Source organism: Pteronotus mesoamericanus, unplaced genomic scaffold (genome assembly GCF_021234165.1).
Source record: "Pteronotus mesoamericanus isolate MK-2021 breed Mesoamerican mustached bat unplaced genomic scaffold, CSHL_Meso_final contig_98, whole genome shotgun sequence".
NCBI lineage: Eukaryota > Metazoa > Chordata > Mammalia > Chiroptera > Mormoopidae > Pteronotus > Pteronotus mesoamericanus.
The window spans coordinates 5,937,772-6,009,860 of record NW_026555295.1 but is presented as its reverse complement, the minus strand read 5'-3'; the positions used below and the strand labels follow the sequence as shown (position 1 = coordinate 6,009,860).

Below are 72,089 nucleotides of genomic sequence, written 5' to 3'. Positions count from 1 at the left end.
TAACTCCTGTGGTAGCTGAACTGTTTGCTAGTGCTGTGGCTCAGGGAGGGCTTGGCAGTGGGGGCAGCGGGAGGTTCTGGAAAGTAACCCAGACCCTTGAGCCACTGGGATCAGCCTTGTGTTTATCTCAGAACCCCAAAGTCTCAGGGCTCAGAAGTAAACATACTAAGGTAAGGTAGGTGGCCCAGCTGGGAGCCGGCTGCTCTGGACAAGTCACTTACCTCTCTGTGCTGTTTTCATTCATCGTTCTCTAATTTCTGTGGAAATAATGCCATAATCAAAGAATGTTTTGAAATGTGACTTTTGCAGTTTACTAAAAACTATACAGGCAGAAATGAGGGGAGGAACCATATTACCAAAGAGGTAACTACTTTTTCTCAGTTTTTAAGTTAGCATTTTATGGGTTCTTATTTATATAAAAGCCCCTCCAAGATCCCCCCACACACATACCTCACACCCACTTTTCCAGAAATGGTGTTAAGATTCACAGAAAAGGGAAGTCTTCTACTTAGAAGAAAATAAACTTTTATCATATGTTTGAAAAACAATTCAAGCAGACATTTTTAAAGCAGCTAGAGTAATAGCAAGCCAGGTAAAATATATTCTTGAAAGAGATTCTATATAATACAAGAAGAATTTCAATGAATAAGGTAAAGCAAAAAGAACTCTAAGATACATAATAAATTTAATTTTAAAAAGGCGTCATGATCATTAGGGAATTGAAATTAAAACCACAATGATATACCAGCACACACCTTTTGGAATGGCTAAAATCCCAAACGCTAACAAGGGTGGGGAACAATAGAAACTCTCAGGCATTGCCATGGGGAGTGTACCCCCCACCCCCAGCCACTGCGGAGGACGTTTTGGTGGTTTCTTACAAAGTTAACCATACTCTTACCACGTCACCTAGCAATAATGCTTCCTTGGTATCAAATGAATTGAAAACTTATGTCCACACAAAAACTGCACACAGACATTTATAACAGCTTTATTCATAACTGTCAAAACCTGGAGGCAATCAAGAAGCCCTTCAGTAGATGAATGGATAAGGGGCGGTACATCCAGACAGGGGAATGTTATTCAGCTCTAAAAATAATTGAGTTATCAAGCCATGAAAAGACATGAAGGAATCTTAAATGCACATTACCAGCTGAAAGAAGACAACTTGAAAATGCTACATACTAAATGCTTCCAACTGTATATAACCTCCTGGAAAAGGCAAAACAATGGCAACAGTAAAAAGATCAGTGGTGGCCAGGGGTTGGGGAGAAGGAAAAAATGAATAGGTGACACAGGGAGGATTTTTAGGGTGATGACGCTAAGCTGTACGACACTACAATGGTGGAATCACATCATTATACATTTGTCCAAACTCGTAAAATGCACACCACCACGAGTGAACCCTAATGTAAACTATGGACTTTGGACGATGATAATGTTTCGTTTTAGGTTCATAGACTGTGACAGATACACTGCTCGGGGGAGGGCCGTTGATAGTGGGGGAGGCTGTGTGTGCGCGTGAGCACAAGAGCACACGGGAACTCTCTGCGCCTTCGGCTTCACTTCGCTGTGCACCGAAGGCTGCTCTAAAAAACAAAGTCTTTTTAAAAGGGGGGATCATGCTATTCCTTCAGCTTTTAAACTTCCTGAATATCGGACAAAGTTCTTTTAATTATGGGAGATGTTTAATTATTTTCATCATTACCATGGCTTGAATTACTCTTTTAAAATACTATTTGAATGCCTGTATACAACGCTAGTGTATAAATGCATGTAGTTTATTTAATTATTTTCTGGAATTGGGATAACCAGCTTATCTCCTTTGTGTTTGTGTGTTGCTATTATAAATAATACTGCATTTGTACTAATACTTACTGCCGGCTCACTCTGTTCCAGGCACTGTGTTAACAAATATTTAATCTGGACACCAGCCCAAAGCTGTTTTGCAACGTCCACGTGTATCAGTGGGGAAACTGAGGCCAAGAGAAGTTGAATAGCAGGGCCAGGATTTGAACCACACAGTTTGGTTCCAGCATCTGTGCTCAAATCCAGCATCTAGGTTTAAACATGTTTCTGGCTATTCCTTCTATTCTGGAAGAGGAATTCCCAGATGAAAAGGACGTAAACATTCTTCTCGCGGCACTTTATACATGTTCAAGCCGCTCTCCCGGGAGCGGCATGAGTCACCGTCCTGTGGCAGAGCTGAAGGGGCACATTCATCCCAGCATGGCCACTGGGATGAATGTATTGTACAATGTATATTATATTTGTTCATATTTTCTAATCTGATAGGTTGAAAAATGAGATTTCATTATGGTTTGAATTTTCATCTCTTTGATTTCCAGTGCACCAAAGCATTTTTCTTAGGTTTACTGGCATTTTGTTTTTTCAGCAAAAAATCTGGTGTGTGATTTGTCTTTATTTTCCATTAAGGTTTTAATGTTTTTCTTGGAGAGTAGAATGATTCCTTACACATTGACTAGCAAGACTCTGCCTGCTATTTTTATTGCAACTATTTTTCTCAGTTTATGAAGAGTTTTGTTTTATTCAAGGCATTGTTTCATGTTCAGTCATTTTTCATTTTTGTAGAGTAAAATCTATTTTTTCTCCTGCCTGGGTTTCTTTACTCCATCCCTCCTTGGAGAGCAGTGGGCCAATGAGGGGCAGCTCTGCCCTGGAGTCGGGGCTTATGAAGCAGGTCTGATCCCTTCTTCCTTCTCTGGTTCCACAGGTTTCCAAAACTCACACTTAACACAAATACCTTCCAGAGGTTTCCATGGCAGCCAGTGCTCTGGCAGTGATGGTGAACTCGAGGCTCCCTTGTAAGCCAGGAGTTTGTGAGGTGGGAACTGCCTCTGTTCTCAAAGGGTGTTAACACAGATGGTTGAAACAAAAAGGCATTTCCCTTTCTCCAAGGACCTAGACAGGCATGAAGGTCAACTACGCAAGAAGCTGGAGAGGGGGCCTGAGCTCAGCAGTGGTCTTCACATTTCACCAAGTGATCTTTGCCTCCCATTCATGTTGGGAGGATTTCCCACACCCAGGAAGGGAATTCAGAGTCTGGGCAGCAGAAAAGTCAACAAATGTCCCTGTGCATAGATGACAGCCAGTCGGTCTCTGAGGCTGTGCTCACTGATCAGAGGTGGAAGGTGTTCAAGGGGCAATGGGGGCTTCAACCCAGAGTAACAGGGCCTGCCAAAGGCAGCAGCGGGGCTCTCAGAAGAAGCTTTATCTCAGTGATTCCCAATCAGGGACAATTTTGGCAACGTCTGAGGACACTTTGGGTTGTCACAACTCAGGGTAGGGGTGCTACTGGCATGTAGTGGGCAAGGTCAGGGATGCGGCTAAACATTCCGCCATGCACAGGACACCCTCGGCCTCCACCCCCAATAAAGAATGACCTGAACCAAAATGTCAACGGTGCTGCGGTTGTGAAACCTGTGTATGCAGAGGTCCTCGAGGGCCGGTCACTCATCAGGCTTGTCTGCCCACGGGTTTCAGGGCCGACTCCGCTCCTGCAGCCAGAACAGGACAAAGAAACAGTGTTTGCAAAGGGCAACGCAGGACCTCCATCCTAAGCAAGTAGAACTCCTAGGCAGGGTATCATGACTGAGGCTTAGGGACAAGACTGGAGAGGGATTTTCTTGCAAACCTAACTAAACACAGGGTGCTGGCACAGGCGGATGCTCGGGACAGGGCGGGTGGCCCGAGAGGCTGGGGTCAGCCCGGCCCAGAGGTGGTGGCCTTGACTTCAGGGCTGGGCAGGAGAGAAACGAGATGTAAGGGTTCATGTGGATGGTCAGTTTCCAGTCAGATATTAAAACCAATCACAATCCAGTCCTTGACTGTGGTCTCAGATTGTAATTTCCTTAAACACGCCATGGCGGGGTGGGGCTAGGGGAGCAACGTGGGATCTCCAGGTGGCAGGAGTTTGCATAGTCAGAAAACAAGATAAACGTCTATTTGTTTTCATAACACAAAAGGCAGAAATAAAAGCTCAGCCTCTTCTTCTTGGTTGGTGAGATACTGTTTTAAAAAGCACAGAGGAACCTGATGGAGACTTAACTTCTCGAAGTTCTCTCTGGCTTCTGATAGGTACCCAGACGGGGCTCATTTTCATGGCATGCCTTCTGTTTGTAAAATGCTTTTTCAAAAACACTTGAGGGCTCTTAGCAATTTTTAGCATCTCCGCAACCCTGAGAGGTGGATGCTAGCATTCCCATTTGACAAGGAAACCGAGGCACAGAAAGGCCAGGCGGATCACCCGTGGCCACAGGGCTGGCTAACAACTGCTGTCTGCCACTGGGGCCCCTTCCTCCCCGTCTGCTGGAAACAGTGAGGTCAGTTCCAGGGGGCTGGAGAACACTCAGGCGCTGTGAACTGAGAGCTTTTCCTTTTTTGTTGTTTTACTTTGCTGTGAGCATGCTATCCTCCTTCTGGCCACCTGCTTCCCCTTGGGGAAAAACAATCTCTTAGTAGCTACTTACAATTTGTCTCACGTGGCCGGGAGCTCATTAGCAGCTGCTGCTCTTTGTGAAAGGCTGAATTAAACCAAAGGAGGAGTTTGCCTTAGAGGCGAAGATTCAAGGATGGAGAGAAAGCCACCGAACTGGCTTCCATTTAAGGAACTGGCTTCCATTTAAGGATTCGTAGACTGTCCTGATCTTCACTCTGCTAAATTGATGCTAATTGTTATTGGGGATATTTGTCTGTTTCACTTTTTTTCTTTTTGAGATCTATTTCTTTTAATCCTAGATTTATTGTTTAAAGTTGTTTGGAATTATTAATAATCCATTCAGGACTGTTCAAGGGGCAACTATTTTAGCATTGGAAAAATATTTATATATGACTTAAGGGTATATTATTCTGGATGTAACTATAAAATAATAACAAGAAATAGCTTCAACTTGAACATTTCAAGTTGAAATAGTTTCAAATTCAATAGTTTCAAGTTCAATAGTTTCTTGAACATTTCAAGAAATGTTCAGCAGTAGTTGTACATTTATGCATGCTCATATTACTTTTGAGTCCGATCCCATTAAGTTATTTCACTGGTCTGGGGTGTTTCTGCAATAAGCTGTTATTTATTTCACCTCCAAGTCAGCTGAGTTCCCTTTTTTACAACTCGTGTTCCTAAAAGCTGAGACTCTCAATCTGCAAAAGTAGCTTTTGTAACAGCTTCGTTGAGGTAAAATTGACATGTGATAAACTACGTATATTTTGAGTGTGCTATTTGATATGTTTTGACAAAGGTATACACCAAGAAACCACCACTGCAGTCAAAATAACTTCTACCTGACCCCCGACAGTTTTCTCAAACCCATTTGTAATGTCTCACTCCTGTCTCTCTCCCTCTCCTTCTTCATTTCCCAAGCAACAACTGATTTGTCTTTTAGTTTGCATTTCCTAGGATCTTATATAAATGGAATTGCACAGTATGTACTCTTGGTCTGGCTTCTTTCACTCAGCGTAATAATTCTGTGACTTATCCATGTTGCTCTGTTGTATCAACAGTTCATTTTGTTGTTGTTGTTGTTGTTGTTGCTGAGACCTATATTTCATGGCATGGATCCAGTTTGTTTTTCTAGCTATGTCCCTGTCAGGGAACATTTGGATTGTTTCTGGTCTGGGGCTATTATAGCAAAAGCTGCCAGGAACATCTGTGTACATGTTTTGTGTGGACATGTCTTCTTTTCTTTTGTCTAAATACCTAGGAGTGGTATGTCCGGGTCTTATGGTACGTGTGTATTTAACATTTTAAGAACCTGCTGTATAATGAAAAATAAAAAACAGAACAAAACAAAACTGTTTTTCCAAAACATTTTACATTCCCACCAGCAGTATATGAGAATTCTAGTTCCTCCTTGCCACATCCTTGCCAAATCTTTGTAAGACTGATTTTTAAATTTTAGACATTCTAATGTATGTGTAATGATATATCATTGTAGCTTTCATTTGCATTTTTCAAATGGCTATTGATGTTGAGCATCTTCTTATGACCTTATTTATGTGTATCTTTCTTGATGAAATGTCTGTTTAAATCTTTGCAGAAGTATACATTCACACAGCCATTTGGTGCCTGGTGCAATTGACTCGGCAACAACCAGAGTGCCATGAGATCACTGCCGGAGACACTGATTCAACCTCCCTTCTAAGTGCGCAGCCAAAATTTAGTATCAGTAAAAGTTAATACTTATAAGGTGCTTAGGACATGCCAAGCCCTGTGCTGAGTGTTTTATGCATCTCGATTCATTTAATCCTCACAACCTAGAAGAAGTCCTGGACACCCTGTGATTGGACCACTTTATTCCCTCACTGGCCAGAGGGACGGCCCAGCCACGTGGCTGCGCAGAGGGCTTATGCACCGTACATCTCTCGGAGGTTTCATTCACACAGACTGCACTACTAGCTCTGAGACTAAGGAAGTCCCTTCACATTTCTGGGTCTCAATTTATTCATTAGTCAGATAAAAGTAGCAGATCCCTGAGGTTCCTCCTAGTATTACAGATCTACAGAGTAATATCGTTCTATGACTCAGTTGAAATAATATTTTGCTGGCTTGGCTGTGTTTTAGTGAAAGGTCCATGTAAAGCCTCTTAAGCTCTTTTTGGTCTATGATCATCCTCCTTCAGAAAAGCAAGTGGTGTGAGGTCTTCTTTAAAAGAAGAAGTAGAGAAACCCAAAGAAATCAAGATATGAAACTAGTACATTGTGAAAACTCTCAGTTACATGTGGCCGCTGCAGGCTGTACTCTATTTTTGTGCAATGAGCTTGCTACAATGTGGCCACAGTTTGCTGAGTATTCATTCTGTGCTTGGTGCTAAATGTTCTAGGTTTCTCCTAGTGGCCCCCATGGAATAGTTCAAACTTGTTTCTTCCCATTTTATCAATGAAGAAAAGAAGTCTGGAAAGATTATAGAAGTTCCCCAAGGTCACACATTTATTGAATGTCAGCATCTGGATTCAAACCTGTTTGCTAGGTTCCAATTTTTGCTTTGAATCAATATTCTGAATCACCCACTTGTCAGAGCCTGTGTTGGAATCTGTAGATTCTTAGTCAGGGCTCCTGATCCCAGGGAGGAATAGTTTCATGTGTGCAAGAACATGGGTGTTTTAGAGAAACGGTCAAGTTTATAACAATTTTATATTTGGAAATTTTATTTTTTAATAAAATACAGAAAATAAAATTCAATAAAGTGTTCTAGGCAAATGGAGATATACAGTTAAGAGGTGTTTCTCAGTGAATCAGAATCTTGGGTGGAGACTTTCAGATTTTTATGTTCATCCAAAGAAGACATGTCTTGTCCTGGCTGGTGTGGCTGAGTGGATGGAGCACAGTCCTGCAAACTGAAAGGTCAGTGGTTCAATTCCCAGTCAGGGCACATGCCTGGGTTGCAGGCCAGGTCCCCGGTTGGGGGTGTGCAAGAGGCAACCAGCAACTGATCGATGTATCTCTCACATATTGATGTTTCTCATCCTCCCTTTCTCCCCCCCTTTCCCTCTCTCTAAAAATAAATAAATAAAATCTTTTTTAAAAATAAAGAAGACTTTCTTTTAAAAGCTAAAAAATGCAAATGTATACAATTACTGTCAGGTTTTATTTCAATCACTGTGTGTATTTTCCCCCAGTCTCCATGTCATAGCCCAGGGCCGTGTGTGCTCTCTCAGCCTTTCCCCGGGAGGCCTGGTTGGCCAGGAGGGACGGCTGGGGATTTCAGGGGAGCCAGGCCCCTGGAGGCGGCAGTCCGTGAGCTGTGACTCAGGCAGCCCGTCCTCCCAGGAATGCCTGGCTTCCTGGGCTTTTGTTCAACCCTGCTGTGACAGGAAGCACACAATGCAAAAATGATCAAAGAGCCCTTCCTCTGGGTCGCTGCAGGGGACAAAAGTTTTCATCTGAAAATATCACATTAAGGAAGAATCGCCATGCAAATCAATGGACGGCTGTTCTCACAACAAAGAGTAACCAAAGCAGTCCATGCTCTGGGCAGGGGGCCCCATCTCTTGGTAGTGATAGAATCATGAATAATGTTCTTGTATTCCAGCTGGTCAGTGGGTGGCTCACTGACCTATTTATTTGCAGGTTGAGATTTTGTGTGTGTGTGTGTGTGTGTGTGTGTGTGTGTGTGTGTGTGTGTGTGTGAAAATGGAGACTTTATTCTGGCCTTGGCTTGAACTGGTGCTTGCTACCCATAAATCCTACTGGATTCTGCCTATGAACTCAGGGGCTGGTTAGTGCAATTCACCAAATACCTTTAGTCCTCCTCCTGGCACCTATAGGATTATACTTCTCTGTCCCTGGAATGTAGCTACATCGCTTGCATTGGAAGGGAACAGAACTGAGGTCTGTGTGTGCCAGACAGCAGTTTTAAGAGCCAGCGCACAATTCATAATCTATCTCATTCTGGCAAAGCAACTGGCAACATCGGAGCGGGAGGCAGCTCCCTCTGTCAGCCTGGGTCTCTGAGTGATTGTTACAGAGTGCCCCTGCCAAAGCCTGATGGACGTGAAGCACCAGAAAAAAAAAACCAAAACCTTCATTCCTTTAAGCTACTATGACATTGGGGTTATTTATTACTACAGCAGAGTCTAGTGAATCCTGACTTACACAAACTCCTACTTATTCCAAGACTGATACAACCCCACACCTCAATTATAAATGATACAATTTTCCTTTAATTGCCATTATTTCAGGCTTGCCCCTATAACTGAACTACTCACTTGTTTGAAACCAAACCTCACATCTTATGCTTTGACATCTTTCACAATAGTTGAGTGTAATGGTTAAGTGTGCTGGTGGCTTCAGAGTCAAGCAGAAGTAAGTTCAAGTCCCAGATCTACTCATTAGAACCTTACCTATATGATATTATTGGACGGAACCCCAGTTTCCTTGTCTCCAAAATGGTAATGGTAAGGTCTACCTCCTAGAATTGCTGTAAGATTGGAAACTATTGTGTGTCTGGCCCTTAGCAAGGAGCCTGGCACACAGTAACAGCTTAATGACTCAACCGTGGTGGTGCTGAACACACAGTAGGTGCCGAAACACTGCCTGACTGGCCCCCTTGTAAGCAGGGTCTTCTAGCCTGGGGCCAGGATCCATAGCAACTTATATGCCCTCCCTTACAGTTGACAAGTCCTCAAGTATTTGGAGACAGCTTTTAAGGACACCCTTAATCACATTCTTTGAATGTAACAGCATCAATCAAAGCTGCTATGAACTACCACCTCAAACCCGCTAGGACGACCATAATCAAAAAGTCAGGAATAACAAGTGTTGGCAAGGATGCGGTGGAGAAATGGGAACTCTCATACCCTGCTACGGGGATGTAAAGTAGTGCAGTAATTTTGGCAACTGCCCAGGTGTTTCCTCAATATGGTATTATATGACCCAACGATTCAACTCCTGGGTGTATACACATCAGAATTATTTATAATAGCTAAGAAATAGAAACGACTAAATAATATCATCATCATCAAAGCACAGGTGGGCACCTCTATGCATGGAAGGCTTTTCTAGCTGCAGGATATATAATATCCATGTGCATGTATGGTTAGAAACTTACAACAGAAAGCAGCAATGAATTCTGCAGACATGGTGATGGGGTGAGCAGCGCTTCTCTTGAAGGACCTGGTTGTCAGGAAGGGCAGTTTGGAGCCTCTCAGAAAAGCTCTGTAGGGAGCAGTCCAGTCTTGACCTCTCCAGGCACCTGAAAAGTGGAGTCAGCGGCCCATCAACTGGAAAGCAAACACATAAGTGGTTCAGCCAGAAGGTTCTGAAGCCCAGGTTCTTGTGTGGGCTAAAGAGGAAGGCAGGTGGGCTATTAGAAGTGGAAAGATGGCAGGAAGGGCAAAGCCAAACTAGATGACACATTAACCACACTGAGGTTGTCTCTGAGAGTCAATGGTGGCCACTCTATGAAAAAGTCAGTAAGTGTTCAGTGGTGGACTCATCCCTCTTTCCTTATTTCATAGCACTATACCTTGGGGTTTCAGACAATGCTGGCTTCTGGCCGTTTTCAAAGTATGCTCCCTGGTCGCCAGTATCAACTGAAAAATGGGGATGGCGGACAAACCTGGGATTTAACCCGCCCTCCAGGTGATTCTGAGGTACGCTACAGTTTGAAAACCACTGGCTTCTATTCCATCTGTTCTGCTCTTCTTTCTCACTAACAGGCCCCGGGGTTTGTTTGCCATGACAGGTGCATGGACTGCCTTGCAGCTGGAGTCATTGTGTCACATAGTTCTGCCAACTGAGATGCGAATTAAAGTCACCGAGTGGAGTTTCTGAGAAAGCTCAGCTGGCCTGTGGCCTCTATCTATTGTCCCTCTTCCTCTTCCCATCAGGACTGTGGACAAAGTGCTGGGAGGTGTGCTGCCATCTTGGGCACATGAGCACAAGGGCCACAGCGCAGGGTGGGGAGCAGAAAGATGGAAGAAGCCAGGGCTGCCAAGAACACAAGAGGCTGCTGCCCCTGCCCTCTCCTGTACACCTCTAGTCTAGACCTGCATTGCTGGGAGACGTTAACCCCCAATTTTTATGAGCCACTACTTTCCAGATTCCTGTAATTTGCAACTGAACCCAATCTCACACTGGTGTACCTGGGGACAGGGAGTTCTGAAAATGCCTTTGTTGGAGAAGATGTGTGAGACTTCCCTCTTCCGGAAACCAAGCACATGGGCTGCTGTATAGGTGAGGCGCCAAGGTTATGAACTAGATTTCTGGTTTCATTTTTCCAATACCTGCAGTTGGCAAGCTGAAAACTCAGGAGAGCTGATGGTGTAGTTCCCATTGAGTATGAAGGCTTGACAACCAGGAGAGTGGATGGTGTAAGTTCCAGTCTAAAAGCCAACAACCTTGAGACCCAAGAAGAGCTGATGTTTCAGTTGGGGTCCAAGGACAAGGAAAGACCTAAGCCCCAGCTTGATCAGCCAGACAGAAGGAGTTCCGACTTACTTGTGGGATGGTCAGACTTTTTGTTCTATCCAGGCCTTCATCTGATTGGATGACACCTGCCCATAATAGGGAGGGCAATCTGTGTTACCCAGGCAACTGATTCAAATGTCAATCTCATACAAAAATACCATCACAGACACACCCAGAATAGTGTTTGACCAAACATCTGGGCACCCCGTGGCCCAGTGAGGTTGACACATAAAATGAATAACCATAGTACCTCATGGGTTAGCAGTGACTCATGAGTGGCCCTGCAATTTCCCTACCAAAAACCTTGTCCTCGTATTTGACCTTTCTGTGACACATTACTGTTGCCTCCCACTATCTAATCAGTTACTAAGTCCTGGCCCAGGCCACCATCATCTCTCGTCTTTGAGAGCTGGGAACGCTGACTGATTTCCAATCCTCATGCTTCAAAGACTAACACAGTCATGGCTTCTCCCACCCCATTTACTCCCCCGTGGGTGACAGGGGTTCATGTTTCTATTGGGTGGAACTAGATAGTGAGAAGACCACAGTGAGTGCCAGGGATTCAGCCTCTTCTTTCCTTCCTCTTCCTAGACCAGAGTGAGGCAGTGCTTTTGGTTGGGCAGGCCATGTCAAGGCCCAGACTGCAGGGAGCAATTGGGCAGAGAGTGCTAGAAAACCCATTTGGCCCTCACAGCAAAGGCATATTCTCCAACAGCTTCATCAGGAATGAATGAGCGGGCTGACCTTCACGAGGAGGCCTCCTGAGTACTAAACTCCTGAGAAGTTTAAAGCAGCCAGGAGTGCTGCTCTGAACTTCTAATAGGTTTTGATTTCCTTTTTCTATGTAGTAGACAAAACAATTCTCCGGCATGAAGATCCAGTCGTCTACTCCCCCTGCATAAAACCAGGCTAGACATCCTGCTACTCTCAGGATAAAGCCCTGAGTAGGGCCTGGAGACCCTTCATGATCTGGTCCTGGCTGGCTGTACAGACTCACCTCTCCCCACTTCCCCTCCACTTCCTCTCTTGCCCTCTCTGCTCATTGGACCTGCATGGAATTACGCCACCGAGACCTCCTGCTGCAGAGAGCAGAGTTGACTGGCAGCCCCAGCTTCCACTGTTTCTGATGCTTCGCTGTGTTCACACCAAGGCCACACATCCCCTGAGCTACTCCCAGCCAAAGGCTGGGCCCAGCAGGTTCTAGATCAGACCCAGTTCTGCCCATGGTGGATTCCGCTGAGAGACAACTTTGGCTCAGAGACTTCCCATTAGTCTGGATGAAATTTTTAGAAACTGTTCTGCAGTGTGAAACTCTTCCCCCGATTTTGCCTTCCTTCCCCATCTCCTTTCACAGGTATCAGACCTGCATGTGGTTCAAAACCTCCCCCTTCTTCCTCCTCTTCCTTCCCTTTATCCTTTTCCCAAGGAGTCTCTTACATGTCTAATCCCTTCATGGCGTTAGCTGTTCAGAGGACCCAAACTAACATGTGACCTATCAAATTACTTTCTATAATGTTCTACTCTCTTCCCCCAGACTTTGCACATGCTTTTCCCTCCATCTGGAAAACTGTCTCTTCTCTTCCTGACCCTGCCCTTGGCTAATCCCTAGTCCTCTTTCTGGATCAAGCTTAGAGGTCACTTCATTCATCAGAGACATTTATTGATGGCTCACTGAGGCCCAGGCATTGTTCTGTGCAGCGCGGATATAGTAAGGAATAAAGAATGGGTAGATCAAGTTCCTGCTCTCATCGAGCTCACATTATAGTAGGTTAATGATCAATGAACATATTTCCAAAACAGATCCACAGCATTATGGTGGAAAGGGAGTACTATAAAGAAAATACAGCAGGATAAGGTATAGAATAATGGAGGGGGTGGGTTGGGAGGGGTAATTTTAATTAGAAAGATCAGAGAAGGCTCCTTGGGGGAAGGTGACATTTCAGCAGAGTCCTGAGTAGCAGGAGAGAGTGAGTCATGCAGATAACTGGGGGGAAAACAGGGGGAGGCTGCTGGGCTGACAGCCCCAGCTCTGGGGTCCCTGGAAGGGTGCAGGTGTGCTACTTAACCCGCCTGCCTCCCCTCTGGACAGTGGCTCTGAGGGCAGGGGCCCAGCTTACCAGACTAGTAGGTTAGCACTCTCTCCCCTGAGGCTGGCACAGCCGCGGGCACTCAACAACTACTGGCAGCAGACACATCGTTATGGTAATAGCTGTCAGTGAAAGGAGCAGTTGTTTGGCCCTGTGCTAAAGGTTTTATGGGTATTTCTCACTTAAGATTCCTAAGAGCAAAGTGAGTAGCGTTTTCATCCCCGGCATATAGGGCCACAGCAGGCCCCATCAGTCTTTGTCTGCAGGCACAGAGAGTTTGAGTCACTCACTGTCTATACAGTTGAAAATGTATTAGAGTATAAAAAGGAGTTAGGCTTTGAACCCAGGCAGGCTGAGTGGTTAACCATCGCATCCCACGGCCCCTCCCATTTCTAACTGGAGGCTGGGCCGGAGCTCACCGGGCCCTCAGCTCAGAGGCAGGGAGCACCCAGCTCAGTATCCAAGGCGCGGTTCTGACCAGAAGCTCCCAGACCTCAGGCTTGGAGAGACCTTCAGGAGATCCGCCCCATCCCTGGCCCACAAGGAGACTGAGCCGCAGGGCTGGGGTGATGTCAAGGCCACCTTACTGTTTGCTCTTTCCCACTCCCTAGCCCAAGCTTAAACTTGACAGTGAGGATTGCAAAAGCCATTTGAGCAGAGGCCTGGCACCACCTAACTGAGAATACATGTTGCTATGTAGACAGTTATGTAAAGAGAGGATGCGGTTCATGGCCCAGCACTGCCCACGCCTGGCTGGAGCCCTGCCTCGGTGATGTCAGCATCCTGGCCGCACTGGTGAGCCTGGCAGTGCCTGCCTGCTCTTTGCCTTACGCCCTGCTGTTCTGCTTGCTGCCACGCCAACTGGCTCCCCTGTGTCCACCGCTCCCTGCCACCTCGGCAATTTCTCTCGTGCTCCTGGCTATTCAAGGCACAGGCCCTGGTACCAAAGACCCAGAGTGGATACAGCAGGAGAAGCTGCATCCCGTCCAGTCCCACTGTTTTACAGAAGTGGAAACTGAGTCTCCGAGAGATGCTGTGACCTGCCCAGGGTCTCTAGGCTAGTCAGTGGCCAAGCCTAAGCGGGGTCCCCATCCATGGTTTCTTCCTCCTTGTCTGACGACTGCCTTCTCTCCAGCTCCCTTCTCCAGGGACCGCCCATGCTGCTCCTCTCTCTAGACCTAGAGACATCCCCCCCGGGCCCGTGCCCAAGACCCCACACTAGTCCCACCCAACATCACTCCTGCCCAAAGCAGCAGCGATCTCCCCAATGCCTCTCAGCCTTCACTCTTCCAGTCTCCACTCGATTCTCCACCCTGAAGCCAGAGTGACTTTCCAAAAACCAATTCAGGTTAATGTGAAAAAACCTGTTAAAAACACTCCCCCTCACCCAGGGGATGGCCCCTCAGCATGGTGTCTGGTCTTCTCCAGCCCAGTCCCTACCTACTTTAGCAGGTTTATTCCCAACACATCCCTTGTGCACACCTGACATCCCAGCCACGTAGCTCACCTAACTCAAAGCTGCTGTGAAAATTAAATACTCTCCTATTGTGCACAGCACCTGAAGCATAGTAAGCGCTCAGCAAACATGAGCTGCCCTGGTGGGCTGGGCACTTCCCCACCAGTCTGCCTCCTAGGGCCCACCCGTGCTGGCGGACGGGTGAGTGCTGCTCTGCTCTGTGAGCCAGGAGACATGCCCTTAACTGCGACCCTGGCCAGGTCCTCAACTCCCCAGATCCAGATCACGGCCTCCAGACAAGGGCTAAACTGAAGAACACCTGTCCTGTCCAATATTTCTCAGAGATTTTTTAGGGAGGTGGATGGTAGAAAAAACTTGAGGTAGTACATGTGGATTCATCATACAATTCATTAATATTTTCCATCCCCTGAGAGCAAGGGAGACACTGTCTCCTTGGGTCCCTACAGGCACGCTGCATGTCTCCACTCAGGACAGGGGAAGGGCGCCAGGAATGTTCACCCCATGGCACCAGGAGGATAATCGGCAGTAGCTGTTCTTTGTGTTCTAACCACTTATTACCACATGTAGGTACTTGTAATCTCACAGGCGAAAGGACAAGAGGCCTGGTTTCATGAATGTGTTGTTCTGTATTATATCCAGAGGTGAGCAGTTGAGCAGCCCCATAGCCACTGGGGTGACCTCTGTGAGCCTTCATGATGCAGACGGATTCCAACCTGCCCCAAAAACCTGTCACTCATTGGTTCATTAAGTTATTCATCCATCCATCCATCTATCCAGAGGACACTGCTTTTGGCTCTGCCCCTGGTTTATTGTCAAATAAGAATACTATAAATTGAATGTGTAGATCAAATTCCTGCTCTCATCAAGCTCACATTATGGTAGGTTCCCCAAATCTGTATGTTGAAGTCCTAATCCCCAATGTCATTGTATGTGAAGGCGGGGCCTTTGAGAAGCGGTTAGGTTTAGATGAGGCCACAAGGTTGGAGCCCCCGTGGTGGGATCTATGCCCTTGTAAGAAGAGGATACAGTAGGATGTTGGCCAACCACAAACCAGGAGGAGGACCTTCACCAGACACAGATTCTCCTGGCACCTTGATATTGGACTTAAATATGTGTCAGTTAAGCCACCGAGTCTATAGTATTTTTTTATAGCAGCCTGACCTGACAAGACAAAGAATAAGGAAAATCAGGAAAACAAAGTAACTTTCCAAACTCATTCTGATCCCTCTTTCTTTCTTTCTTTCTTCCCTCTTTCTTTTCCTCCTCTTTCATACCTGAAGGATGTATAGAGAGTGGCTAAAAGATGATAAATTACAAATAAGGTAAACTCAGTCCTAATTTTTACTTTTATTGTAATTAATGGGTTTATGGAATATGTCAGACATATGGAAAATTATGAAGAATAATGTAACAGTCACCTAAATAACCATCACTCTCTCCAATGGATGTTAACCTTTGGCCATATTTGCTTTGGGGGAAGGTATTTGATTTCTTTTTTAAACAAGATGTTACAGTTCCAGTTGAAGTTGCCTCCCTTGACCCTATTGCACCTCCCTTCTCTAACAGCTCTCCCCATCTAGTGCATAGTGTTTGGGCCGATGTGGGGCTTTTGCTACCTAGCTTTAGTCCAATAAACAATACATAGCAGTCTTTTTAATAGTTTTGGATTTTATACCCATGATATCACAGCACATGCATCCTTTTGCAACTTGCTTTTAATTTTATTGGATTTTTTGAAAATCGTATGTGTGATAGATACTGGTTTTAACAAGTCAAGCAACGCAGATGTGAATAAAGAAAAAGTTAATCATCTCTATTTGCCTCCTCCAATCTCACCACCCAAGGTAACCACTGTCAACAGGAGACAAACATCTTTCAGCACCTTTCCTTCTGCCCACAAAAACACACACAGGGATTCTGCCATCAAAGGTCCAATGCTGAGGGGAAGGCTCTGAACAGGCTGGAAAACAAGGTGGCTACACAGCAGACGTTGCCTCACTGGTGCTATGCAGGGAGAGGAAGGCGGTCAGAGGCTGAGGAGGGAGGTGTGCAACCTCCCTGGCTCTTAAGGCAGAGCCTGCAGATTTCCCCACCTACACGCCTCTCACGACAGATCCTGTGGTCTGAAAGGTGTCCGGAGTCAGTTGATAAACAGTGTCCTTTCTATTGAGTCCTTGGGTTGGGACATAGGAATGGTCTGCCACTGTCAGAAGGGCAAGCCATGTAATGAAGGGACCGTAGCACCTCTGCAGTCCTTTCTGATGGACGATTGTCACCCGGATCATTCTAGCTGACAGCTGGTGTGCCGGGGTGGAGGAGGGGGAGAGTTGATATATTAAAGAAGGCTTTGAGAGGCCAAACTGGCATTAGCTGTGGCCTAAAAGGGGCTCACAGATGATCTGTTCTCTGACCGCTCTATGAACCTGGCATGAGGGCATAGAATGCCAAGAAGTTTCCAAGTTGGAAAAAAAAAAAAACACCACTTTTTAAAAGTGAATAGGACCAGACATGTTATGCTCAGAGTTGGACTGGAAATTTTTTTTTCCTGCCAAAACAAAGAGTCAATAATTAGAGCTTAAGTTTCTTTTTCTTTTTTTTTTTTTTTTCAAAATGAGTTTCATGTCACTGCAAAGCAGTAAGAGAATGTGAAGCCCGATGGAGCTCCATTGTGGAGCTCAAATTTTCCACCCTTGAGGCTGCAATAGCTTGGAGAGAAACATAAATGTTGTTGGGGCTTAGAAATCAAGATTTGAGATGGACCCTAAGGACCCCTCCAATGTTAAATTCTATAGTTCTGTGCTTTTCCTTTTTCCTATTTATCCATTCAACATTTTTTTTTAGTACCTACCAGATGTAAAACGCTGTTCTAAGAACTGAGGATGTTAGTACAAAACCAGACAAAAGTCCCGCCCTTACAGAGCTCAGAACTCCTTACAATCTCAAAACACGAAGACTCCCACTACTTGTCAATAGTCCAACAATTCATTCATTCATCTTTCAAAGTGAATTTACCTCCAGAACACCTTCATGCATACAGACAGCACAGATATTCCTAGCCCCATTTTCCAAATTGGCAGAGCCAGAACTCACAGATGTGGGAGAGGGGCATCAGCGCGAATGTTGTGGCCTCTAAGGAAACACAGAGATGGAAAAGCCCAGGTCTCACTTGCCAGAACTTCCGTCTAGCTCCTCTCGCAGGCTTGGAACATTTCAATGTGCACATCATCTGATTTAATACCAAGAAGAAACCTTCGTTACCAGACTGGACTCAAGAATCGGGTGATGAATCCTGAAAAATGATACTGGCCTAAGGGAGGTGAGGATGCCTGACTCCTCGGGAAAACATATCCTCCCTACCCTGCTCCATTTTTCCAAAATGTTTAACTCCCCATTTGGCAGCCTAACAGCTGGAAATGGCTCTCTCTTTCCGTTCCTTTCTTACTCTCTTTTTTCCTGGTCTAGTGTTGGCCCAGGTAAGGCCAACCTCCAGCCCCCATCCAGGCTGGGTACTGACACCTCCTCGGGCCTCACAGAGGACCTGGTGGCCATTCAGTTCCTTCCATGGATGCCATCCAATCAATAGCAAGGCAGGGACTCCCTAAATTGCCCAGTAGGGATTTTACAGGATGTTTAATAACTTACCCATGGTTCTGGTTCCCTCAGCTCCAGGCTCCTGGCCAAGTTCTCCAAATTGTTTTCATCAGCCATGAAAAGGCTTTTAGTCTTGCAACAGAATGTAGGGGCTTTTCTCTGCGAAGCCCTTTCAGGCTGCTGTTTACTCCCAGCACAGCCCACCCATCAGAAGACGTCCAGTCCTGAATGTGGGCCTGCTGGGTGGGAAGGAGGCCCCCAACAAACTTCCCAGGCAGCCTCAAGCTGGTGGCACAGCCATAAGAGGTTATCCAAATCTAATCTGTTCCTAAAAACATGCCGGAAATTTCGGAGAGCAGGTCTTGTTCATTAGTTAAAATGGGGAAAATGATAATGCATTTCTGACCTAAACAAAAACCCCAACCAATATCCTCCCAACCACTAAAATACTCAAACACTTATAAACAGTTCACCAGGAAGCTCTAAATAATATAAATCAGCAGTTCCCAATGTGTGATCCTGGACCAGCAAACGTCAGCATCTCATGGGAACCGAAAAATGCCAATTTTCAGACTCCATCCTAAACCTACTGAATCAGAAACTGTGGGGCGGGGTCCAATCTGAGTTTGAGCGAGACCCCCAGGGGATTCGGATGCATGCTAAAGTCTGGGGGCTGCTGACATAAAGTAATTGCCTGTTTAACATTTAATGAACCCGTTGTTGAATACATACCTTTGTAGGTAAGACACAATATTAGATTGAATTATGGATATAATTGCACTTTCCTTTTCTATTACAAAAATGTAATATAAGTAAATAGTAGAGTTCTATGTAAAGTTCCAAAATTAATGCATAGAATGCGCAGAAACAAGTTGCATGTGTGGTAGCCGGGAGGTGCGTGGCCAACTTTATGTTTCTGATGTTTTCACCTCTTGCAATAGGGTTTGTCACTTCTCAACTTCCCTTTTTCTAAGTTATCGGTTTTCCAGGCCTCTTAGGCTCACCTGCTCACTCACAAGCTTTTCAACTTTCTTATCAGACATCTTCACCACCTGCATGCTACAAGCATGCGTGGTGTTCCCACCAAGGCGAGAGCTGAGATGTGTCTATGGCCCACCTTCCATCTGGGATTCCAGAAACCCTGGCATTCTTTTTGGAGCTACAGCAATTCTGTAGTGGGATGATTTTTGATTCATAGAGTGAATTTTGAGTAAAACTGTTGCAGCAGACATCTAGAGAATACAGTTCCTATGGTGAGAAGACCCATGGGCCTTCCTCTTTGAGGAAACCTTCCGCATTGAATAGATGGATGCTGGCCTCAGTCCGGGGCCTGGCCCTGCCCAGCGCGCTCGTTTCAGGAGCTCATGCCCGCTCCCTGGAAGGATTAGAGAACCGATTTGTTCACAAAATTCTTCGGGCAGTCGTGCCTCCCTGGCCTTATTTCAGATGCAAGCATCACCAGGACTTCCTCCGCGGGCCCACCATGAAAGGTTGGGCAAAGGTTTTATCTTTACGTGGGCAATTAAATGAAGAACCAGGGTTAGATAGACGTTAATTCACTGAATCATTACTCAGGCCTGCAGTGTCTGAGGGGAGAGGGGAGACGCAGAGGATTAAGACTGGGGACGCTGTCTTCTATGTGCCTATAATTTAGAAGAGTTGTAACGGACATTCTGAAAACTCAGGTCTTTGTCTCCTGGGGAAGGTGTACTCACCACATCATGTCTCTCATTTATTATGTGTTAAAACAGATAACTACAGTTTAACATGCAGTCATTAAAAACAATCATTATAAAGAGCCCCATTTTCCAAATTGGCAGAGCCAGAACTCATAGATGTGGGAGAGGGGCATCAGCGCGAATGTTGTGGCCTCTAAGGAAACACAGAGATGGAAAGGCCCAGATCTCACTCGCTAGAACTTCTGTCTAGCTCCTCTCGCAGGCTTGGAAAATTTCAATGTGCATCCTTTGTCAAAAGAACTCCTGTGCTGACTGTGTCCTGCAGGAAGCTGCATGGTGACGGGTCCTCACCCTGACACTGCGGCTCTCAGGTGGCTTCTGAGGGTGAGATACTCCGGAGGAGGGTTCCACTCCACGTCTGTGGTCTGTAATCTGGGAGGACACCTGCCTGTCCTTTCTGGGGTAGGAAGACTGAGGGGCAGTCTTCCTGATGGCAGCTTCTCCTGATGACAAAATCAATGGCATTTCAACGTAGACATTTTGGAAGGAAGGGCGACTGGCCCAAGGGGGAGAGACTGGGCGTAAGAGAAAGGAGTGGGGTTGCTACACTGTCAGCTTGACTCTGCTTTGGTGGCACCCACATTCCTACCTCCTAGAAAACCTGGCCTTGTCATTGGAATACCTCACTGGGAGCCAGGCGACTTGCCGAGTCATCAGCTCCCAGACTGAGATTCTACTGCTCACAGCCCAGCAAATATCAACAGTAGAGTCCCCAACACGGAGGTGGTGACCAGTGGCCCCTGAGCAGCAGCAAGGTGCAGCCACCGGCCAGGGAGGCAGACTGGGAGCAGAATGGGGGACGGGGGAGGAGGGGGACGCAGTGCCAGCCGCCTCCAGCTGCGCCCACTGGTACAGGGGTGGATTTGGCCCACGGCTGTAGTTTGTTGGTGTTCATAAGCTGTCAGGTAAATTCTGCACCATTAGCAAGGGTGATTAGGAGATTAGATCTGAAATCAGATGGTCTAGATTTGAATCCTGGCTTCATTGTCTATGAGCTATGCGATTTGTACAAGTTAATCTCTCCAAGACTCAGTTTCCATACCAACAACATGATGATCTTAAAGGTGTCTTTTACATAGGATTGCTGGAAAAACTAAGTCATATAAAACATGGTACCTTGTACATTGTAAGGCCCTACCGAAAGGTAATCATTATTATTAATAGATTTGATATGTGGGTCATGTGGTAAAAATGGCTAAAGGTTTGCCGGTTTAGGGGATTCAGTGTCAACGGGAAATAATTTATGTGGTAAGATAACTAAATAACAAGTAAAATAGGTTAAGATGGACCTTTATCCAAATCTTCTTAGATTATTAGGAATAATAGTTAACAGCTGAAAAAAAGTTAATGGTTTGGCAGAGATTCCTCAGAGGGGCTAAGAACCAAAATATCAGCAATGGAAATCAAAAACTTATTGGCTAAACATGCCATCAGTATTTTACAACTGTTACGTAAAGAAATGTAATGCCTGGTCAACATAATACTCCACCCAGAGTCACATCCCATCATCAGAGGGTCTGATATTATTGGTAACAACACTTTCTATGAAAGGAAGCAAATATGAAGTCTCTCTCCATTCTCACACTAAGTCAGCACTGGGGAGGCCTTCAGTAGCCTGGGCCAGGCAGCCATGCAAAGGTCAGGGAGGCCTGCAGGGCACAGAGCACTCAGCCGAAGCCAGAACTTTACTAAGCCTTGAACCCCAAACCAGCCTGAACCCACCGATGTGCTGAACCACAAACTCAACCCCAGCACCACCGTGCTTCATTTGCCTTTCATTTTGAGAAGGGATGTAAGGTAAGATGTAATTTGGACACAGTCTTCTGTCTCCCTCTTTCACGTGGAAGGGCCCTTGTGATCACACTGGGCCCACCTGTACACTCCAGGGAGCTCTCCCTCTGTAAGGTGAGCTGTTAGCAACCTAATCCCACCTGCTACAATTACCTTCTGTTATGGAAGGTAACATAGTCACAGGTTCTGGGGATTTGAACTCAGACATATTTGGGAGACATTATTCAGCTTACCAAGTTCCCTTTCCTACGATAAGCACATGAAGATGAATTGTTTTATTAAAAAAACATTTCTATGATAAGCATCTGAAAGTCAATTTTTTATTTAAAAAAAAAGCGCGAAGTGGAGGGGAACAATAATGTACCCCGTGTTGGACCCCAGACGCACTCTTTCTTTGAAGCAGCTGTGAAATAGCTCTGATTTCCATCAGGCACATTTGCCTACCATCTTTCAAAATGAACTTAAAATAACAAGGTGTCTGTAAACCATTATACACTTTCTTATTTACTGTTTTTATCTGATTTGGTACGGCTCAGGAAACCAGAGAGTTTATTCTGGAATTATATCAAAAATGAGAATAATAAATATTTACGCAGTGCTCACTCAGTGCCAGGAGCCGTTCTAATTGCTTTGTGCATCACTTCCAGGCCTCCCAACAAGTGAGCGAGATGGCCCATCCGAAGGAATTCTAAAAACCGCCATGTTAATAATATAGGGGTTAATATAGCAATATAAGATACGTAAGCTATATTAAGTGAAGAAAAAGTTGCAGAAGTACCTATAATGTAGGATGACCAAAGTTCAGGTTTTTTAGGGACCGAAGGGATTCCTGGGATTCTGGACTTTTTGTTTTAAGACCTAGCAAGCTGCAAATGAGGACAAGATGATCAACCCAGATAATGAGATCCTATTTCTATAGTAATAACAAAAAATATGTACTCTATCAGTCATGACATATTTAGCTGCAAAACACAGAAAACCCTGGCTTATCTGACAAACAATGTGAACATTTGCCATCGTGCTCTTAAAGAGGTCCATATTCAAGATGTCACCTTGGTCCTCTGGCTCACTCTCTCAGGGACACAATGGTGGCACTGGTTCTGTGCCTCCAGTTCAGGTAAGGCAACATCTTGCGGAGGAAGGGAGGCTGCCTCCACCTGCTGGTGGGAGGAGTCTTTCCCAGAAACCCCCAGCTGACTTCTCCAGCCTTCCTGGCCAGAATTTCATCATGGGTCCTTTCTTGGTTGAAAGGCTTAAATACTTGTTTGAATTTCTTCAACAAAAATGGGGTTGTTCAGCAGAGAACAAGAGTGCATGTTTTGCAGTCAACCACATCTTTTATAGATAGTTTTACATATTAAAAATATACATGCACTTAAAAATTCTGTAAGAATATAAATTATGTTAATAGTTATTTATGGAAGCAAACTTATGCTAACCAAGACATAAGCGTGACTTTCTTTAGTTTTTACAATGTGCTGGCGTTATTTTCATAACAAGCATTATTTTTAACATTTAAAAATGAAGTCATTCAGCCCTGGCTGATGTGGCTCAGTGGGCTGAGCACCAGCCTGTGAACCAAAAGGTCGCCCATTCAGTTCCCGGTCAGAGCACATGCCTGGGTTGTGGTCCAGGTCCCAGGTTGGGGGTGTGCGAAGGGCGACCGATTGATGTATCTCTAACAAATCGGTGTTTCTCTCCTTCTCTTTCTCCTCCTCTTCCCCACTCTCTAAAATCCTTTTTTAAAAAATTGAAGTCATTCAGAATTGAATGCAGGAAAGAGGGATTCATTTCACACAGGACGTGGGCAGTGTCAGTAGAGAGAGTAAAAGAAGACTGTGACTGCATCAGGAAAAACGCTCAAACAATGAGGCCGACACTGAAGACTCAGATGAACCAGTGCGTGCTACTGTTTTTAGAGGAGTTACCCAGGGAGTGTACAACGTGTTACTATTTATCCATTTGAATCTGGAAATGAAAATTTGTAATCTTGAGTGCATATAAATAGCTTTCTAAATTTTAAATTAAATTAAAAATTTTAATCTAAGAGATGGTATGAGTTAAAGGAATCTTGAGGTAAGCTTTGGGGTTTTTAATGTAAAATATATCTGTCATTTGGAATTGGTTATTTCTATGACTTAGGCTAAGATTTCCTAAACTGTGCTCTATAGAAATTTAATATGCAGTCCATGAAAATAATTGATGGTGTTGTTATCTTTTTCTACTATAATTTATTGTAGGAAAATCATATATGTAAAAAATCAACGAAAAATATTGGTATTTTAAATATATAATTATATAATAATCCACCTAATTTAAATATATAATTACTATAACTATATTAGAGTACTTGTATTATAACCTAAGTGTATAATGCACGATTATAATGTAATTATATAATTAAAATATAATATATCAATTATAGGATCTAATTATATAATTAAAATATATTTCAATCATATAATAGAATTACACAATTAGTAATTACATAATTATATTACATTATATAATTATTAATTATGTAATAATCCAGAACAGCTGGAGCAATCTCTGGAGGACATTGGCTCTGTCCTTTGAGGCAGGGGCAGCATTTACGAAGTGACTTGTATGCTCACGGTGGCCGTCCCTGATATCACCTATGCAGCATCCATTCTCCCTGCCTTCCTTACCAGTAGAACCCTGGTATTGTTCAGGGTGCCCAAGGCCCAGCTGCAAGACTTGGTTTTTCGTAGCTCCTTTGTAGCTAGTAGTGGCCAGTAACAGAGTTTGGGTGAGATATAAGGGGATATGTAGTGAGTAGATTTTCAGAAAGATGTTTTCCTGGTAAAAGGGACTGAGCTACTTTGCACCTTTTGCCTTTTGTTTTAGTCTTTCTTTTCTTTTGCCTGAGACACATATTTGACATCTGGAGCTACTGCATCTAACTCATGACCATGAGAATGAAAGTCACATGCTAACGATGGTGGCCCAAGGAGCCAGACAAAGTTGGGGTCCTTGATGACACCATAGTGTCACTTTATCAGCCTTGGTATGCTCATCCCCAGATTCCTTGATATGAGGGAATAAAAACGTATTTAGTTAAGCCATTATTGTCAGATTCCTGTCACATGCAGCCAAATGCACTATTGCATATCCACGTACATCATCTATTGATTGGTTACCATAAATTGTCACATACCTTGTCACATAGTTTCAGCATATGTTCTTGATATTAAGCAATGTTTATTCAATAGTAAACAATAATACACTAACATGTTTAACTCTGTGGCCAAAGTAAGAAAGCTCCAAATGAAAAGAAGGATCTTGGGGTCATAAATGGTATCTGAGCCAAACACAAACATAGAATACTTTAAAATGGAGATGAGCAAACTGAGCTTTAACTTAAAAGAAAAAAATCTAGATGCATATTGCCCAAGAGGAAACAATGAGCACTATTCGGAGTAGCCTAATTTAAGAGGACGCAAATGTCACGCATCCTAGAGCTCACATCCTTCGCCCCTCTGCTCCAAGGTACCTGGGCAAGGTGTGACTTTTCACAGCACACTGCGCTGAAAGCAAAGACTGGAGCCTGTGTCCAGTATACCTTTCAGGCACAATGAGGCTGTTTCCAATAGAGAGATAGGTGATTTTTAAAAGACACAAAATACTTAAAACACAAATATATAAAAGACACAAAATATCACGTTAAGGGTATATAGTATCAATATGGCTTATCACTGTTGATGCTGACGTGGCTCCTCTGCAGATTTAACCATTCCTCATGTGCTGCCAAGTGCAATCCCTCTGCCTTTCACGTCAAGACAGGGATTCAGTTCCAGGTCATAACAGTCATGTCCCCAGTTAACTTGGATTTGAGCAGCCTAAACACAGAGGAAATTCAAAAGAAAGATGTGTGACCTTCACACTGGCCTTGCGTGCGGAAGGAGGGTGCAGGGGTAGAGAGGAGTCAGGAAGACCTGCCCACTCCTGCAACGTGCCAAGCTGGCGGAGAAGGCTTGCCGAGGGCCAAGGTCAGGTGCTAAGCAGGGCCAAGCGCCCAGTCCTCTTCCTGTTCACTGGTGCTGATCTTTCGTGGTGCGGCTCAGGTTTTCCAACCCCCTCTCCTCTGAAACTGCCTTTCCGTGGGTGGTGTCTCATCCCCCAACACTGTCAGAGGCAGTAGGAGACCAGGAAAGCGAGTTGAGTATCCCAGGGGAAGGAAAAAAAAGATAAGGGATTAGATCTGACAAGTTCACCAGAAAATGGTTTAATCTGCCTCTCTGTTACACTGCAAGGTTTTGCTGGATTTTTCTTTGCAATACCCAAATAAAAATTTAAATTCTTTTTCCTTGGATGGAATTAGGGTTTGGAATGTTGTTCCTCCTCCACCCAACTTCATTCTGACATGTGAACTCACTCAAGTAGCTGAACTAGACCACATAAAATGATAGTAAAAGTATGTTATATAATTATTATTTTAGTTAATATTTATTGCACATTCTACAATGTATCAGGAGGTGTGCTAATTATTTTATGTATACAGCACATTCTCAGCAACATGATAAGGCTGCCGGCTTTATTTTCTAGAAGATAAAATGAGGCACAGAAAGGTTAAGCAAACCGCAACCCCATATGGCTCCACGGTTCACCAAACCACCACATCATACTGACTCACTGTCCGACGAGTCCCCATACCATACACTGGTGCCTACAGTGCTCCCAGCAGCTTGCAAGATGCCAGGAATAGGTGGATGAGTAAAGCAGGGTCCTGGCCAGGAGGACCTCACGGTTGGTTCACTTAGTCGCAGAAGTCCCCACATGCCCGGGAGCAGAATGAGGGGTACTGGGAGAGCCGGCTGTCTAAAGGACACCGCAGGCCAGGATAAAGAACTTCAGCATGTGGTGACTTTGAGACCAAAAGAAAGGGCATAGAACAGGACCATGACACAAATGTTGAATAACCATTTCAGGCCCAGTACATCAGAAAAGACATAATCAAGATGAATTATACGCCAACCAGAACAGTGACAGCTATGACCATTGGTAGGGGCTGGCCGCGAGCCCGGAGACAGCGCCCGGGGATGGGGCGGCAAGTGCCCAGGAGCCCCTGCATCGCCGTGGGACCCCCTAGGAGTCCCTCTGCGCCACCACGAGGAGCACCGGGAGGAGGAAGACAGTTGGCTGTGTTTTCAGCATTCATGGGTGTTATTGTATATGAAAAAAAACAGGTGTTATTCGTGTATTCATTAATATTTTAATTGATTACAAACCTATAAGCCTATTTCTTTCTATAGCCTCTAAGCTTAACATACAGATTTTATTTACTTATGCCTGGTAATTTTTGTGTTAAAATGAAAATACTCACTTTCACTTTTTCTTTGATTTATTCTCACTAAGCCAATATATTTGACAGATTAATATCTCCCTAAACACTGACTATATTGATTAGTCAAATTCCTATAGAGATTTCAAACCACAGTCAGAAATATAGCATATGATTCTCCCAAGAACTTCAAACATTCAACAGCAGACTTATAAACCTGAAAAGTAAAATCTTCCTAATCACTCAAGTGACTCATAAATCAAAGTTGATTTACAAATTTAATAAATAAGATTAACCTCATCATTTAAAGCATCATGAAGAACAAACCATACCCAAGCAGCACACAAATTTAAAACTTGCTGTTGTATTTACTTAAGCACAATTTACACTAAAATATCAATGCTGTCGATTCATTACTTCATCCTGGAATTACAAATTACCTGTGTAACCAAGGGGAACAGACCTGCCATCTCCACCTTATCATATCAGCTGAGGTCATGGACTCCGGATATTGGAGGTTCCCCAGGCTTCTGCCCTTGGCTCCTCATTTTTCTCACTCTGAACTCACTTCCTCATCCAGTCCTGTGGCTTTAAATGCCATGTATGTGCCTACAGCTTTCTGTTGTATATCCCCATCTGTGCTAAGCATTCATGTTGCTCACCCCTATTTCTGATTCTTCTCTTTCCAGGAACACAGGAGAATGGTACTCCCTCACCTCCTGAGGTTAACTGTGTTCATGGACTTATCTCAGCCAAGGAAACGTGAGTGGAAGTCGTGGGCCACTTTAAGGTGGAAGCGTTTTGTTGAGGGAATGAGACCCTCCAGCTCTTTTTTTTCCTCTTCACGGAAATAGTCCAGAGAGTGGAGCCTCTATTAGTCTGAATTTGAGAGAGAAAATGACATGGAACAGAGACCTACCTGTAAGAAGTCAACTTTTGTTGTGTTAATCCAGTGAGATTTTTCTTTTTCTTATGTTAGTTTTTTAATTGTTGTTCAATGACAGTTGTCCCCATTTTTCCTCCCCTGCCCTGCCCCCCACCCACCTCCCACATTCAGTCCTGCCCGCATTGTTGTTGTCCACGGGTCCTCCGCTCATGCTTCTTGACTTAACCTTTTCCCTTCTTTCCCCGTTATTCCTCTCCCTTCCTCTCTGGTCACTGTCAGTTTGTTCTTTAGTTCCATGTCTCTGGTTCTATTTTGCTCACTAGTTTGTTTTGTTGCTTAGGTTCCACTTATAGGTGAGACCATATGGTATTTGTCTTTCACCCCCCGGCTTATCTCAGTTAGCATAATGCTCTCCAGATCCATCCAAGCTCTCGTGAAGTGTAGAAGCTCCTTCTTTCTTTCTGCTGCATAGTATTTCATTGTGTAAATGCACCACAGTTTTTTGATCCACTAGTTTACTGATGGGCACTTAGGCTCTTTCCAGCACTTGGCTATTATAAATAATGCTGCTATAAACATTATGGTGCATAGGTTCTTTTGAAATGGTGTTTCGAGATTCTTAGGGTATAATCCCAGCACTGGATTCTCTAGAGAGTCAAAAGGCAGTTCCATTTTTAGTTTTTTGAGGAAATTCCACACTGCTTTCCACAGTGGCTACATCAGTCTGCATTCCCACCATCAGTGCACTGAGGTTCCCTTCTCTCCACAGCCTCACCAGCACTTGTCATTTGTTGATTTGTTAGTGATGACCATTCTGACCAGTGTGGAGTGGCATCTCATTGTGGTTTTAATTTGCATCTCTCTGAAGGCTAGAGATGCTGAGCATCCTTTCAGATGTCTATGGGTCCTCTGTATGTCCTCCTTGGAGAAGTATCTGTTCAGGTCCCTTGCTCACTTTTTAATTGGATTGTTTGTCTTCCTGGAGTAGAGTCGTGTGAGTTCTTTATATATTTGGGAGATCGAACCCTTGTCTGAGGTATCATTGGCAAAAATAATTTCCCATATGATTGGTTCTTTTTTCATTTTGCTGCTGTTTTCTTTAGCCATGCAGAAGCTTTTTAATTTGATGTAGTTCCATTTGTTTATTTTTTCCTTTATATCCCTTGCTCTAGAGGTCATATTGGTGAAAATATTATTGTATGGGATATCTGAAATTTTCCTGCCTATGTTTTCCTCTAGGACTTTTATGGTGTCATGACTTATATTTAATCCAGCGAGATTTTTTAATTGTTTGTTACTGCATCCTAGCTTTGTCCATCCTGACTAACACTTATCAGTCTACACCTCTCTGCTGAACTCCAGACAGAGATTCCAGATACTAACTCAACAGCTCCACTAGAATATCTAGATAGATTTCAAAACTAAGAAAACGCACAACTGAATTTCTTATTTTCTCCCTAAAATGCCTGCCGCACCCAAGTTTCCCCACCTCATGTGGATGTTAGTTTCATCTTTCTAATTGTGCAGGCCAGAAAACTTAGCTACACCCTCTTCTCTTCTCTTGCTCTCACCTCCTATTTCCACTCCATTAGCAAATACCTTTGGCTCTATTTTCAAAATATGTTCAGATTTGGACCATTCCTCCCCTCCTGTGCTGCCACCTTGACCTAAGTCACCATCATCACTCGTTCGGACAATTACAATAACCTCCCAACAGGTCTTGCTGCTTCTACTCTAGTATCCCCTTTACAGGCTTATTCTTAACACACAGATCATTTTTTAAAAACCAGCCTAACCGTACCCCAAATGCTGCAGCAGTTCTCTCGTTCACTCACAGTAAAAGTCAAAGTTTTTATAGTGACCCACAAGACCCTGCGCCATGTGGCTCTCTCGCCACCGCTCTCGCCCCAGGTCCCCTCACTCTGCCGTTCCTCTGTTTCCCTCCAGCCACACTGGCCTCCTCCCAGCCCTCGGCCATGCCAGGTGCACTTCCGAGTTAGGGCTCCTGCTGTGGCTATGGTTTGTGCCTGGAATATTCTTTCCCTAGGTAACCTCTTCATCTCCTCCAAATTTTTGCTCAAACCTCATTTTCACAATGAGGCCTACCGATTTAAAACTGCAAACTGCCCACCTCTGGATTTCCTTATTCTTTTTCTTTATTTTTTTCCGGTAGCATTTACCACCTTCTAGCCTATTATATAATCTACTTCTTTATTAGACATATTGGGTACTGACTTCTAGCTAAAATGTAAGCTTTATAAGAACACATGTGTTTGTGGTTTTTTATTCACTGTTATATCTGAAATGCCTTAAAATAGTGCACATAATAGTCATCCAATAAATGTTCATAGTAAAAATTGATAGGATTACTGAATACATGAATTACTATGTGGGACTGGAACGCAGGATCAGAGTTGTCTTTCTAGGCTGATCTTGTCCCAAGCAAGGATTTGTCAGGCTTAGCTGAATTCTCACTACCTGGTTTTTACTGAGGGTACTTAGGTGCTAACTAAAGTCTGACTGTGGTGGGTATGTGTTTGTACTAACATAAAGAGCATTTTCTGCAAACACTTTTTATAATTCATAATTATCTTCCCTTGAATGTACTATATTTCAGTTGCTTCTTTTGAATATCAGCATGTACTCAAAATTTCCACAGAATATTTTTCGTTTGTTTTCAATGCTCACATTGTCACAGTCTGGCCAGTGGGAGTCCCAGAGATCTTTAAAAGAAATTTTGCTTTTTTACAACAATAAAGTTTTCTAAACCAATTCTACCTAGCACCATAAAGTCAATGACTCTCCAAGGATCCCTGGTTCCTTGTAGTAGAAAGTAATATTAGAGGCTGAAATCTAGCAGCTGTGAGAGTCCACACTCGACTGCGCCCTAGGAACCTAGGTGTAGGCAGCATCACTACCAGGTCACTTTATTGACAGGTAAATGTGATATATCTTTAAACGGTTTCATTAGCCAGGGTCCAGTCAGGAAAACAGAAATCACACAGGGAATTTCCACTGGAAGAGAGACAGTGCAGGGGGTTGATTACAAAGGGGTTAGCTGGGGCTCTTTTCCTCCCTGGCTGCTTGAAGATTGGCCACTATCACCACTTCCTGGATCAGGAAGTTCATGACCAACAGAATATTTTGGTGGAAACAAAGGGTCATCAATGTCCTTCACCCTGGGAAGGCAACAGTACCCAAGACAGAAATTCAGGAAAAACTAGCCAACATGTATGAGACCACACGAGGTGACATCTTTGTAATTGGTTCAGAACCCATTTTAGTGGTGGCAGGACAATTGGCTTTGACGTGGATTTCCTTGGAGTACGCAAAGAAAAATGAACCCAAGCATAGACTTGCAAGATGTGGCCTGTGTGAGAAGACCTCAGGAAAACAGCAAAAGGAACACAAGGAGAGGGTGAAGAAAGTCAGGGGGCCTGCAGAGGTTACTGCTGGTGCTGGCAAAAAGTGAGCTGGAGATGGGGCAACAGAAGGAGTAAAAGCTCTTCAGTGACTTTATCTGTAGTGAGTGTGCATGGGAGAACTGATAAACTAAGAACATCTTTAAAAAGTGTTACCTGGGGTGGGGACAAAAAAGGAGTGCTGAGGTAAACTAGAGATTACTAAGAGATTAATACCCCAGCACTTACTACTGGGTTGGGGAGCAGAAGGGAAGAGACAGAATTAATAGAAACCAGGACTTTGGAGGAAGACGCAGCAGGGCAGACTCCCTGACCTCCCTCCCCAGTTCCAGCTCCGTCCCAGGTGAACTCTGGCTGCTGAGGAAGGTGTGGCCCCGCGGACACTGACACCCCCCGAGGAGCTGTGTCAGGCTGCTGTTGGGGCTGCAGAAAGAAGCTAGAAGCTGGAGCTAGAGCTGTCTGCTTGTGCCAGTCACCTCCCAACAGGAGGTAGAAACAGGAAGGAAGCTCTGCTTTCATTTCTTCTGTCCTCACAGTTCCCACCAGGGCCTCTCAGAACCAAGGAAGCATCTCACAATGGAATGAGGGAAACGTGGCTCAGCTCCCAACCACGGAGAGGAAAAGGGGACCTGGAGTGGGGTCACGATAGACAGACAACCAGCACAAAGGTCATGAGGGTGCCCAGAAATTCCAATTAAAATCCAGCTTCTTTCAGTCTTTTCTTTTTTTTAATTCTTGCTCTGTGATAAAATATTGCCTGAGTTACCAGTTTCTTCGTGCATCATATCATTGCTTATCAGTTTTAATATGATATGAAATATGTCTACACAGTCATATAAACCTGTGTATCTAAATATCAATATAAATTAATGGACACTATTACACACTAACATCCATTCATATTTTACCCAGAGCCCGACCTGGATTAGTCTCTTTCTTTTACTGTGGTAAAATATGTACAATATAAAATTCACCATCTTAACCATTTCTAAGCATATAGTTCAGTGATGTTAAATATATTCACATTGTTGTGCAACATATCTCCAGAACTCTTTTTGCCTTGCAAAACTGAAAATCTGTACCCATTAAACAACTCACCATACCTCCTTCCCCAGCTTCCAGCAACCACCATTCTACATTCCATCTCTATGAATTTGCCTACTCTAGGTAAATTTGTGAGGTCATACTGTACCTGTCTTTGTGACTGGCTTATTTCACTTAGTATAATGTCTTCATGGTTCATCCATGTTGAAACATGTGTCAGAATTTCCTTCCATCTTAAGGCTTTTTAAAACTCTGTTATGTGTACTTATACATATACCACATTTTGTTTATCTTATCATCTGTCAGTGGACACTTGGGTACCTGCACCTTTTCGACTATTATAAACGATGCTTCTATGAACATCGGTGTACATTTCCTTCCTCTTTCTGACCTTCATTCTTAACCATGTCAGACCTAGCACCTTCTTTCATCTTTAAATGAAGTTCGTAAATAATATAGCCTAGCTAACACACTTCAGGAAAATCAGTACAACAAAATAATACATGTCTTATTGGAGTAAGTACCTGGGAATGATCACACAGAGACTATAATGAAATAATCAAGTATTTGCACACTGCACATGGTTGCCACAGCCACAGCTCTAGGCTGCCTCAGAAGCATTGTATTGGTGACTCAAATACCACAAGTAGCAGTGCTTAGTGGCATGATTTCCTAGTATTGGTAACCAATGCTTAGTAAAATTTGAAACAGAGCAAACTTTCTTCAATGTCCACAGCAATTATAATCTTAGAAATGTAGTGCATATTTATTTTGGGCAAAAAAAAATGGACATTTCTGTGTAAACAGGGTTATGTCTTAACTCAGATAATTTTCTTTCAGATAATTGTAAACAGATTATTTCCCTCGTGGACACCATATAGGACACTGAAAATTTGTGAAGAACACAGGATGATTTGTTTTGCAGGATGGTCCAGTGATTTGCAGGACATCTAGCATCTTTGGACCATGCCCACTAAATGCCAGTGGCACCCCCTCAATCATGATGACAGCCAAGAAATGCCCCTCGATGTTTCCAAAATGCTCCTAGGACGCAGTACCCTCTAAATTTAAGAAATGCTGTCCTGTAAGTAAGTACAGTTTCTGTGCCTCTATCAGTTAAGTCTCACCACAATAACACTGTATAGCTATGGCCGCCATGAGAAAAAAACAAAAAGAAAAAAACCTCACAGACTAATCAATCTAATTGGCCAATTAGCATGCTCTGAAATCCACTGCCAAGTTTGTGACAAGGCCATGCTTCTCACAGGATGCTCCCAGCCAATGCATGGGCATAGTTGGGGACACTTCCTCGGACCTATTTGTGAAAGTCTCGAGACTCATCTGAAAGCTGACTTTGGCTGGAGATTCCCAGTGTCTTTAATGAATCTTCTTTAGACTACACTACAGTCTAGGACATTTCTACTCAATCTTCCTGCCCTCTCTTCTTCACTTGGGGTAAGATTTGCACTGCCTTCCAAGCTTGCAGCTCTCTCTATTTTCTCTCACATAGGTATTTTCTGAATAAAATCATTGTATGTTTTATCCTTTCTTGGCATCTGCTTCTTAGAGGACTTGAACCTCTAAGTCCTCTACAAAGAACCACAAAACCTCCACGGCACACAACAATAACTCTCTATTGCTCACTTTTGGGGTGGGAGGTCTGTTTATCTTTGCTGGGCTTGCTCCCATATCTGGGGCTGAGCAGCTGAGAGTTGATCTAGGATGACCTCCTCTATGATAGCTGAGGACTCATCTGGACTCCTAGTGTCTCTTTTCTACCAGCAGGTTAGCCCAGACCTGTTCTGAGGGCAATGGCACAGGCACAAGAGAAAAGCCCAATCAATGTATAGGCCTATTTCAAACCTCTGCTTACCTCAAGTCAGTTATACTCATTGGCTAAAGAAAATCATATGGCTGAGCCCAGGCTGAGCTGGAGGGCCCTAAAAAGTAACATGAAAAAGGGTCAGGATACAGGGACAAATGAAGTAGGGAACTACTTTCATAGTCAATCACAATGCCCATGTATTTTTATTATTAGTAAAACACCACTCTTTTTTAGTTCTTTTTAACTGTAACTTCTCCTAAATTTTTCTAAAATCACAACTTTGTAGAGTCACTTATTAATAACAAGGAAGTCTGGAGACTTCTGACCAAGATGGAAGCATAAGTAGATACACTGTACCTCCTCGCACAACCAAAAGAAGGGCAACAACAAATTTAAAAACAAAAAATAACCAGAATTCCCAGAAAAATCAAACTGTATAGAAGTCTGACAACCAAGGAGCTAAAGAAGAAACATTCACCCAGACTGGTAGGAGTGGTGGAGAAGGGCAGCTGGGGCAGAGAAGACACGTGGCAAGGTGGCGGCTGGAGGACCAGGCGAGCGAGGCGGTGGCTGGCAGACCAGGGGTCCCACATTTGCATGCTGCTAAATTGGGAGGAACAGCTGGGAAGCAAGACAGACTGCGAAATCCAGGGTTCCAGTGCTGGAAAAGAAAGCCTCAAAATCTCTGGCTGTAAAAATCTGTGGGGGTTGCTGAGGCAGGAGAAACTCCCAGCCTCACAGGAGAGTTCGCTGGAGCGACCCACAGGGTCCTAGAATGTATGCAAACATACCCAACCAGGAATCAGCACTAGAATGGCCCAATTTGCTTGTGGATGGTGGGGGAAGTGACTGAAAGCAGGCTGAGAGCTGAGCAAGCAGCATTGTTCCCTTTCAGACCCTTACCCTGCAAACAGCGTCACAACGTCACAATGGAGCAACCTGGGTTGCCCCACCCTGGTGAATACCTAAGGCTCTGCCCCTTCAACGATTTCTAAGGTGCACCGAGAGAAAGAAATATGGCCCAAATGAAAGAACAAATCAAAGCTCCAAAAATAGAATTAAGTGATGAACAGAGAGCCAACCTATCAGATGCATAGTTCTAAACACTGGTAATCTGGATGTTCACCGAATTGGTTGAGTATAGTCACAAAATGGAGGAAAGAGTAAAGGCTATGCAAAGTGAATAAAGAAAAATATACAGGGAACCAATGGTAAAGGGAAGGAAACCGGGACTCAAATCAATGATTGGAAGCAGAAGGAAGCGATAAACATTCAACCAAAACAGAATGGAGAAACAAGAATTCCAAAAAATGAGGAGAGGTTTAAGGACCTCTGGGACAACTTTAAACGTTCCAACATCCAAATCATAGGGGTGCCAGAAGGAGAAGAGGAAGAGCAAGAAATTGAAAAAAATTGAAAAAATAATGGAGAACTTCCCCAATCTGGCCAATGAAATAGACTTCCAGGAGATCCAAGAAGCTCAGAGAGTCCCAAAGAAGTTGGACCCAAGGAAGCACACACCAAGGGAAATCATAATTAAGTTACCCAAGATTAAAGATAAGGAGAGTCTTAAAAGCAGCAAGAGAAAAGGAGACAGTTACCTATAAAGGAGTTCCCATAAGACTATCAGCTGATTTCTCAAAACCTTGCAGGCAAGTGGGGCTGGAAAGAAGTATTCAAAGTCATGAAAGGCAAGAACCTGCATCCAAGATTATTCCATCCAGCAAAGCAATTATTTAGAATGGAAGGGCAGATACAGTGTTTCCCAGATGAGGTCAAGTTAAAGGAGTTCATCATCACCAAGTCCTTAGTATATGAAAAGTTAAAGAGACTTATCTAGGAAAAAGCAGAAGATGAAAAACTGTGAACAGTAAAATGACAACAAACTTACAACTATCAACAACTGAAGCTAAAAAAAATCAAACAACAAACTAAGCAAACAACTAGAACAGGAACAGAATCATAGAAATGGAGATCAGAGGGGAGGGGGAGGTGAAGAATGGAGGAAAAAGTACAGGGAATAAGCAACATAAATAGTAGGTACAAAATAGGCAGGGGGAGGATAAGAATAGTATAGGAAATGGAGAAACCAAAGAACTTACATGCACGACCCGTGGACACGAACTGGGCAGGGGGGCGGGGGATGCTGGGGGGAGTGATGGCGCAGGGTGGAGGGGAATAAAGGGGAGGAAAAAAATGGGACAACTGTAATAGCATAATCAATAAAGTATATATGAAAAAAATAGCAAGGAGGTCTGAAATTCTGAGTATTTACCAAAAGACTCTGAGTTACCTACATGAGGCTATTTAATTTGAAAAAAGCCCTGGCCAGTATGACTCAGCTAGTTGGAGAGTCATCCCATAGGCTGAAAAGTCATGGGCTTGCTTCCCAGTCAGAGGAAATACTCAGGTTGCAGGTTTGATCTTTGGTTGGGCACACACATGCAAGAAGGCAACCAATTATGTTTCACTCTCACATCGATGTCTCTCTCTCTCTCTCCCCCCCCCTTCCTTCTTCTAAAAACAATGAAAAAATTTCCTCAGATGAGGATTAAAAAAACAAGTAAAGTTTTTTTACAAAATTGAAAAAATAGACAGTACATTGACCATCAAGTTAAAGGCCTTTTCTCCTCCCTGCAGTGGCCCGGTGATTTGACTGCCCACAACAAAGATTAGATCAATGACAGATAACAAATAATCTATATTCTTTGTATATCAGAGTGGTTTATTGAATTTTCAAACCCTTCCACACAAAAGTACAGAAATTAGGGCTTTATTATTTATAAAATAAAATTGAATAAACTCAGAGTTATCTCTATGATAATACTACTTATTTGCAGGCTAACGTTTTTTTCTAAAGTAGGAGGAAAATCTATTGTGTTACAGGTGGGCAACCAGGAATTGCATCTGAGCCTATGGCTGTGGACACTGTGTATAAGCATCATGTGTCACGCGTGTCCTGGAGGAAAATGAGTGGAGAACCACAGTTTCAGCCACAATGACCTCTCCCTGCTCCAAGCTTCTGGAACCCATACTTTTCTGTTGCACAGCAAAATAAAGAATAGAGCCTTCCCTCACCTCCCATCATTTATTCTCTCTTGTAAAAAATTAATGCTTTGTGATTCTGAAAATTTTTTAGTCGACGGAAAATTTCAGGAAGAAAGCAGTGAACACCCATCTACTCGCCAAGTTCTACCAGTCATTCACACCGTGCCTTCCCCCGGCGTCACTCTTTTTTTATTTACACAAATTTCCCTTTGCCAAACCATCCAAGAGCAGTGCGCCAGTACCATGACCCTTCACCCCTGACTACTTCTCCATTCTCTCCCAAGAACAAGGCTATTGTCCTATTATCCAGAACATATTGCCATACCTAAGATACTCAACATTAAGTTCAACATAGAGTGCACACAGAATTTCCCTAAGGGTTTCAAAATTATATTTTAGTTTTCTTTTAATACAGGTTCCACTGCATTTGGTTATCATACCTCATTAATCTGTTAGCTGGAAGAATAAAAAGTATATGGATGCCTGGATCCAGCCCCAGAGTTACAAAAACATATTTTCCCAAGTTAGAGTCCTGGAATCTATCCTTTTAAAGCACTTTCTAGATGACCTTGATGACAGCCACGTGTGGGGACCTCTACGTTCTTCTTGTGAGGTTAATTAACTTCTCCGGAGTCCTTGGCTGTTTCCCAAACAGACTTCAGCGACTTCTTGTGCTAGGTGTAACAAATTCAGGGGAGAACTGTAACTCATTATAATTGATATCCATCTCTTCTCTACCCTTTCCAATCTTCCTCCCTCTAATCCCACCTGCTTCTTACCTCTTAGCACTGTATTTAGTAAGAAGGCTTTGATTGGCAGTCTTTGAAGCCCTAGCACTAGACCTTATCTTGGACTTTTCTTTAATTCTAAACTCTGTTAATTAATTGTGCTTGGAAATAATTTTTGATTTAACAATCTGGGGTGTGGAGAAGGGGAGAGGGGAGAATTGGCTTATTGAAATGCAGGCTCCTAGACTCTTTCCAGGCTCAGAATATGCCTTTTAATCAGCTCCCAGGAATCCACATTCCCCTTTTCTCTATGTTACTGTATGAGCCTTGCAAAGTGATTTGCTCTTACAGAGAAACTCAGTAAACATCTGGTTGTGTCATTGAATCAAATCCCCGCTCTTAGAACCCTTGCCTACAAAACCCAGACAGCAAACTAACTTATGTTCCCATCTTTGAATGCCTGTCTCTCCATGGTCCTGTTTCGCCAGTCCTCTCTTACAAGGAAATGTCATTAACAGAACTTTAGCTCTTCTCTGAAACCATAGCGACAGACATTTTATTTCTGTTCCATTCTTTTACTCCGACTCTAACTAAATTCCTTTTTAGTATTGACTCAAATTGTTTTTCTAAGCGTACGCCTGACCATTTGGTTCTAAGGGCATCCTCATAGCCTCTTTTTTCTTTTTGGTGGGTAGAGATGATACTGAGGAAGGGCTGGGGGGAAAAGTACAGATTACAAGTCACCAGCACTTTGTTTCCAGGATGCCACTACATACTTAGTCACCGGCCATAGCAGAAAAAGAACTCATTTCTTTCTTTGGATTTTTCACTTTACTTGCCCCGTTTGCTAAGTCTGCTCTAGTAATTAGTAACCTGCATTAGTAATCTGCTCTAGTTGAAAAGCAAATATTTGCTTTTAAAAGTTACATTGCATTTTCTATAAAGCTATGTTTTGCTGACATAGAATTAAACTGGAGTATAACCTTTTTAATATAATTGTTAGTTTAAACTATCTGGCGTCTCAGTAAAAATAAGAAGTACTCTAGAACCCAAATTTGTCTGTGATGGATACAATTTTTTTTTCAGACCATTCATGGCAGAAAATAGTCCTGTTAATTCTAGTGATGGCACTAGTGATTCTAGCAAAATAATGTGGAAAATATCAAACTGCCACCAGATGTGAAGTTAGAACTGAGATAACCTCTTTACTAGCAGAAGCCAGCATGTGTGTGTAATAAAGACTATCCACCAATCTGTAGGCATATTGGGAGTGATAAACAGTCACTTTGACAAGATAAGAAAAACACCATTCTTATCACCTCAGTAAAAAATCCAGAGCACTGCTTTAGTGAGGGAAACTGAGTCCTCACGATGGATAGTGCAGTCATGGTTTTAAGAACATGATTAAGTGATGCCAAAGCAACTTTCTAACCATCACCAGAGAGACACCAGAGCAAGGGTACTTGTGAAAGTAGTGACTCATGTTCTGCTGTGGTCTAGAACATATGCACGGTTAAGCTTTAAGGATGTAATTGTGGATCAAAGATGGCTGCACATTCTTTGCTACTCCTCCTTTTTAGAGGTGGAGTCTAATTCTCCTACCTTGAATTTGGGCTGGCTTTAGTGACTTGCTTGAGTAGCAGAATGTGAAAGAAGTGATGTTCTAGAAATTCTGAAGCCAGGTCAGAAGAAGTCTTGCAGCTTCTACCTAGATTTCTTAAAACACTCGCTCTGAGGGAAGTCAACCAGTAGGTAAGAAGCTTGGCTACACTGAGATCACTATGCTGTGAGAACCCAAGCTAGCCAGAGGGAGCGGGGGGAGAGAGAGACGCTCAGCCAGCCCCAGCTATTCCAGCCACACTAGACCAAGTGCCAGCTCTGTGAATGAAAGATTCACGTTGGACATTGCAGCCTCAGTAGATGCAATGTGTGAAACAACCAAGGAACCCAGAGGATAGCCAGAACTGAGGTCGCAGGCATATGGCCTAGCTCAGCTGCCCCAGCCCTCTCCAGCCATTACACCATTAAACCCGAGCTGAGGCTCCCGTCATCATGAAACAGAGGTAAGACCCTTACTGTGTCCTCTCCGAATTGCTGGCCTACAAAACATAAGCATAAGAAGTTGGTTGATGTTTTACACCGCTGTGTTTGAGAGTGGTTTGTTATGCAGTAATAGATAACTAAAACAAATGTTGAAGAGAGAATTTTTATTACTTAGCTATTGTCACAATAATGTAGCATAACATTTGATTCCAAAACTTGGTGAGTTTCAACAGCACTTAGTTTTCTCACTCATGGGTCTGCGCCTTGCCTGGGGTGCTCTTCTTCAAGCTGGGAAGGAGCCAGGCTTGCTCACGGCTGCAGGGTGGATTCTCATTTTGTTCTGGTGCCAGGCTGAAGGGGAAGCATCTATTTGGGCCATGCTGGGTCACATGTGTCCTGGATCACATGTGTGCAGGAGTCCAAGCGCAATTCAGCAAAAACATTTTGACACCTCTGCTCTCTTCATATCCATTTATTCCATTGACCAAGTAGGCTACATGGTCAAGCTCAAAGTCAAAGGGGTAAGTGCACTCCCATCCAAGTGAGAGGAAGAAGAGAAGAAAGACTTGCCGAACAATACTCTAACCTATTGAGAGTTTCAAGCATCAAATAATGGTGGTGGTGATAGTGAGTGGTTTCAGACTGGACCATTTTAAGGTATTTCTATAATTTGGTACTTACATATCTAGAACCCAGAAAGAACATATATTAAGTGTGTGGATGAAGGTGTGTAAATACAGGAATCAATACTTTTTTTGTACTAAATATCCACAAGCAGGAGGCATGTAAAATTATGAAAAGACAAAAGAAATGTAATAGAAGAGCAAAAGGAGAGGAAGTTAGAAAAAGGAAACAGAGAAAAAGAAAGCAGAAAATGAAACTCTTTACCAATTTTTGGGAGGCCAGGAGCAGACACTCGTTTCTTGGTTTGCCTCACATGTAGGCAGAGCTGCTACAAGGCAGTCAGTTCCTGAAGGAAGCCCCAAGAGACCAGTTCCTCCTTAAAGAGAGGCTTTGCTTATTCAGTAACAGATACATTCCGCATGGCATAAGGCACCCTCAAACCCTGCTCTCCCACTCAGCACACACTTGTGTCCAGTGAAAGTGCCAAAAATGCAGAGAGCACCCCCTCCAGTTGAAAGTTAACTATTAACACAGCTCTGGGGTGCACAGAATGGCACAAAAACCTGTGGGCGGCAAGCAGAGTTGGAGCAAGGGGGATTAAGAAAGACCTTGGGAGAGAAGTGGTTTCTAAACTGGGATTGGATGCAGAGGTAAGAAAATGTGGAAGTAGCACACGGTCCCATTTTCATTGTATACATAGAGGCCGCAAGGCTGGAGAGTGAGCTGAAGTCCGATGACGGTAGGTCTTGGATGCCGGGACGACAAGCATATTCCTAATCCAGTGGGAGCCACTGGAAGCTTTTGAACAAGAAGTGACACGAAGGATTGTCTTCTAGTATTATTCTTTCCTGCTTCTTTAGTAACAAAAGCCTCAATTTTTAAAAATTTTCTCCATTTTTTCCATTACCCTTTAACCACCTTATGCCCCCCTCCACCCACCCCCCCCACCAACCCCCAAACCCTCAATTTCTAACTGGGTATGTGCCTGTGTGAAATAAAGAACCTAATTCTAACATGTAAAGTATTTATTAGGAAGATTGGTCTGAGGCAAGGCAAAGTATAAGATGGTTGAAACAAGAGGAGCATTGGAGGACAATTGGGAAAAAAATTCCATAGTCAAGATAAGAAGTAAGGAAATAAAACCTGAGCCAAGTATGGTAGCAGTGGAAATGGATGGAAGAGGTGGATGTGAAAAGAGTCTCTGTGGGGTTTGGCAATTGATGAGATGAGAGGCAACATTAGAGAAAGGAGCATCAAGGTCACTGAGATTTTAAGCAGAGATGACTGGAGGTCAATGATGTAGGTAACAGAAACAAAGAATTCAAGAGGAATGAACAGGCGTGAAGAAGGCAACCATGAGGCCAGTTTTTGACGTTGAGTTGGGATGCCTGTGGAATGTCCAGGTGGAGATGTAAAGCAGGCAATTGGAAATTCATTTCTGGAGCATGATTTGAGAGTCCTTGTACAAAAACAGTAGTCAAACTGACAGAGTTGTTGGTTGGCAAAATAGAGAGTGTGTCTCTGGAATTTCCTCTTTCTTCTGTGCACAGAGAGAAATAAACTGCATTCTGCAAAACCAGATAAAAGTAGTGCAGCTCTTCATGACATGTGCACCCTGCCTCAAAAAAAAAAAAGAAAGAAAGAAAGAAAGAAAGAAAGAAAGAAAGAAAGAAAGAAAGAAAGAAAGAAAGACCTACAAGCTCCAGCTAATGACTGGCTGGCTGGTTACATGGAATGGAAATCCTCACTGTCACAAAATTTGGACAGCTCCTTAAAGTTCCTTAGGAAGGCATTTTGATTTGCACAGATTATCTGTCGTGACATGTTTTTAAATGACTCCTTTTCAGTAAAACATCTATAGTAAATTGCCTTCCTCTTCAATTCAGTTTAACCACATGTAAGACTTCCCTTTCACAATGTCTTGAAAGAGCAATTTTTTTCAAAAACAGTGAGAAAATATACAAACCTAATAAATGTGACAAAGTAAAACCATTCTACAGAACTTTCTCCTATATCTTCTGTGACCAGAGCAAATGTTAAATAAAAGTTGAAATAAAAAAGGATATGAATTCAACGTGAACAGTAAGGAACCATCTTCACAGGCTGGCCAAATAGCCGTCTGCACTGTATCCGCGAGACCGCTGAGGGATGGAAGAGGTTAAAATCCAGTGACTTGTGTAATTCAGCTGAGGTTATGTGGTAAAATGGCAATTGGAAGCAGTGGGGTGAGACCTCTGTTTCTTCTAGAAGTTTTGTGTCTTTACCGCAGACAGCTGCAGGGGAACCCAAGCCACCCTCTTCGGGGTGCGCAGTGGTGGGGCCAGGCGCTAGGTTTGGTGGCCCTGCAGGCCCAGGTTCTATTTAGATATGTCAGAGCCCTTAATGAGCGTGCGATAAGACTTTTCTGATTCATCCATCCCTCGATCAATCCGTCATTCCTTTGTCTCAGACCCAGGGCCTACGCTGGGCACGCCGGCGTGCTACACAGCATGCAACTCCACTGGACTTTCTGGGAGGAGGGGATTTTTTGCAGGAGGACGCGGCGGGAAGACAACCCTGGGACCCCTCACCGCGCGGTGGTCCCTTCGCAAAAGAGACCGGCAAGTTCTCGGGCAGACCCTGGGGGATGAGGTGCGAAAGCAACAACCCCGGGAGGAAGTCCTTCTCCTCCCCCAATCAAAACAAGGAATTCAGTCACGTTCCAGATTCTTCGGGCCCGCGGCCGGCCGAGAGGCCTCGGCAGGTGCCCACGAGCCCGAGGCGTCCCTCAGCGCCTCCCAGCGGTAGCCGGAAGCCCCCATCAAAGGAACCCGGAGGCGGCTATCCGCGCAAGAATTGGCCGGCTCCATCTGAGCCCCAAGGACTCCGGCAGCGCCCCCAGACTGGCCTCCATTCCCACCGCGACGGCTGCCAGGAATAGGAGCTTGGGGCGCTGATTGGCCTGAGCCGCTGGGGGCGGGGCGGCGGGTGTGGCGGGATACAGCCCAGACCGATCCTTCCTTTGCAGCAGCTTGCTCCTTGGGGGTTCCGGAGCTGCATCATCTCCAGTCCGTGGCTTCTGTGGGAAAGCTAGGTGTGCTGCGATCCACTTAGCCCGAGGCTCCAGCCCGTTCTCCGGCGCCCAGACCGGGAGTCTCCGGAGGGCCGGCTCCCAGAACACGCCCGGCACAGCTAGTGGACCTCGCCAGCTCCTCCTGAGCCATTCATTGAAAGCCCAGTCTTTCACTAGAGTCCAAGTCCCTCATCTTCAGCTCCGAGTCGCGGGCAGCGTCATGGAGAAGAGCAGCGAGACCAACGGCTACCTAGACAGCTCCCAGGCTGGGCCTGCAGCGGGGCCTGGAGCGCAGGGGACCGCTGCAGGACGCGCGCGGCGTTGCACCGGCTTTCTGAGGCACCACGCGCTGGTGCTGCTCACTGTGTCGGGAGTGGTGGCCGGCGCAGGTCTGGGCGCGGCTCTGCGTGGGCTCGGGCTTAATCGCACGCAGGTCACCTATCTGGCCTTCCCTGGCGAGATGCTGCTCCGCATGCTGCGCATGATCATCCTGCCGCTGGTGGTCTGCAGTCTGGTGTCTGGCGCGGCCTCTCTGGACGCCAGCTCTCTCGGGCGCCTGGGTGGCATCGCCATCGCCTACTTCGGCCTCACCACGCTAGGCGCCTCCGCGCTCGCAGTCGTTTTGGCGTTCATCATCAAGCCTGGGTCTGGCGCTCAGAATCTTCAGTCCAGAGACCTTGGGCTGGAGGAGTCGGGCCCCACTCCGGTCCCCAAAGAGACAGTGGATTCTTTCCTCGACCTGGCCAGGTAACTATCCCCCCAAAGCAGTGGAGACGCCAGCTGTCCAATACACTCCAGTTTATTCCTAAACACACACCTTCATATACTCCTAAGAGTTAATTCTAATTGGCTGCTGGATGGCCTTTAACATTTTTAAAATATCAAAGTAACGCCTGGAGCCTTTGCATGCTGACCACACCTTTTCAAACATCAATCCTGGCCCAACAGACAATCTAAAGGAGCAGGGCCATATCTTTTAGCAAAAGCCAGTCCTACTGTTAGGTGTGAGTGTGCAGCAGGGCAGAGGCAGCTGTCTTACCTGTACTTTACTCCTTACATTCTGGCTATGTTCTGACCACTCCTGGATCTCTTCACCCCATTTTCTCCCCAACAGTGCCTCAAAGCTTCTGTGAGCATGTGTTAAATTTTGCCTGTTAGACCGTCCTGGCCTGTAATCTGTGGCCTTCTCTGTTTCAGCCCATTGGCTGGGAGGAAGCCGGCAATTTTTTGAAGAACTGTCAGAGAACCCAGGGATTACAAGGCTGGGGTTAGTTGTATGGGCCCATCGCCCAGTCAGGCCTCTTTATGAGGGCTTGGGGCAGGTTGCCCTGCACCCCATAGCCAGGACCACCGTTCAGTATTGTCAATTTCAAGAGGCTTTATTTGTGGGAAGGCGGGAGTTCAAGAGGAGAGGGAAAGAGAAGCAACTCCACGTAGCTTTGCCTGCTTTCTGTGACTCTTACAAGTTGGCTTTCATCCCTTGAGACATAGTGTAGTTTCTGTGGATTACCCAAATGAGCCTCTTCTGCTTTCTCCATTAGCTCAGAGTTCACAAATGGAAAATTGCAGGCAGGAGGCATTTACTGACTTGGCCAAGTGTAGTTGAGTGAGGAGCTCAGCTGGCTCCTGCCCCAGGTTTCCAATTTGGAGCCCTGGAGAGGTGTGTTTTGTCTTGAGTCACTGAGGTAAAGCTCCTCATTGCTAAGGCTGTGAAAACCAGCAGACCCTGGGCAAAGTGACTTGACTTCCTGCAGTTTCCATTTCTCCCTCTGGAAAATGTGATGACTGTCTACTACTTAAGAGAAAGTATTCATTTGAAACTACAGCAACAACAACCAAAGAAGTCCAAGGCATTACACTGAAAAATAAAAACCTCTGATGAGGCAGACCAGAAAGTTCTTACCAAAACTTCTTACCAAAAGGGCAGGCAGAGGTGACCTATTAGGACTTTGATTACATCATAGTCTTTGTTTAGTATCTGGCAGCTTGACACTTGGAGTTTTTAAGAGATCCTTAAAGTGTGAGGACTCACTTTTAGGTGGGTGTTAAAGACAGTCTAATGAGGTCGGGAGTGCCTTTGGCACTTCAGTATATCTGTCAGCTGTCTCAGGAGAGAAGATAGTTACGGGGTTAAAAAAAACAGTGGCCCAGAGAAGGAGTGTGGATGCACAGCTCTGACCTACTGATTGTACCCCCATAGGCAGGCTCAGTAGCATTCTCATCTCCAAGAGAGGAGCAGCGGCCAAAAAACGGGGTGGGGGTGATATGAGAGGTTACCTTACTACCACTAGCACCAGAAGAGAGCTCTTTTTCCCGATCGTAGCTGTCTAGTTTTAGATCCAAGCCCCTTTAGCTCCTGCTTCTGGAGTGAATGGTGACCCAGCATCATGACTCAATGGTCAGTGTAGGTGCAGACTCTTCAGTGACTTGGGCTGCAGATACAAGGAAGGACTAAAAGAACCTTTGTCAGGGCTTGTTGGGTATAGGTAGTGTTCCATAATGTTTCCAACCGCCAACCACATTTAATCCAGCAGTTCACAGATAAAGGTAGTGTAGGTGGTATGATCCTCTTTTCACAACTGAGGAAATTGAGCCATAAAAGGATTGATGATTTGCGTTGGGTCACCAAGTAGTTTATCAAAAGCGGGATTAGAAGAGCCGTAGGCCTCTGTGCCCCACAGTTCAGAGCCCCCTTTCTCTCACTCTCTTGTCCCCCAAGTCAACCTGCCATAGTAATGACGCCATGCTGCTAGCCTAGTTTCACAGTCTCAGAAATGTTTGCTCTGATCCAAAAGAGGATCCAGAGAAAGACTTCATTGCGTCAAGGCAGATGCCCACTTCCTCTAAAAAGAGGAGATGACCCGCTTTGGTGAGGGACAGTGTGTGCAGCTGCTCAGACTTGGCTTTCATGTTGAGCAGCTTGTGAGAGGGAGCAGTCCTGAACCACATGGAAATATTTCCTGGGTCTGGGAATACTCGGTGAAAATTTTCAAATTGCTTCCATCAAAGAAACCTCACAGATGTCGATTTTATTGGTCTCTGGGCATGTTCCTCAGCAAAGGCAGGGCATAGCCCTGGTAACTGCCGACAATTTAAACACCTGGAAGGAGTGGGGAAAGCCTGATGACTAAGTGCAGTGCAGACTTCGCTGAAGTCCATGACCTTTCCTAGCTGTGGAATGCCCCCAAATCCCACAGGGTCTCTCTGCCACAACCACTAATTTGTTGTTTTTTTTTCCCCAAGATGTTACTACAAGTCAGAAAGAAATGAAGCCGATAGATAATCATTATGCTTTTAGAAAATTCAGAATGCCATTACCAAGTGATTTGATTTCCTAGCACACAATGGATTAGAAATAACAAAGTAGACTGGGGAGTGGGTGTGAGGTGCTGGCACTGGGAGCCGGCCCTTTCCAGAGCTTCGAAGTGACAATAGACAGCAGTTGTCAGGTGGCAGAGTCACAGTCTCCTTCTGAGCAGCCTGAAGATTTTATGCCTGAGGACTTGGAACAATACAGGACTCTCAAAACTGGGTGTGACCCAAGTGATCGAGCCCTGACTTTTCATCCAAAATGAAGTGGTTTTGACACCAAACAGACAGAAACAGCTTATCAGAAATCCAGTCACTATGCAAGTTCTTAGTCCCTAACAATGTTTATTGACTATGGATCCTAGGGCATGTCCATAACTTTCTGTGCCCTGGCTTCCTCATCTCCATAATGGGGATCATGATAGTACCTGCCTCACAGGATTGTTTTGGGGGTTAAATGAGTTTTGTCTGTAAAGCTCTTAGAATAAGACGTACTAGCCCGGTATGTGCTTGCTCTTGTTATAGATGGAGCAACATTACAGAACTAATTTCCCCATTCACAGCTAGTAGGGATGACCCTATTTTTATAGTTTGAAATAAGTGAGAGTAAATGGGGAATGAAAGAATGTTGGGGGAACCTAAGATGACTTGCAGCTAACGTAGTCTTTAGGTATATCAGGAACACGTGGAGGAGCCTGGAGAAAAAGAGATAAACAGTGACTAATTGTTTTGAACCAATAGAATCAACACTATGGGAAAATTGGAAATGGGGAAAAGTCCAAACTAAACGCAGAAGAGCCTTCCATTCTGAAATGGGGCAGAAATCCTCACATGTGCTCTGCAACATTCCAGTTTCTTGTCTCCCCGCATTACCTGTTTATGGTCTCCAAAGCTGACCTCAGCTGTAAATGGAAAGGACTGAGACAGCTGGCTTCTAAACACTCTTCTAGAGGCTCAAATTTGTCATTTTCAAATGGAAAACCAAAGACTTGCAAAGGATGCAGGTAGGGAGAGCTCCTGGTCCGAAGCTCTGGTTGCCCTGGCAGCCCTAAGAATGGCCCTGGGCCGTTGTCTTCTGCAGACGTCTAGCAGGGTGCTGCCACGTGCCCTGTGAGCACAATTGAGGTTTTGCCTGTTGTCGAATTTTATAGACATTATGTTTTCTTTTGTGCTAATTTTATCAACAGTGGACTGAACTATGAGCCTTTCCTTTCACCAAGGGAAGTGTGAGCGACTTTCTTTCCCAAGCTTCAAAGAACCCATTTCTTCAGTAGGTACGAAGAAAAACTATTGGACACTGAGATCTAATATTAGCCACTAGATCACAGTCAAGAGAGTGACTAGTGAATAATTTCTTTTAAATGTTGGCCATGGCAGGTTGTTTGATCCATGCCTATGTATCTCTGTTCTATTGGCAAGATGAAGGCTCTTAGCAAATCCAACAAGGACTCAAATTAATAGAGGTTTCTCAGCCAAACTACTTACTAAAATGGTAGCTTATAATTTTTTTAAAAAGGTTTTAACTCGACGTCATTCCTTCTACTACCCACGAGACTACCTGAATGGTTGAAGCACTGAAAAGAACATACACCCAGAGAGGCAGTATGGGTAATGACTAAAAGCAGATACTGAAATCAACTACCGGGTTTGAATCCAGAGCTACCACTTACTAGCTGTATGGACATGTCACTTAGCCTCTTGGTGCTTCGGTTTCATTTTCTGTAAAATGAGACTAATAATAGTATCTACTACCTAGACTTGTTATGATTAATAAATGAGTTAATATTTGAGTGCCTTGCTAATATTCTAGTGTGTCCAAGCCTCTCAGGCTACTCGATACAGAGAATGAGTGTGTTCTTAGCCTTATTTCCTGAAATGTCTCCCACCACAGGGGCCCAGGAATTGCCTTTTCAGCTGGAATCGAAAACTGGATGCGGGCCTTTAAAAAGAGGGTCGATTCCTCCTCTACCCCCCACTGTGATAGTAGCCTGACCCAGCCCTGCCTCAGCTCCCAGCTGTGTCGGGGGTACCAAGATCAGAAGGAGCACATCCCTGTTAACTGACTCTAACAATAAACGCAAGGAATAATAAACATCAGATGTATATATTGTGAGCCACGTCCTGTTCTGAAAAGTCTTTGAAATTTTCTTAAATTTAGTAAAGAATTTTTGAACTTAAAGGAAATATGCTGAAACAAAAAATATACCTATGCAAAAGTAAATTGTTTTACATTCTTCTCATATAGAACAGGGAAATGCTACCATCCTTCACAATAGAATGAGAGGAATAAATAATAGCTGACGTGGAAAGAAGGAAAGTTATGAAGTTTTTCAACCTGTGAGCTGCATGAGTCTATAAAGTACCGCTAACTGAAGCTCTACTGGCTTCAGTTCAGCCTCAGCTCATACCAGGTTCTGTGTTTTTGTTGTTATTGTTTTGTTTTTGTTTTTTTAGAGAGGGAGAAATAGAGGGAAAGAAAAATTGATGTGCAAGAGAAACATCAATTGGTTCTCTTGTATACCCCCAACTGGGAACCTGGCGATATTTCAGTTAGTAGGTCAGCACTCAACCCACTGAGCCACACCAGCCAGGGCCATACCAGTTTTGTTTGTTTGTTTGTTTTAAGGAACATATCCAGAGATTCCTGTAGCATTGGAAAGGCGTGTCCATTCATTCTCTCCCCGTTTGTTCTGATTTGCACCTCTGCATTTAGTAGTATGGCTTTGGCATTTTTGCATAGGTTTTTGACTATAATCCACTGTAAGAAACACATTTTTAAAAAACCAAGCTCTGGCCAGTTTTATTAAAGAAAAGTTTTGCATGGTTTACTTCTCAGCAGACTGTCCTGGCGTGCTTCTCATATCAGAAATCACCTGGATCGATGATAGCCAGTGTGCACACTCTGTATGATTTTCCACATGCTGGGCCCAATTCAATATTATTGCACAGTAGTGATGGACACCAGTCTTGGCCAACATGGCACAGCCAGCTATTTCAGATTTTCTCAAGGCTGGGCAGTTGTTGGCGAGGATGACCACTTTCACTTTGCCTTCTCTGATCATCTTCAGAATTTGCAGGTCACTTCCCATATACTTTCCACTTTTCATAATAAGTTGGAGCCTAGAGCTGACCGACTCCAACACCTTTTTTGTCTTCTTTGTGGCCACCATCTTTCCATCGTAGGTGCATCACAGCCCCCAACCAAGAGCAGCCTCCAAGATGGCCAAGGAACAAGAAAGAAGAAATACATTTAAAATTACGGCATCTACACATACGTATGCACCCTGAGGCCCCATACGTAATCTGAAACACCAATTTCTCAAAACAACATTGAAATGCTTATATTTTCCATTCTAATGTATTCTATCTTTTATAAAATGCTGATTAGAGCAAAACATGTAATTTCACGGACTACTAATGTTTGAGAAACTTTGGTCTAATCTATATCTGGTATTATGTAATTCAAGTAAATTTCTCAGGATCAAATAACAGAAAGAGGAAATATTTGAGAATTTGAAGAAGATGAAGATCTTAGTAGTTAAAAGCACCCTAACGGGCAGTAAAGCTGAGTGCTATGTAGCAGTTAGCTTTTGGTCCTTCTGATTTCCAGATTCTGGGTCTCAGTACTACAGATCTGCACTGTCTAATATGATAGACACTAGCCACAAGTGGCTATTTAAATTTAAATATGTGCCCTGGCTGGTGTGACTCAGTGGATTGAGCACCAACTTGTTAACTGAAAGGTCACTGGTTCGAGTCCCAGTCAGGGCACATGCCTGGGTTGCAGGCCAGGTTCCCAGTTGGGGGCTTGCAAGAGGCAACCAGTCGATGTTTCTCTCCCTCTATTTTTCCCTCCCTTCCCCTCTCTCTAGAAATTAATAAATAAACTATAAAAAATTAAATATGTAATTTATATTTTCAATATAAACAAAATTTAACATTCAGATTCTCTGTAACACTAGCCATATTTCAATTGCTTAATAGCCATATGACTACCCTTTGAGACAGCACAAATATAGAAAATTTTCTCTGATGGTGTTGGTCTGTCACATGAATGACATATGTATCAACTTAATGCCTCTGGGCCTTGGTGTCACCATGTGCTAAATAAGGGGGTTGAACTTGGTCACCACTATGATTCCTCCAGCTCATATGTTCCTTATTTTGAAAACTCACAAAGTTATTGTGTGAATGTGAGGAGTTGGAGGAAAATGCCTGAAGACAGAGCTCTGGGGAACAAAGCTGCTTGAATGACAAGCAGCTGATCCCTGCATACAAGAGAGCTCAGGAGTAAGAAAAATCCAGATTTCACAGCAGCGTGTGTGTTTAAAAGGAAAGGGGATTAAGAAGAGTGCAGAGAGGACCAAGTTGTACGGCTGACACTACTCAACGATAAGACTTAGGATAAAGCTATCGTAATCAAGACAGTGTGGTACTGGCAAAAGAAAAGGCAAATAGATCAATGGAACAGAACAGAGAGCCAGAAACAGACTCTTGTAAATATAACCAACTGATCTCTGACAAAGGAGTAAAGGCAGTACAATGGCACAAAGATAATCGTTTCAACAAACGGTGCTGGAACAGCTGAATGTCCTTGTGCCAAAAAAAAAAGAATCTGGACACAGACCTTGTACCCTTCAGAAAAATTAACTCAAAATGGATCACAGACCTAAATGTAGTAAAATGCAAAACTATAGAACTCGAAGACAACATAGGAGAAAACCTTGATGACTTTGGGTATGGCAATGACTTTTTAGGTACAATACCAAAGATACAATCTGTCAGATGTTTGCTTTACTCCCACAGCAGCTCCTGGACCTTGCCCCTTGGTATGGACAGCAGGGGAATGCTTCTCTCCCTGGTCTGTGGCAACCAGCAGGACCAAGGGAAAGGAATACGATTTTGTGGGTGCATGAGCTTCAGCTCACTACCGCCAGGCAGTCCCTTCCCAGGGATTAATACCTGAGAACTGAGCTAGACAACCTAAAGAAAGTTCAGTCATCCCATTGAATGTTTTGGGGTTATTTTGGTTGTTAAATCTCCTTTGCAGTTATCCCTGTTTTTTTTTTTAACTTTTTAAGCATTTTGATGTAGGATTTACATACAATGAAATACACTCATTTTAGGTATCAAATTCAGTGAGTTTTGACAAACAGAGAACTCATTTAACCATCACCACAATCCAGACACTGGACAGTTCTGTCACCCATGACCCTTCTCAGCATTCCCCCCTCTCCACCCCTAGCCCCCAGAAGTTTTGGATGGAAAGTTTTGCTTTCTGTTACTATAGATTAGTTTTGCTTTTACTAGAGCTTTATAGTAATGAAATCATTCAGCATGTACTTTTCTTTGTCTGGCTTCTTTTGCTCAGCACAATGTTGTTGAGATTATCTGGGTTGCATTTATCACTAGTTGATTTCTCTTTATTGCCTAGTAGGATTCCATTGTATGGATTTATCAAAATGTATCCGTTCATCTGTTTATGACCATTTGAGTTTGGAGCTATTATAAATAAGACTGTTAAGCGGCCCTTTTTGCAGATACATATTTTCATTTCTCTTGGGTAAACATCCAGGGATGGAATTGCTGGGTCATATGGTAAGTGTATGTTTAACTTTATAAGTAACTGCCAAAAAACACCGTTTTCTTCTTAGAAAGTTGATTTTTTTTTTTTTGGCAGGAGTTCACTGTAGACTGTCTGAAAACAGGTCGGTGTGTCAGTGGCTGTTTGGTCTAGAAGTTCTGGGACAGGGTCAGGGTCCAGTCTGGGTGAGACGGTATTGGGTTATTGCTCACAGTAAAGAGACTAGGCAGGCCAGCTAGCAGGGTTTAAACAAACAGCGTGTGCTCTTTGGAAGAGAGTACATTTCAAGGTTGGGGGAAAGGCTGTGCTTGTAAGGAAATTGATAATCCCTGAAGGATGCAAGGTACTTCCAGGGGAAGTTGTCCCCCATGGGGAAGATGGAGGGCTTTTAACCCAATTCATTCCTTACCTTCCCTGCCCTCTTAGGAAGAGAACCCAGTGGCCAGCTCAGACCTGAACTATTGAGAGATGTCACACAATGCATGTAGAACAGGGAAATTTTGGCTCAGGACCTATTTTTGCTTCTAACTTGTATGGCAAATGGAAATAAGATACCAAACCTACCTCACAAGTTTGAAACGTAAGAAAGGTCCTTTGTAATGGAAATAATAGGCAAACGGAAGTTGCTATTCATCGGTCCACTAAGGAATAGTCAATACACATTTCTAGCCTTCTAACTTTTTTTCTAAAGTAAATATGCTTGTGTTAGGAGTCAAATTTCTGATCACCATTTTGTAATGGTTAATTCAACTGGAGATCACGTTTTGTCTGCTTAAATGCAGGTGTGTACTAGCGGGTATTCTCTAAATATGTTCAAAGCCATCTGGTTTCATAGACAAAGTAAGTTTGGAAAACGCTGTGTTGCAGTCTCTGTATGCTGGCTGTCTTGTGGATATACCCTAAGTGTAATAAAGTTCGTTTTGATAACATTACCCTGTTGGATAGTGTATTAGTTATCTGATGCACAAATTTAATGAGTTACCAACAATTTAGCAGCTTCAAATCACGCACATTAATTATCTCACATTGGATCAAGAATCTTGGCATGGCTTAGCTGAGTCTTCTGCTTCAGGGTCTCTTACAAAGTTGTCATCAAGGAGTTGGCCACAGCTAGGGTCTCCTCCAAAGGCTCAGCTGGGATGAATTCACTTCTGAGGTCACACAGTTGTTGGAAGAATTTGGGTCCTTGAAGTTTAGACTGGCGCCTCAGTTCCTAGGTGGCTGTTGGCCGAGGCCACCCTCGGTTTCTCGCCATTAGGGCCTGCCCAGCATAGCAGCTCGTTTCCTCAAACATCCAAGCCCAGAAGGTGGTAAAGAGTCTTCTCACAAGATGTAAGTAAGTGATATCCCATTACCTTTGCTTTATTCTTTTTCTTTTTTCCCTATCCTCACCAGAGGACATTTTTTTTCCATTGCTTTTAGAGAGGGGATCAAACCTGCAATCTAGTTATGTGCCCTAACCAGGAATTGAACCCACAACGTTTAGTTTATGGGATGCCGCTCCAACTGAGCCACACCAGCCAGGACCCTTAGTTCTATTTTTCTGGCTAAATTAAGCAAGTTATAGGCCCCACCCACACTCAAGGGAATGTGGGGTCCAGCAGGCCATCTGAGACTCTGCTTGCCAAGGTGGGTTACAGTCAGGCCCGCCTCCCTCTAAAACCAAATGTAATACAAATAGTTGCCTAGAGAATCTAGCATTAGGTAAACAACTCAGTCACCGAAGTAAGAATTAGTGCATATACTTGGTACATATTGTAAAGGAGGATCCAGAGTCATTTACTCTTCTAGTCTTATTCGTATAGGAAGTGGGTGGAACAGATAGACGGTCAGTGGAATTTTCTCATATATCAAGACCAGAACCTGGCACAGAACCTGACCCAAAGGAGGCCCTCAATAAAACTGTCTGCATGACTTTGGTTTTAAAACAAAGCTTAACTCAATCAGTTCTGTTGCCCTGCTTTTTAACAATTATTTTATATCCTTCATCATGAAATGAAATACATAAATAGAATTTACCTACATACATAATTTCAAAATATTAATATGACTTAACCGTAATATAAAAGACAAAAGAGTAATTTATAAAAATGTTTTAATATCTTAATGCTCTAAAACAAAGTAGTTAGGTGCTTGCTTCTGAATTTAGACTCACTGTTAATGGCATAGATATAAGTACAGACTAATACCACATATGCAATTAAGGACTCAAATCCTACTATTTTCTGTGGGTGATGTGATCTTTTCAGAAAGATAAACAATTCTTGGAAATACTTCGAACAAAACAAAAAATAATTATCCCGTATTTTACACAGTAATTGCATTCCTAGAAAATTCAGTATACAGTGGTACTCGGAGCTTGTCGTGAATTTGTCCTGGAACTCGTGACGAGTGCCAAAACCGATGAGTACAGGGCAATGAAGCATTTTCTTTGTGGGGCGGTATGGTGGCTCATACAAGTTCTAGAAAGTGCAGTGAGTCCCAACCAGGTGCCGAGTGCTAAAACATTTTCCTTGTCAAAATGAGCCAAGTACAGGGTTTGTCCAGTTTTGAAGCCTATGAGTACCGAGGTATGACTGTATGTTCAAATTATGCAAAACTACCTTGTTTGGGGTTAGTTTAGGCTTGCGTAATTATAAGGTTTCATCTGCAGGTATGTCATATAGGATATTGGAAAGCATGAGGGCCTTGAGACCATCTATTGTACGGGACTTGGCTTCACTCTTAGCCAAATGAATGGCTGGGACCTGGCACTTTCCCCTACACACACTCCCCGAACTCCAGGCAGGCCCCTTTCCACCCCTCCCAATGCCCTAGCCCTGAGTCCTCGCCACAGCAAAAACACTCCCATGAACTTCACTAGGGGGCAGCACCACGCCCCATTGGAAACCACAGGAATAAGGCTTAACCTCTTGGGGAAAGGAAAGTGATGCAGTTATTCTGGTTTGGTTGAACACCGGTAAGCCCAAATATCAAGGAGTACCAGGAGGGAGAAGAGAGAAAAATCGGAGCACTCAAGTATCTACTGTGCCCCAGGAGCCAAGGCATAGCTGGGTGTTTGGACAACAGAAGACCACAGTAATTGCTGGAGGTAGAGAGACAAGGAATACCGTATGTTAGGCTGTCAGGAATAGGCGTCTTCAAGTGGATACTTTGAATGCTGAATTTTAAGAATACTGATGAAATCCTTCTTTTTCCAACAGGAACCTGTTTCCCTCCAATCTTGTGGTTGCAGCTTTTCGAACGGTAAGGCTTGATGCTTTACTAAAAATGTGAAACTTTGATGGGGGTAGGGGATATAGAAATTCCTGCTGTAGAATTAGGTAAGGTGGGACAGGGAGAGAGAATGCTGCCAACAAAACTTGGTAACATTGGTCTAAGTTTTATAGATGGGCCTCTGGAATAAAACAAAACAAAAAAAACTCAACATTTTTCTAAAATATTCTGCTGGTTCCAGTATCTTTTTCACATCCCCTGAGAAATACCCTCAGATCACATTCTGGGGCTCTCTTAAATATTTTAGAATATTCTTAAGTACAATTTTGTTTTTTTTTTTCTGATTAAAAAGGTAATATATGCTCATTGCAAAAAATTAAAAATAAAGTACAAAAAAGTAGAAGGAAATAAAATAAAAATCACCATATTCACCATGTAAAGCTACCTGTGAACATTTTGGTATATATCCTTCAGATCTGTTTTTCCTATGCATGCCCACATGTTTTAAAAATCATTATAGTACACATATTGTTAGTATGTACACATACTATACATATCGTTTGCAAACTCTTTTTTTTAAGCAGTGTGTTGTAAAGATTTTATCATGTTAGGAAATATCCTCTACACAATGTTATTGCCTGTATTCCACCCTATGAGTGTTCCATAATTTTACTCCATTGATCTCTTATTGATGGACATTCAGGTTGTTACTAGTTTTTCCCTAATTTTAGCAATACTGCAAGTAACATCCCATGGCCATGCTTTTACACAGAGAAGAAATATAAAGGTCTATATTGACTAATCTGATTGCTCTTTTTAAACAAAGACTTTTCTGTTTCTACTTACAGCTTCTCTCTTTTTAAAAAATAACAAATCTGCATATAAGCACAGCTGTGACATATATATAACATGAGGTAGGAGGAAAAGAAAAGGTTTCTCTCTGTCTCTCAAATCAATAAATAAAATTTTTTTTAAAAAGCCCTCGCCAGGCGGCTCGGTTGGTTAGAGCTTGGTCCGTATACACCGAAGCTGGGGGGTCAATCTTCCATCAGGGCACATACAAGAATCAACCAATGAATACCTAAGTAAGTGAACCAACAAATTAATCTCTCTCTCTCTCTCTCCTCTCTCTCTTTCTCTTTCTTTTCCTCTTTCTCTCTCTAAAAGCAATCACTAAAGAAAATTTCTTAAAAAGAAAAGAACAGGTTTATGGTATTTCAGTGCCTGTCACATCTGAGGTGGGTTTTGTTTTCCCTTCCACCCTGGGAGTGGGGCTCTAAGTGCCACTAAACCTCTCTGCCTGCCTGAAAGCTTGGTAAATCGAAGCTGAGGGGGACCAGAGCTCCTCAAAGCCTCGCACAAAGCAGGCCTCCGTGCCTGTACCTCCTAATGGGCTGCTCTTGACAGTTCAGAAGCCCGGTGTCCATAGAAGAGGTCAGGAAGGGTGTTTCATCACAGATTGCCCGCTATAGTGCACCTGCCACAGGGAGACACCTTTGTGCATTGTGCAGAAATGTCTGAGGTCAACTGCAGGGCCAAGGCTGGAGAGATCTTTTGCTTCTGAGAGGTGGGTCTCCCACAAGACTCAGCCAGGAAACTGTCCATCTTGCCTGACATCCTTTGCTTTGGAGAATGGAGGCTCAGGCCAGTTAGAAAACGATTCTGAAAAGCAGTCATGTGCAAACAAGTTCTGGAACAACGTGGAATATAAATAAATGGATAAAAATAAAATGATACATTGAAAAGTGAACTTGGGCATTATGGAATTAATACAAGTTTCTCCAAATAAAATAAACAATCAGCTGTTTGAAATATCAAACTATCAGCATGAAATTGGGCAGACCTACAAACCATTGTCCAAGGGACATAAAGTTCTCCCTGTGTCCTTGGGTCCCTAAATAACCCAGAGGCCTCTTGAAGCACATGCTGCTGTGGTCTTAAGTTACTTATGTATAGTTTTCAGAGTCCTTCGTCAGGCCAACCAGGTGACCACTACCCCCAACCCTCGGAGTGAATTATGACAGGACAGCAAGAGGCCCAGCAGTCCTCTCGGTTCCTCTGGGTCCATCTTCCCCTGTGAACTGACAGTGGGTTTTTCTTTCTCTCGCTCACAGTATGCAACTGACTATAAAGAGGTGACCCACGGCACGGACACTGGAAACACAACCCTCGAAAAGGTGAAGCTCCTTGTAAGATTACTTGTGATGAACTCTTACAAAGCAAATAATGCTTCTTAATTGAAGGAGCATACACGTTGCAGCTTTTTCTCAGCAGGGCTGAATGCTTTGGGATTTGGGCGGACTGTTCAAAGTGCACAGGTTGGGTTTGCTTCTTTGGTTATTCACCAACATGGCCAAAGGCCAGTGTCTGTAGCTTTGGAATCTTCAGTGGATCTATTTCATTGAATTGGAACTAATGTTCTCTTTCTTCAAAAATAGTTTATAATGCCCCTTATACTACCCTGATATATAATTAACAGGTGATTTAACCTACCCCTACACATTGAAATTGTTTTAGGGGCTTAACTTACTTGAGCCATTATTCATTCACACAAATTTTGGGGGGGGTACCAATTGTTTGCCAGACACTGGGCTAGGTCATGAGAGCAAGAAGGGATGAGGGACCTCAAGGATTAGTCAGCGCAGCCGGAGAACTCTCATGGGAAAACGGAGGTATTTTGCTCTTTTCCCACCCCACACACACACCTCCCCAGGGCAGAGGGCTCTGAGTGCCACCAGCCTTTCTTTGATTGAAGGAAAAGTTCTACTTAAAAAAAAAAAGTTACTGCTTTAGTTCAGTTCACTTCATCTTGTAGATGAAGAACCTGAAGCCCAAAGAAGTTATTTAATATCAGAGCTGGGACTAGAACTATGGTAAAAATGCTCTTTCTGTTTTTACCATGCTGGCATATGTTTCCTGTTCAGAATTTCATAATGTATTTTGATGGAATAAAGTGACTGTCTAATACATGCTTTCAGTGGTGAGATTCAACATTACTGGAAAAAATAAAGAATACACTCTATCTATACATTTAAAGTCAGTGATTTAGGAACAAATATCCTGAAAATACCCAGGTCAATCCTAAAACATCTTTTGGGACATTTGTCAGCTAGGAGGCCATCATAACAGCTTAGCAACAAAGCATCTGTTGGTATTTAGGAGGTGAAGTAACAATCATTGACTCTTGATCTGAAGGAACTTTTCACCAACCAGCTCTTCTTTTAAAAGCAGCATTTGAAGTGATTGTCCAAACCTCTACTTTAATATCCAATATCCAGTGAGCTCCCTGCTTCAACCTATGCCAATTTTGAACAGCTTTTAGAATTAACGAGGTGAAATTTTTGTTGACTTTCTGTATCCTTAGACTCCATCTCCCCTTGACTTTCCTACCTCCTGATTTGTGAAGGCGCTGAAGGTTAAAGAAAATAAGAACCTTTTCTCGTTCTGGGCGTTGTGTTTCAGTCCAGTGGAGACACAAAGCAAATGCACCTTTAGTTCTCATTCATCTGTTATAAATTTGGACCCTACGTTTACTCTAATTCTGCAGATCCCCATTGGCACGGAGATCGAAGGGATGAATATTTTGGGACTGGTCCTTTTTGCCCTGGTGTTAGGCGTGGCCCTAAAGAAACTAGGCCCTGAAGGAGAAGAGCTTATCCGTTTCTTCAATGCCTTCAACGAGGCGACAATGGTGCTGGTGTCATGGATTATGTGGTAAGTAGTGCCTCCCTCCCCACCTCCTGCTCTTCCTCTTATTTTTCCTGCCATCCAGACAAGAGCCCAACTCTGCTGTTCTAGGTCACCCCTGGGTTATCACCTAACCCAGGGCTCTGTACGTGGTTGATGCACAATGGGCCAGTCCTGGTACAGAGTGTGATGGACGTGGAGGCAGTTCCTCCTTCTGTCCAGGACCTCAGGCATGTTACATAGTTACCAGTTACTTCCTCAGCACCCACAGTGACCCCCTATGGTTCTATCATCAGAGATCTGTGTGTGGTTTCCCACCATCATCCCACTTTATATGCAAAGCCCATATCATCTTGTGGAGCAATGAATTCCATATGTTTGCTATCTGCTGTCTAAAATAAGGCTTATTTATCTTAAAATGATAGACTCTGAGCTTCAAAGGGCCCCTTACTATCATATTTCACAACAAGGAAAACAGATCCATCTTCACCCTGTGCATATGTGAACTTGGAATTGTCTTTTTTTTAACATAAATGTTTCTGTATATAACAGTAATGGAAGTGTAATTGTTTAATAAAAAATTATTAGCCCTGGCTGGTGTGGCTCAGTAGATTGAGTGCCGGCCTGTGACCCAAAAGGTTGCCGTTTGATTCCCAGTCAGGGCACATGCCTGGGTTGCAAGCCGGGTCCCCAGGTGGGTGTGTGTGAGAGGCAACTAATAGACGTAGCTCTCACACATCGATGTTTTTCTCCCTCTCTTTCTCACTCCCTTCCCCTCTCTCTAAAAAAAACAAATAAAATCTTTTAAAAAATTTATTAGATTGACTTTTGGCTAAAAGGTAAAAATTTGATCTGATCCCTCAAAGTAACTTCTCAGAAATCATGCCAATTCCATGGCAGTCCCTCATCAGCTTCATCCTGCTGCTTTACTCAAGCCAAACATCTGTGGCCAAACCTATTCGTTACCGAGAAACTAGTTTACCCTTTCATGCACAAAGCATTTTCCTCATTGTCACCACTTAAATATTGCAGAACTTTCTTGATGGCACCGGGATGGCACTTGGACTGATTTTAGGAAAGAAGCCTGAAATTTAGTAGGAAAGTAATTAAGTGGAAGGCCAAGTCCAAAGCTCCCACTGGTAGTGTTTATTCTGCTCGACCAAGCATTTCAGAACCTGACCCTTATCATTGCAAACATGAAACTCCATTCATATGATTGTTGTTGTTGAGAGAGAAATAGTTACAGAAGGAAAAAGTGTTTTCATCACAGCTCAGGTTCTTTTTCTGGTTTATTTTTTTAGTCTAAGATCTCATGCTGAGCCCTGGCCTGGTGACTCAGTTGGTTGGAAGAAGCATGATCCCTCCATCCCCAGTCAGGGCGGGTGAAGGAGGCAACCCACTGATGTTTCTCACGTCAGTGTTTCTCTTCCTCTCTCCCCTCCCCACTCCTGTCTCTCTAAAATCAATAAACATATCTTCAGGTGAGGACTAAATAAATAAGATCCCCTGTTGAGTGTCTAACTGCAGTGGGAGATCTGTTGCCAAGAAAGTGCATCGCACATGGAGTTGGGGTTTAAAATGTCTTGACTAGTTAAAGGATCTCAACCAGGTGGGGGGGGATCTTCAGCAGTAGTTCTTTTGGCTTTTTTTCCTTTACTAACTACCCACTCCAATATCCAAGCACCTGCCTCACCCACACTATTCAGAGAAATAACTCCTCTGTGGATTAAATACAGGGTCTGCAAACTTTGCAGGCTATATGGTCTCTCACACAACTACCTAACTCTGCTATTGTAGGACAGAAGCAGCCATAAACAATTTGTAATTGAACGAGTCTGGCTCTGTTCCAATAAAACTCACAGTGCCAACCCATGCATTCAACTCTCTAGGGAAGAAGCAGAAAGAAGGAAGGGGTCCTCTGAAAGTATTAGAAGAAAATACTGGGTTAGGGAAAGTTTTCCTAAACAAAATACAAAAATTGAAAACCATAGCAAGTTGCTAAATTTGAATATCTCAAAATATAAAATATTTGCTTGCAAAGATACCTTGAACATAGTTAAAAGACAAGACACTTGTTGGGGGGAAAAATCACATGTATTTGCATATAGTATGTATGTGTATATACACACACATACAATCTCAAAGCATTACTTTCCAAAGGACTAGTTCCAGCTCACAAACTGTTTTTCTATCTGCAATTAGATTTATTGGGAAATTGAGAATAAGTATTTAGAAACTTTTACAGTAGTTTTATACTGCTGCAACACCCAAACATGTGGTCATTTATTTTATTTTATTTTTATTGTCTTTTATAAGAATATTGGTTCATGACTCACTGGATAGAAATTAACCAATCTTTTACCAAAGATCATTTGAGAAACACTAATATAGGGTTCTGATGTGTGAAAAAGATGTCCTGGCTGGTGTGACTTAGCGGATTGAGCGCTGGCCTGCAAACCAAAGGGTTGCCTGTTTGATTCCCAGTGTAGGGCACATGCCTCGTTGTGGGCCAGGTCCCCAGCTGGGAGCGCACAAGAGGCAACCACACGATGATGTTTCCCTCTCTTTCTCCCTCTCCTCTCCCTAAAAATAAATAAATAAAATATTTAAAAAAAAGAAAAGAAAAGAGGCTGAATGAACTATTACAAAATAGGGAAAGTATGTGAGCAAGCAATTTATAGAAGAGAAAACCAGGTTATGCAGGGACATGAAAAGTTTGTTTTTATCGGGCGTTGGTAAGGGTGAGGATAAAGTTTCTCAACAGCAGCACTATTGATTGTGGGCTGGATCATTCTCTGTTGTGGGGGACCCTCTTGTGCACTGTAGAATACTTAGCGGTATCCCTGCCCTATAATTCACTAGATGTCATTAGCATCTCCTCCCCAAAGCTGTGATAACAAAAGCTATCTCCAGACATTGCCACATATCCCTGGGGGCAAAATCATGCCTGGATGGGCACCAGTGATGCAGAGGGAGGATGATTCTTCTGGACAGCTAGGGGGAACGTGAATTGGCACAGCCCCTTTAGAGAACCATTTGCTGGTGTCTGCTAAAATTTAAAATGTGCACACTTTATAACTCGGCACTTCCACTTTTTGATGTCTCTACCTAGAGCACAAAGAGGCCTGTCTGCAGCGTTATTTTAAATGATGAAAATCTGGGAGCAATTTAAATGTCCATGTGCAGGGCAATGGCAAAATAATCTATTGTATTTGGGTTGTGAGGATAATAAATTTTAAAATAATAAAGTAAAAGTAGAAATAGCCAATTGTCCAGTGACAAATAAATGAGCAAAACGTGGCATACACATACAGTGGAATATTATTCAGCAATAAGAAGGAATGAAATTCTGGCACATGCTGCGACATGAATGAACCTTAAAGACTTGCTCAGTGAAGTAAACCAAATGCAAAAGTGCAAATATTATTGTAAAATTCCATTTGTAAACAGTACCTATAAGAGTCAAATTCATAGGGACAGAAAGTAGAACAGTGGTCACCAGGACAGGGGGAGGGACTTGTGGGGGTAATTGGTAAATGAGCAGAAAGTTTCATTTTGGGATGATGGACAAGTTCTGGAGATGGATAATGGTGACAGTTGCACAACAATTGAAAGAACTTAATGCCACTAAAATGTATGATTAAAATTGTAACTTTTATGTTATTCATGTTTTCTCATGATGAAAAGTATACTGATGTAGGCGGCTATGTATTTCTATGAAAGTATCTCAAAAGACATAATGGGGGATTAAAAATAGACATACAGACTTAAATACATACCTATGTCTCTAAATGCATAGAAAGTGTGCCTTGACCAGGTAGCTCAGTTGGTTAGAGTGTCGTCCTGATATACCAAGGTTGCCGATTTGATTCATATGCAAGAATCAACCAGTCGCTCTGGATGATGTGGCTCAGTAGGTTGAGCACCAGCCTGAGAACTGAAAGGTCGATGGTTCGATTCCCAGTCAGGGCATGTGCCTGGTTGTGGGCCAGGTCCCAGCTGGGGGTGTGTAAGAGGCAACTGATCAATGTTTCTCTCCCTCTCTTTCTCCCTCTATTCTCTTCTTTCTAAAAATGTTTTAAAAAAAAAATCAACCAACACATCCATAAATAAATGGAACAAATCTTCTTCTTCCTCTCTCTCTCAAATCAATTTTTTAAATGAGTCAATGCATAGAAAGTAGGAGTGGTTAACTGAGGAAGGGTCTGGCTTAAGGGTGGTACTTAAAAAGAGGATTTGGGCCTAATCAATAATGTTTTAATTTTTTGAAAGGAGAATGTATTCATGTGTTACTATGGAATTTATAATTAATAATACTGGAAAGAAAACTCAAGAAAGCAGTGGCATTGGCTTTCTCCAGGTGAAAGGGAGACTTTACGCTACTCGCCCTGTGTACCTCTGAAATTTGAACTATGTGACATTAGTATCTATATAATTAAAATTTACCAAAAAAATCAATGGCTAAAATTCTTCCTCAATATATATTAAGTTCAAAACAACTGACTTTTGTTCTTTGTAGCTCCCCCAGTTTACTCCTTCCCTTCCTTCTTCTCATCCTGCCAGTAAAAAAAAAAAAAAAAAAAAAAATCTTCACGCTCCAGGAGCATTCCCAGAAGGCCATTGTTAATGACTTTTTCCCATGGAGTCATGTTTTCCAAATCAAAAAGAATTTAAAACCTCACAAAGTCTCAGCATTGTCTCAATTTTGCAAAATAGGTGCTAGTCTTTTGTGTTTCTAAGTTCTCAGAACAAAATGCATTGCCAGAGGCTTTATCTTGAATAGTTTTTTGCCCTTCCACTTGGGAGCCCGCCTGGTTGGTAGCCTCCATCTCTTAAGAACATAATCTATCCAAGGGGAAAGAAGTCCTGGTTCTGGTTCTGACTCCATTACCCATAGTGATGTATCCTGTTAATTTTACTTGGTTTCAGAGCCTGTAAAACAGGCTCCCCGCTTTCTATTCCTCAGGGTCATCCTAAGGGGGAGATGAAGACTGCCTAGTTGAAAGTCGCTGTGTTGGGTCAGGAAGGGCCTGCGTCTCCCAGCCCCTTCATCACGTCACTCTTACTGACACGGGCCCTGTGCTCATGCCCTAGGTATGTACCCGTGGGCATCATGTTCCTGGTTGGAAGCAAGATCGTGGAAATGAAGGACATCATCGTGCTAGTGACCAGCCTTGGGAAATACATCTTTACATCTATATTGGGCCATTTTATCCATGGAGGAATTGTTCTACCACTTATTTATTTTATTTTTACACGAAAAAACCCATTCAGGTTCCTCCTGGGCCTCCTCACACCATTTGCGACAGCATTTGCCACCTGCTCCAGGTGAGTGGCTCTCGGGTGTCCCTGATGGCTCTGAGCTGCGTTCATATGAAACCAGGTGAGCCCAATGGTAGATGCACAACTGGAATCTTAACATATTTTAATTCTTTGAAAACTCTAAATTGGTCTTACTTTATTTATTATATCACCAGCCCCAAGAGCTCTTACAGAAACAGATTCCTGTGATTGTCAGAATGAGGAATCGCCTCATGTCCTCCTTCCGGTTCCTTGGTGGTCAACCCGATCATTACTTAGCCCATAGGAACTGCGGGTCCTCACCCTAATTAATAAGACCTTTGCCTGAGTAAAAGAAGGCAGCCACTTAACTCAAAATGCACTGTAGGGAAGTTTCTAGAATGGCACCTGTTACGATCTTCCTCTGGATGCACGAATTAGAAAATAAGACCGAGGCATCATGATGAGGGATGCATATTCAGCTCTCTAGGATTATTTAATTTAGCACAAAAGATACACCTTGTCATTACTGGATACTTTCCCCCCAAAAATGGATTTTCCAAATGCACTAAAGAAAGCTATCAAAGGATGGCAGCACATTGTTTCAATCTCACGTTTAGCTTTTGCCTCTCTACTTCATGTTTCCTCACATCCTGAAGGACTAATCATAAGACAAGGTAGTGGTGGTAAAAAGTAATAGGGAGGTCAGTCTCTTTGGTTCAGAAAGAAACAAACCTACTTTTCAGCTGCACCAGCCACCCTCTGCGAAGCCCACAGAAGTGACTGGAAAGAACAGGTCTTGTTTATTCAGTTATCTATGAACACAGTTACTCTTCCCAAATTCTCAGAGCCATTTCTCCTTCTTGGCCTAAAAGGGGAAAAAAATCATAGTTTGCCTTATACTTTAGAGGCAGGAAATTCAACAGGAGAGATGCACAGGTGGAGTCAGTAGTTCTTTGTTCCCCTGAGAACACTTTGTACCACAAGACAATATGTGGTTCTTGAGAAATTTGGAACAGTTGTATCCAGGTAAATAACATAACAGGTAAATCTAGGGAGTTCCATTTTAAATACTTTGGGAGTTGACAAAACCCCATGTTGTGAGAGAAACTTTGAAAGAATTCTGATTTTTCTTTTATTTCAAGGGAAGAAAGCCAGACACTAGGATGGTGTTAATAGTTCTGTTCCGGAGTCTGAGCTGAGCAATATGTTACCCTTAGAAGGACTGTTTTCATCGTTGGTTGTTTTTCTCTAGCTCAGCAACCCTTCCCTCTATGATAAAGTGTATTGAAGAAAATAATGGCGTAGACAAGAGGATCAGCAGGTTCATTCTCCCCATCGGGGCCACCGTGAACATGGACGGCGCAGCCATCTTCCAGTGCGTGGCTGCAGTGTTCATTGCCCAGCTCAACAACGTAGAGCTGAAAGCAGGACAGATTTTCACGATTCTGTAAGTTCATTACTCTTTCCTTCCTCTTTAGGAGTGGGACAAAACTTGAGGTATTTCTTGTGACCTCTTTTGAAATACCTCATAATCACCAGTCTCACCAGGATGCGGGTGTCTCATTATGAGGGTAGCATGAATTCGTTACTTCAAGAGAGTGGCTCATCTGGCAGAATCCAGGGTTGTGTGGTTTGGGGTTTCCAAGCCAAGGCTGCCATGGTTCTGCATGTCTCTGTGCCCCCTCCATGCTCCGTGCTAATGGCTGACCCTGCTGTGCCATCCCCTAGGGTGACGGCCACGGCGTCCAGTGTTGGAGCGGCAGGCGTGCCAGCTGGAGGGGTCCTCACTATTGCCATTATCCTGGAGGCCATTGGGCTTCCCACTCATGATCTCTCTCTCATCCTGGCTGTGGACTGGATTGTGTAAGTAGCAAGTCCTAAGGGCATCGGACAAAGGAAACTCTGTGCCAAGCTCACAGGAGCTTGGCACTCCACGGGACCTGCGGTATGTGGAGAAACTTTAGGCGCGCTCCTCGCCTTCGGAAGGAGCCCACAGTTGAGCTGACAAAACAAAATCTAGAGCAGGGAAAAATTAAACAATATGACAGCCAGAGGCCCATGAATGATCACGAAATATCATTACCAAGAACTTGTTTGGAGCATCCAGGAGCACATGGGCCCAAGGGTCACAAAAACCTGCAGATTGTCAGCTGCATGGGAATCATAGCCATTGCTGCCCTGAGCCTTCAAGGAGGGTAGCCCTTGACCTGAAATGTCCAAAGAATGATCTCTGTGCGGGGAGAGAAGATGACCCCAGCTAATTCCCAGGCCTTGGCTTAGGGTCAGGGGAGGAGGTGTTAGGAAGGAGACCGCTTTCAGCAGGGCTCCTGTAAAGACACAGAACATTGAGTGTTGATTCCTTGAGTTGCACAACACCTTTCTCAGGTTGGAACAACACCCATTTTATAGGGAAGGTTAGCTGAGATACTAGTGTTGGACAGTAGAACGTATGAATAAAAAAATGAGCCCTAGAGTCCAGGGATCTGGGTTCAAATCCCAGCTTTGCCATTTACTAGTCATGTGATGGAACTGTTCTGTGCTTTGCCTGCTCACCTGTGAAATGGGAATGATGATGAACCTACCCCAGTGTTGTGGTGGAGATTGAGTTCGCAGGTGCACAGCGCATGGAAGGGTTCCAGGCACCTGGGAAAGCATTCAATGAGCATTAGTGAAGAAAGATACTGCTCACAAGGCTAGCCAGAGCTCCGCATGAGAAAACCTCAGCACTGGGGCTCGGCACTGGGATCGGCTCTGCCCGTGGTGGTTGGGAATGATGGTGGGTGGCTTCCAGCCTTTTCTCGTCAGCCCTGGAAACTTGAAGGGGCTTCTCAGAATCCTTACAGCTCCTCAGAGCAATGAGAGTGAAACGCACAGGAGACCTACATTGTCCAGACCACTCAGAGAGCACTCAGTTCCTGAGCTGGTGAGTTGGACAGAACCAGAGCCAAGGGTCAGGGGTCAGAGGTCCATCTCCTTGCTCATCTGCATGGGGAAGGCAGGCATCTAAGGGGTGCTCAGCCCAGAATAGGGAACAAGAGCACCAGACGGGCTGCCCAGGAGAGACCTGAAGTCACAGGAGCCCTCCCTCTCCCTGTGGCCTCTGGCTCCATGGCAATGCCCTCAGACAAGTTCATATTTTTTTCCCATCTCTTTAAAAATGGGCACAAAACTTCCTCTGAGCTCCAGGGAAGCTCTATGGGAAGATCTATGGGAAGACAAGCTTCTGGAAAGAACAGCGCTATTTTCTGTGAGGCGGCATTGCCAACAGCCATGGAATGCCTATGAAGACTGATGTTCAGTAGAGATTCAGTGTTGAAATGAGAAGGAAAAAGGAAAGCTGGACACAAAACCGTGTCTACACTCTCATCCATACATGATTTTTAGATGATGGGGTCTGTTACACCTAAAATACATGCACAGAAAAAAGACTGGAAGGAAATGATCAAAGTGTTAGTACTGATTCACTCAGAGTTGTAAAGTGTGTGGGGGTGACTTCTTTTCTTCTTTATACTTATCTTTTTTCCCTCAAGTTTTCTACGATGAGTATCTATTACTTTCATTTAAAAAAAAATTAAAAGAAAGCATCTAAAGTGCATCCTTACGCCCTTAGTAGCATGCTCACCAGGAAACAGCAGGGCCTCTCTGGGTCACAGCTTCTCCGTGGCCCTTAATGTCCTGTGATGGGGCTGCCCCCCTGGCAGCTCCAGGTGGCACGGGCTGTGACACCTACCTCTCTTTTTCCCACCAGGGACCGTACCACCACCGTGGTGAATGTGGAAGGGGACGCCCTGGGCGCAGGTATTCTCCACCACCTGAATCAGAAGGCGATGAAGAAAGGGGAGCAGGCACTGTGTGAGGTGAAAGTGGAAGCCATCCCCAACTGCAAGTCAGAAGAGGAGACGTCACCTCTGGTGACACACAAGAACCTTGCTGGCCCTGCTGCCAGCGCCTCAGAACTGGAATCCAAGGAGTCAGTTCTGTGATGGGGCTGGGCTTCGGGCTTGCCTGCCGGGGGTGATACCCACCCTATCAGTCCAGCCACTGGACACAGGCACCACCCACCACCCTCACCAACTTCAGCCTCCTGGGCAATGCATTGGCCCAGTCACTGGTTTGAGGATCGCTTCTCAGCACAGGCATTGGGTTTCCCAGCCAGAACTGGTTCCTGAGGACTGGGACACTCTGACATTCATTTTGATCCCACAACTGTGTGTGCCCCAGGCTCTGTTTGAAACACGCCCTCAAGCTTCCAAGCTGGTGGAAATAACAGGTTCACAGAGACCTGATGGTCAACACCCAGGAAAATGCAGAAGCGCCCTTCATTGTGCCGAGTCACTCTGCCTGGCTGCATTCCAGGCAGACCTAGGGTGTTTGCAGTCATCTGTCACATTGTCTTGTGAACCATAGTAATTGGAAAAATTCCCAAATTCTTAGCCTTGGCAGGAATTCGCTGAGCTGGGTCTCGAGGTGTTGGAGTTTGTGCTACAACTAGGTGCAGCTGGTCTGGGTCAAGGGTTCCTGGTGAGCTGGAGGCGCTGCACATTGTCAAGTTAGAAATAATCAGGGTGGTGTTAGCGATGTTGGGGCTGCTGGGTTCTGTTGTCAGCGCTATTAAGTAAGATATACATTCTGAGGTCAAAGAAAGGAGGAGTGCAGCCTGCAGGGGAAAGGGAAGCAACCTAACCAGGACAAGACACACACGTGCAATTGTCCCCGTTCTCATCCCAGCCTTGGGGGAAGTTGTCAGCTTCCATGGCCTGGGCCTCTGACAGCACTATAGCTTTATAGTCCCCATCCACTCTGATTTGGCGACAGGACAGAGAGAAACCTTTTCCTGTGGGGAGGTGTGATGTGATCATTACATTCAGGGCCCTGGTTGGTTTATCAATCTATTATTTTAATTCAACTAGCTCTCCCTAAAATACTGCATTCTGGCAAAAATAAAAATAAAAAATAAATAAAAGTTAAAATTTTAAAAATGCAAACCCACACACTAACTGGGGTGAGCTGCCCCCATTTCCAGGTCCTCAGACCCCCTGGCTTTGGCTGATCCCCTTGGGCTTGGTTTCCTTTCCTGCCAGTACGGCAAAGTTTCCAATTATAAGCCAGGCGTCCATGTTCCTCCAGATACCTACTGGCTTGGTTTGAATCAAAGTGAGGGGTCTTAGAGAGAAGACCAGTGAACCAGTGACAAAGGCGCAAGACTGTCACGTCACTGAGGCTGCTGGTGTGGACCTGTGGTGTGGCCCCGGGGTGCGGCCTGCAGTGAGTCCTGGGGCCTGCCTCTACCCGATCTGTAAAATGGGGCCGATGTCACCTGCCTCTTACCTACCTCAGAGGGATTTGGTGAGGTGAACTGAGTGAGTCTGTGAAGACAATGATTTCACTTCTTGGATATCAAGTGCTAACACCCCTATGCTCTTATTTTTTACCTAAGTGATTCCTTTCTGCACAGAGGCCGATCTCCTGGTGAAGACAGCTTTTGGGAGCAGGACTTTGTACTCTGCGTGCTTTAGCCACTTGTATCATGCCATTCTCTTTGTAGTTCTTTGACTGCGTCTAAGGCAGCCTCTTCCCGATGTCCTTCAAGTGTTCATGAATTAGCCACCTCACCTTTCATTGCATTTCTGGGCCCCCAACTGCCCTTGGCTCCCAGGCCCAGGCACTGTTCTACCACCCCTCAACAGGCCATCAAAGCTCCCACATTTTCCGTCTTGTTCATGTCTTTTTCTTCCCTGTTGCTGTGGTATTGCTGTCCCCCAGGCCCTACAGAAGGGGTACACACCATTAAGTTGTGAGTCCCATTGCGATGAGTATTGGCGGATAGGACAGAGATGGTCAAGCTCCTCCATTTAAAAATCCAGGGCCTGGGTCTGAGCAGAAGGGGTGGGGTGGGGTGGGGAAGGGCCATGGGCACAGAGCTGACCCAGCTCCCTCCAAATCTGTAAACCTGCTAAGCCAGTCCCATCTGTTGTGGAGACTGGAGTGACCAGGAACTGAGCTGAGAGGGGCCTGGAAACATTATACCCTCGACTAGAGCTTGCTGATACCCTTCTGTTTTCAAGGGAGGAGACAATCCCATTGATTCCAAACTGCCTCTTACCTGAACATTCAAAAGAAATGGATATTCACTACTTTTTAGGCTTTAGTATATTTCATCTTTCCCTCTTCTACATATACACAGCTGTGTGTGCACACACATGCACTTAAGTGTGTGTGTATATTTGTTTTAGCTCCAATCCAAGCAAGTTTGAGTTTGGATAGAGGTGAACTAACTGCAAGCTGTGTCACTTTGGCATCAGATTTTCCTGTTTCTAATGACAAATTTCACAAAACATGGAAATTAGAGCTAAGCAATGAGACCCTGTGACGGCAGAGGGTCCCTGCTGGACCTGGAATGCAGTGCGGAGAGTGCCGTGGCCTGAAGAAGCGTTCTTCCACGTAAAATCCTGTTGTGTTCACTTTTCCTTCCGGGAGGGGGGGTGGCGGGAGCTGTTTTTCTCCCTGTTTCTCAGTCCACAAGAGGAATCGGACCAGGAGCGACCCTGCTGGGGAAAATCCCCCGTTCTCATTGTCTGAAGATGTCTCCTTCACTATTCTCTTGTAACACAGCGTAAATACTGTTCAAATACCATTCACCTCTGACTTTTGTATGCATGACATTTGCCTTAAACATAGCTGTCTTCAAAAATGAATACAGTATTTCTACTAGGATCTACATGTTCCTTTATTCCTTTCTTGTGTTTTGAAGTAGTGTATGTTGATGGAGTTCTTACTCCACAGGAAATGGCCCCGTGGGCGATTAAATTGGATTTCTTTCTCCTAGCTTTTAGCCAGCACGACCCCCTGAGGCAGGGTAGGCCCATTCAGTTGTGCAAAGCTGCTGCAGGGCCATCACTGATTTGGCTTGCAGCAGGTGACATCCAGCTTTTGTTGGATACCTCCTGTTCAACACTAGCAGGGCTCTTGCAAAAAACAGCAGTTTCGTCCTGGCCGGGTGGCTCAGTTAGATGGAGCGTCCGTCATCCCATACACCAAAAGGCTGTGGCTTTGATCCCCTGTCGGGGCACATATGGGAGGCAACCGACTGATCTCTCTCTCTCTCTCCCCCCACACCCTCTCCCCACTCCCCTGCCTCAAATCAATTTTTAAAAATATACTCGGAAGAAAAAAAAGTCCTCGGATGAGGATTAAGGAAAAAGAGTGAACAGTTTTGCCACATACCTCCATAAAGTTAAGTCTTGTTAGGACAAGTAGGTAAACAGGCCCTGAGCATCTACTGTAAAGCCAAGAGCAAAGCTCCATAGAATTATTCAGAAAGTCCCTGCATCAGGCAGCCTCAAGCCTCCGTCATCCTCACCACCACACCCAGCCCGTTCTGTTACATAATCTCATTTTCGGTGACGCCGCATTTTAGCACAGTTAGG

General features: G+C 43.9%; 1 protein-coding gene across 2 annotated transcripts; it reads left to right on the top strand.

Moving 5' to 3' along the window:
• Positions 1-43,503: 43,503 nt before the first annotated feature.
• SLC1A4 (solute carrier family 1 member 4) lies at positions 43,504-70,537 on the top strand. 2 transcript variants are annotated; one of them, XM_054586884.1, is made up of 8 exons: positions 43,504-44,330; positions 55,680-55,722; positions 57,807-57,869; positions 59,240-59,406; positions 64,474-64,707; positions 65,915-66,109; positions 66,391-66,525; positions 68,411-70,537. In XM_054586884.1, the coding sequence occupies exons 1-8, from the start codon at positions 43,804-43,806 to the stop codon at positions 68,643-68,645; spliced, it is 1,599 nt and encodes a 532-aa protein (XP_054442859.1). In that variant the 5' UTR covers positions 43,504-43,803; the 3' UTR covers positions 68,646-70,537. The 2 variants fall into 2 exon arrangements, with proteins under 2 accessions (XP_054442859.1, XP_054442860.1); XM_054586885.1 differs by lacking the exon at positions 66,391-66,525.
• The last annotated feature ends 1,552 nt before the right edge of the window (positions 70,538-72,089 follow it).

What these genes read in the sequence shown, in the direction of transcription:
- SLC1A4 (XM_054586884.1), top strand. Translation starts at nt 43,804, where the DNA reads ATGGAGAAGAGCAGCGAGACCAACGGCTACCTAGACAGCTCCCAGGCT. An exon ending in CTGGTGTCATGGATTATGTG is followed by an intron (nt 59,407 to 64,473) that starts GTAAGTAGTGCC and finishes CTCATGCCCTAG; the next exon opens with GTATGTACCCGTGGGCATCA. An exon ending in GGACAGATTTTCACGATTCT is followed by an intron (nt 66,110 to 66,390) that starts GTAAGTTCATTA and finishes GCCATCCCCTAG; the next exon opens with GGTGACGGCCACGGCGTCCA.